Raw genomic sequence first — 72089 nt, forward strand, 5'->3', positions numbered from 1 at the left:
TTTGTTTTTTTTTAAACTTCAGACCCAATAAGTCTGAAGTTGATCCTTAAGTTGATAGGCTTGTAATATTTTTTACAAAGTGGGTATAACTTCAATTATAATCCTAAAACTGGGTATAGATGCAAATGCCCCAATTTCGTGCACCGGTACATGGGCTTATGATCCAACAAAGCCATACGTATACGCTTGATTTCAGAGTTTAACAGCTTAATAGAACAATTATATTTTTCTTTATTCTATATATCTAATTAATTCTATCTCCTTAAATTTATGTGTAAGGTTTTCAATGATGAGGAAATAAAGTTTTAATGCTCATCTTAATTTTTTTTTTCCCCTTTCTTGGATTAGGAGGAAGGAGAAGAAAGAAAAGTTCGGTATGAATAAATTTTTTTACTCGTACCATATAAGGTACCAGCTAATTACTTTATTCTTATTTTTCTTGAAAAAGACTAAGAGGGTGTTTGGATTGGTTTATTTTAAGTACTTATTGACTTTTAAACATCTTTTTAGTTTTTATGGTATTTGACAATTAGTAAAAAAATGTTTAAAACACTTACTTTTAGGCATGAAAAGTACAAAAATAAGCCAAAAGCCAAAAGTTGGGTATTACCAACTTATGACTTTTGGCTTTTAGATGAGAAGCTACTTTTTACAAGCCAATCCAAACACCTTCTAAGTTTTGCTTCTCTCTTTTTTTTCTTTTTTGGGAATTTATTCTTTAAATTCTACTTATCATTTCTACTATTCTTTAATCATGTTTTTTACTATTCATTCAAGCCAAATTAAAGCGTTGTAGATACAAGATTGAGGTGATAACTCCTTAACTCATATGTTAAGCCTATCATTTTCAATTTATAGGTAATGTTGTTTATTTGGGCAACAAATAACGGACGGTCATTAATGAGAACATGTGGAAGGATTGCAAACTGACCTCTAAATGGATAAAATGAAAGTCCAGTACCAACGACTTTCGTACGAACTGTTTCTATGAGGTTGACTCATTCAATAGCATTTGACCATTTCATGTGCCATGGCTTTTGGTCTGCGCCTTCTTATACTTTTTTTTTTTAAAATTCCCTTCTACATGTTCCCTCTTATTTTAATTCTGAACTTTTGAAATTAGTATCAATAATTCCTTTTTCTCCAATTAATCTAATAGTCTCAGTTGAATTCGATGTTTCTAGTCCCATTTATTATGAATAATTACCTGCAATTATAACCTGATTGTATAAAAAAGATTTAAATCTTAATATATAAAAGTTTAACTCATTCGCAACCGTACATATAACTTGAAGCTTTCAGCAAAATAGTTGCACAACAAATGAACTAACACCAGGAAATAGAATTGAACTTACTACTGTTCGCATAAGAAGTTACTAGCTAGTATTATTATTTCATTAGTACCTACAAATGTGTATTAAACATTAGTACATCACAACTGTAAATTCATTTGTCCCCAAATTTGCAGCTTCTACTATAGCAATATATAGGACTACTTATGTAATAGGGTTGAAGCCCTAGCTTATAGCCTCAACCTTAAGTCCAATGCGGAGCCTGAATAAGTAGAAGAATAGGAAGACAAAGAATCATATTGATCTTCACCTGATATTAATGTAACAGGAGGAGAAAAGTTTAGATCCAAATTAGTAGTAATATGATCATGTGCATTAGGGTTTAGAATAAGAGGAGCTTGGGTTAATCCTGAACCTGAACCTGATGCGAAACAACCTTTAACATTTTTGTGACTAGCCTTGTGTCCACCTAAAGCCTGATGTGATCCAAACACCTTCTTACAACTTGAACACTCGAATTGACAACACTTGGCTATACCTACTCCTGAAAAAGAAGCTGAAGGCTCTGCTGATGCATCCACATTAATCAGGTTGTCCTTCACAACATTCTCAGGTTCGTCGTTATCATCAGGTTTTGGTCCGCCATTGGCTAATAGTAACAAGCACGAAGCAATGTCGTGGTCCTCGTCTGTCATTATCATATGGGGAAGTGATTTGGGGGCTTGTGAAGAGACTTCATTTTGTCTAGGGCTAAATTCTGGAGCAGAAGTAGAAGAGTCAGCGTTGTGTCGCCTGAAATTAGGAGGGGGGTTAATGCCGCGCCACTGGCGTTCAGGATGACAACGCATGTGACCAAAAAGGGCTTTCAATGACCAAAATTTCTTGCCACACTCAGTACAAGGCCGAGTAATTTTTGGTGCACTTGGGTCTGGAGGCTTTTTGGTACATTTAGGCTTAACAACTCCAGAACAAGTAGGCTTTGTAATTGGGAATGAGTTACCAATCTTGAGGAATCTACTTCTTTTCTTCTTGGGATTATTGTGGGGTTGGTAACTTACACTTGTGACATGTGTAGTAGAGTCAAACATGGGTAATATTGATGGTTTTTCTTCTTCTATTTGAGGTTGACGAAAAGCAAGAGATTGATAGGAATTGGAACTAGTGCTAGCATGGTGTTCCATATCTCTATTTGATCTGTAAGATGTGCATAAGGAGAAGAAGATTGACCAAAAAAGTTCGAAGAAAATGGCTAGGTTTCCTTATGTAGACAGTTTGTGGAAGGAAATGAGAGCGGTTACCTCTCTACTGTCAGAGAATTACGGTGGGGCGGTTCCAATTTTTACCACACAAAATCCAATTATACCCTTACTTTATCTCCAAGGATCAAAAGCCTTAATATTAATATCACAAATCGGAAATGGATAAGCACGTCTCCCACTGTCTCCTAAACATTTTCAAACACAACAAACGGTAAAGGTTCAACTGCTTTTGCTCACAATCCTGCGGGGTACGAAGTTACCTCCACTGTGCATAATCTTAAATTAATTATGGTTTAAAAACATCATCCATGTGTTGAAAAGGAAAAAAAATAGAAATGAACAAAAGAGGTGAGAAATAGAATTACTTTACCTTTAGAATTGTCAAATTCTTGTGAAGGTATTTTATGAAGAAACAGTGATATAAGTGTCGCAATAACCAATTGACTCCTTTAAAATTCCTTTCAAATTTAATGTGTCTAAAATAAATTTCGTTATCCTAAAAAGGAACCTATTAAATAAATTATAATCTACATAAAAATTTATACAGAGACTCATTTCTCTTATCATTGAACTGTTTCAAATTCTGTACTTCTTTAATAGAAATAAACTCGAGATCCGGCATCCCACATCAAAGAATCTGTAATTCATATTGTTAAATACTTGGTACGTTACAAGCTATTGAGCTGAACAACACTCACTCAATAACCTTTTGACAATCTACACACATTCTACATATCAATATTTACAAGGCCATCTACTTGATAAATTACAAACCAGACCAGTTCACCTTTGAGACTTTCAAGCCCTGCTGTTGAAGTTGAAGAAGCTAGATTGAGACTGCCCAGGGACAGTTTGGTTACTTGCAGTCGAACGGGGAATGTGCTGCTGCTGGTGTTGTGCATGGTGGTTACCACATTGAACAAAGGGCTGTGGTTGGGGAGGTAAATGAAGACGCATACCTCTATTTCCATTCGCAGCTGGAATTTGGCCTGCTTCAATCTTAAGCCGCTGCACTTCTTCCCTCAACGTTTCATTTAGAGCTGAAAGTTATTCACTTATATTTCAGTCCTATAGTTCTATTATCATATCAATATACTAAGCAAGCTCGGACAAGAAGGTGGAGAAACAAATAATGGCACTAACGAATACTAAAGTAGATGAGTCCACCAAAAAGGAAAAAAAGGAAGATCGTAAAGCTATGCAAGCAAATGATGCTATAACATATTCAATCAGAAAGATTTTGCCACGTAGGATTGGATGTCCACCTTGGACAAACTTAATAAAAGGAGGGTATATTTGAACCAATAGTATTACGGCAGGGGTATATTTAGACCCAAAGTATAACGAAGGGTATATTTAAACCTTTTCTAGAGGAGCCTTTGACATTGAGCTTAAAAATTCCTCTGGACAATAATTGACTCAGTCAGAAAGATTTTGTTTCAGTTTATCTAAACTTTCCAGTTCAGTTCTGTTCTCTCTGTGTGTGAGAGAAACAAATCCTGTTTTCTGGTTCTTTTAGAAGACCTGTTTAGGCAAAGAATAATGATTTTTCAGAACTACATTAAAACAAAGAGTTGAATATAGTAATATACTCCAAACTCAACAAAATTCTGAAGATAGAGCTAGACTCGATACAAAGAGCTGAAAATTTAAACCTACATTCAAACCCAGCTGAAGATTGAATATAGGAAGAGAGCCAACTGTAGTTCCACCATATATAATTATAAAATAGGTATTTGAAAAAAGATGTCTCCTCTGACATGGGTATAAAGGGTTGTGTAGGTGCGTGAAAGAGGAGGAAGACGTATGGGCGGAGGTGGATGGTGGAGACTCTGAGCATCAGAGATGACCGGTCTGAGGTGGAAGTGAAACACATAAGACAAAAAGAGAAAGGAGAAGAGATGGATAGCAGAGCACAAAAGTGACAGTAGTATACATTTGTTAAGAATAGCATTGTGTTTTACCAATCTCATTAGCTGGTCCAGTGAAACCCTTGTTTCTCTTTAAATGTGATTGCAGAAAACATAATCAGAATGTTTCTCAAGATGCTCTGTTTTTGGAGGATTTTTACAGAATTTTGTTTATTCTTAGACCCACCAGACACTCCTGCCCTTTTTCTTTGTTATATTAACTTTAATGCTCTTCCGTGCACAATTTTCTTTGAGACCAGACTATAAGCTTGAAAATTTATAGTATCAAATTATAGTAAAGGCATACCATCTCTAAGATGTGCTTGTTGTTCCAAAGCTTGCAACCGAAATTTGAGTTCTTTGTTTTCAGCAGCTATTCCAGAAGTGTCTCTCTGCATCAACAGACAAAAATAGCGTGAAAAGAGGGTTTAAAAGTTTTACATGTTTTACTTTGTGGAAATGACCCTCTGTTGGTTTTAGCAACAATGTGTTGGATCTCTTGAGAATGTTATATCCAGCAATATATTTATAATGCCAGCCAATACACATTTATAAAAACAAATATTGACAATAGCCTTTGTGGGCACACAGCAAATATGCATCATGTGGAAGTATCTTATTATATGTTAGTCCCGAAAAAGAAAATAAGAGCAAAGGGTTGAAAAGCACCATTAAGCCTTATGGCCAATAAATAGGTCAAAAATTGAGAACAGTAGCTCGCATGGTGTGAGCCCCTCATCCTTTACCATTTGGTGAGAGATCGAATCCCACCTATGTAAAATTACCCTCCCCTATCCCCTCCCCTCCCCCTAATAGTAATAAAATTAAAAAAACAGGTCAAAATGGAAGCTTTACTAGTACAAACTAGATACTCATGATGCAGTTAAAGTAAAATACATACAAATCATTCGGACATCAAAAGAAGAAAACAGTAAGAGTAATAGAGTAGCATAATGATGCATTGTTAACAAGTGCAATGGTACAACTGCCGAGTATTAACATAGGTTCCACCAGAGTGTTGGTACTAGCAGCCACAATGAATTCTTCCTCTGATATTGGAAAAATGCTAGACCAAGATTAGACTGTGGAATAATTAACTTATGAAGACTATCCTAGACAAGAAAATTTCGCTTTTTAGCACCATCGAGAGGTGCTTCCACTAGAAACACTTGATTGCAGGACAGACTAGTGGGTGAAAATGAAAAGGTAGAGTTACTGTTTGCACCAGCACTCTACAAACTTTCAAAGTGTAATGACCTAGACATAAGTAGTTTGAACAGCAAAAGATTGGAGTGACACTAAAACTTGAATGGCATGACAAACAAAGCTTGTTCCGCAGCTTCTTTCACAACATCTGAATTTGAGTTGAGGCCAATATATGATAGAAGCAACTGATAAATAATTACTTGGATATCTTATAAAGTGAATGCAAACCTAAGATGATAGAGCAATAGTAAATTCTAGACCCCAATGAAACAGTGCAAATTTCCAAATAAATGAACAGCAGTGATTGCATTCTTTACACATACCAGTTCTTAAAAATTAGAACACAACTTCATTTCAAAAAAATAAAAATTAGAACACAACAGAAGAGCTAACATGCAAACTAAAAATGTTGGCCATATCATTTTCATTGGGTACAAATTGTATAGAAGAGTCGACCAGCAGAAAAGATGCTTGAAACTTGAAAGAATATATGCAGAAGCTCCAGAAATATGGCAACTTTTCTGTCATAATGGGGTTAAAAAAGCCCCAATCTTGGTTTCCAAGTCATACAACAAGCCCATTTCTCACTTGTCAAAAAAAAAAAAAAAACCCCAATTTTCCAGAACCAAAAGTCTCAATCTTTTCCACATTCAAGAATTCAATTGGAAGAGAGTTCAACCTATCAGTTCGAGTTACTTATTCAATAAGTTCTGTACAATGACTTACTCCACAAAAGAAAATTAGGTCATTATCATTGATCATACTTCTTTATCAGTTACTTCTTTATTTGATTGCAGAGACTATATGCACATTTTGGAGTTCTTCACTAAATGGGTTAGTCGATGTTAGGCTATTTAGTCTTAGCCAGCTAACTCCGTCTTTTCGTTTCGAAATGTTCCTCTGGGTAGTAATTTGATCGACCAATTGTTCGACCAGTAGTTTGAGGTGAAAATGACTTTTTCTTAAATATACAAACTCGGTGAAAGCAGAAAAAGAAACCATGTAAGAGTATGCAATTACTAACATATACAATCAAGATCAAAGGCATCAGGTGAATTCAGCAAATCATCACTTAGTTTAGACATCAAATAAAGCTGAGAGCCCTTGGTGATGCTGTGACTTTGACGGATACATACATTGTATTAAAGGTATGTTACTAAATACAAGAGGCTATTCAACATGTAAGATTACTTTAGACAACATAATTTCATAAAGTAAATGAATATCACACGTATATTTCTGAAAAAATTTCAGACCTGAAGAACTGTGATCTGTGCAGATAGAGTGGTGGCTTCAGTCTGCAGAGTCTGCACTTTCCTCTCTAGCTCACCAGTATAACGAGTTTTTCGCTCCTTAGAACGTGCAGCAGATTGTCTATTTGCTAGAATCCTGTAAAATTGCACGAAAAAATAACTCTATTTAAAGCTGAAGCTTGCAATTTGGTTTTAGAGTTCTTATCCAACAAAAGCATACTATTATTTTGAGAAAAGAAAAGAGAAGACCAAAAGTAAATGCTGCCATGAGATCTAATAAAGAAACAATGCAATTATGTCCTTTTGTAAGAAAACTTTCAAATTCCAACAACAATAACAACAACAACAACAACAACCCAGTGAAATCTCACAAGTGGGGTTTGGGGAGGGTAGTGAGTACGTAGACCTTACCCCTACCCCGAGGGAATAGAGACGTTGTTTCCGAAAGACCCTCGGCTCAAGAAGACGAAAAGAGACAAATATATCAGTACCATCAACAGAAAATATAGAAATAATAACAGCGACATAAAAACCAGAAAATAGATGAAAAGCAATAACAATAACAAGTAAATAAGGCCATGTACTATGTACTATGGAAAACGGAAGAATAGTGTAAACACAACATTAACCAATAGCAATCTAAGACGAAACCCTATCATGCTAGCCTCACACCAAGTACGAAGTAGAAATTGCTCAACTACCTCCCCTAACCTACAACCCTATTGCTCGACCTCTATACCTTCCTATCAAGGGCCATGTCCTCGGAAATCTGAAGCCTCGCCATCTTTTGCCTGATCACCTCTCCCCAATACTTCTTAGGCCGCCCTCTACCTCTTCTCGTACCCGCCAAAGCCAACCGCTCACACCTCCTTACCAGGGCATCTGGGCTTCTCCTCCGCACGTGCCCGAACCATCTGAGCCTCGCTTCCCGCGTCTTGTCATCCATAGGAACCACGCCCACCTTGTCCCGAATAACTTCATTCTTAATCTTATCCATCCTAGTGTGCCCGCACATCCACCTCAACATCCTCAATTCAAATTCCAAAAGTTGAAAAAGATGCTTCGTACTTAATCAATGATTCCAAGTTTAATCTTCTTTCACTAAACATTCAGCAGCTTAAAACATTACAGCCTCCTTCTATTTGGCTCGATATGAAGCTGTATCACCATGAAAGGTGCAATAGCATCTCTTTCTCAACACAGTAGCTTGACTTCTCTGTTAGGAGCTACTAGTTAGACTGCAATCAACTAGTTTGTTTGTTTTTTTTATTCCTTTTAATATGCAGATGAGAAAGAAAGCCAAAACCCAAGAACTGCAACTACCATCTACTTCATGAATCATAGCAAGTAAAAGACTTTATCGACAGCTGAAGTTATGCTATCTAGGCACTCCAAAGAAACAACAAATAACTTAAAAACCAAGACCTGCAAGTACCATCTGCTTTTCACCATTTTCTCACCATAAACCATTTCATAACGAATTTAACTGACCCAATTAAAGGTTTTAAAACACATTTTTCCTTAATCACTTCGGGAAAGAAAAAAACAAATTAAGCCCAAAATGATTCCAAATTCAAGCCTAAACCAAAAAATAAATAAATTACAACCTAAAATTCTAACAGTGCATTAAACGTAGAAAAAGTGGATAAAAAGAAAAAAAAAAAGATGTAACCTTTTGGCTCTCTTGGGATCAATCAGGGAGAGCTCAGCAAGCTTATCAGGAGCCATAGCCTTCTTCACAGAAAGCGATTCAGACTCAAAATCAAAAGACCCATCCATGGAATTGCTATGCCTATGACGTGGGCCACCACTCATCATCTTATTCTCCGCCGCCGCAGCACCAAAGTCCAGTCCATCGAAAAAATCAGCATCCACAGAGAGACTACGGTAGTGGGCCAGCGTCTTAGGGTTATTATCGGAAGGCCCAGCTGATAACGCCGGCCCAGTTGACGAAGAATCAGCCGAATTTGCAGGCTGCTGCTGCTGCTGCTGCTGCATGAGTGACGGCGCCTGAACATCGAGGTTGAAGTCAGGAACGACGTCGTCTAAGAGGATGTCATCGTCGAAGTTTGGAAACCGGAAAAAGGTTTCGGATTGGGCCCGGCGATGACGTGACCCACGGGTCGGAGTATCCTGCATCTGGTCAAGGTCAGTTTGACCTGAAAGGAATTGGGCCTGAATGGGCTTTCCGGCGAACTTCGGGTCCATTCTTTAAGCTTCTGAACTATTGATTTGGAGGCGGAGGAGGAGAAGAAGAAGAAAAAGGTGGGGGTGGGACCCAGGGATTGGCAGTAGAAGCAACGAAGAAGAGTAACATGGGTATTTTGCTGGCGGGTTGAAAGATTAGTAGAGAGCTTACAGCAAGTCAGCGACAAGCTTCCACAAAATAAGGGGTAAGACTTGTCCAAAGGACAGGTATACTTTTAATTTTTACTTTTTTAATTCTTTGAGTTCTATCGGTCATAAAAAAACAAAATCTGATTACGAGAGAAATTTGTTTTGTCAAAGTAACAAGCTACCTTTGTTTAATCCCTTTTCTACCACCAAATGATGCTAGTCAATAAAATCCTTTCCCTCTTAATTAAACTTAATTTGAGATATGAGAATGAACTCTTAATGGGGCTATTTTCCCTATTAATGATGTAAATTTGGACTAATCAAGCCAATGGGTAAGTATACCAAAGTGAACCCTTTTCCTAGAAGGGCTAAGCCCACCAATAGCCATTTTCGGATTGTTGTTTGAAATAGAATCATCATTTACAATGTAGGGCAAATGTCCAAATATGCCCTTATAGTATATGAAATTGAGCGCATTTGCATTTCGTTAATATTTTAGCTCAAATATGCCCTTACCGTCACATAATTGGTCTATATATACCCTTAAAGTTACACAGTTGGCCCACATATTTCCTTTTCAAAACGGAATTCACCCAAATTAATTAGTTCTTTTTTTAATTGTATTAAAGTGTATTACAAATATTATTTCCTTTTTATTAGTACTTTTTTTTTTACCTTTCTCTTTTCTTTCATCTTTTTTTTTTACTTCTTTTTTTTCCTTTTTCTTTCTCCCTTATCTGATTTCCTCCATTATTGATGTCTTCTCCATTTTCATCACCAATTTCACTTGACAAAACTCATAAATTCTAATTACTAAGAAAATTCTCACATAAGGTAATCAAGTTCCAGTTTCATTGGCCCTCTAAATAAATAAAATGAAATTATTTTAAAAATTATGGTTTAAACTTTAAAATAATAAAAACATCTCAACCTTTAACAATACTCAAAAGGCCAAAATATTTAAATTATTTCTAGAAAGATAATTTAATGATTAAAAGCCTAGAGTTCAAGTTATAGTGTTATAAATTTGAGTTGTTAATCTTTTTTCAGCTGAATATTTTCTATTTTTTTATTAACTATGTAAATTAAGGGTGTACATGGAATGGGTTAGTTTGAATTTTTATCAAAATCAAAACAAACCAATTATATCTGTTTGGATTGTTCGATTTTGTTGGATTTTTGGATTTTTTGTTACATAAATATTATTTCAATCTTACTTTGTTAAATTTTTTAGAACTAAATATATATTCAGTAAAAATTAAAAAATTAAAAAATATATGATCTATAAAAATATTCTTATGGGAGAATTTTCTTAATAATTAAAATTTATGAGTTTTGTCAAGTGAAATTGATGATGAAAATGGAGAAGACATCAATAATGGAGAAAATCGGATAAGGGAGAAAGAAAAAGGAAAAAAAAGAGAAAAAAATAAAAAAGATAAAAGAAAAGAGAAAGGTGAAGAAAAAAAAAGTACTAATAAAAAGGAAATAGTGTTTGTAATACACTTTAATACAATTAACGAAAAAGCTAATTAGTTTGGGTGGATTCCGTTTCGAAAAGGGCATATATGGGCCTACTGTGTAACTCTAAGGGCATATATGGACCAACTATGTGACGGTAAGGGCATATTTGAGCTAAAGTATTAACGAAGGGCAATGTGCTAAATTTCGTATAGTATAAGGGCATATTTGGACATTTTCCGTTCAATGTATTTAGAATATAGCAACAACTTAAGTGAGTGGCTGAGACCCACCCCTTAGGCCTAATTTTTGTTTTTTAAGATTAAAACGTCTAAATCTAAATATATATATGAATATCAAGATGTGTATTAAGATTAAGATATTTGAATCTAAATACACATCTGAATATTAAGATATGTTTTAAGATCTGAATACTAAATGATTAAGGTTGTTTGTTTTTTAAATATTTAAATATATAAAATTTATCTTTATTTAAAAATTAATAAATATATATTCAAATAAAATCCTAATTAATCTAATATTCAATTAATAATAATAATAATAATAATATAGGGGGTAGTTGGTGGTGGTGATGGTTAACGAAGGTGCTTGTAAGTGCCCCGTTAGAGGTAGTGGTTTGTGGTGATTTTGGTTGATGATGGTGGTTCTGGATAATAGCTAGTGGTAATTGTAGCGATAGTGATTATGGTTGATGATTGAGGTGGTGGCTGGTGATAGTTAATAATGGTGGGTGGTGGTAGTGATTGTGGTTGAGGACGGTGATGGTGGGCAGAGCTGGCTATGATTATTGATGGTGATGGGGTGGTTGGTGGTGGTAGTTGAGGTGGGTGAGTGTGTTGTTATGGTTGAGGATGATGGTGGTAGGGGTGGTGGGGGTTATGGTTGAGGATGGTGGTGGTGGTAGTTGATAATGATCGACAGTGGCGGCAGTTAGTAATGAAGGTAGATGATAGCATTTTAATGAAATTAAGTCTTTATTATAGATCTTAATCATACAGGCCTATTCAGACACATTAAGTGGTTGTGAAGTAAAAAAACCAAACACACTTAATGATTAAGATCTGAATGATTAAGATTTAGACTTTAAAAACAAACGCACTTAATATCTAAGATCTATATGATTAAGATTTAGACCTCCATTAAGTGCAAACAAATGGGGGTTACCCTTAGTCTTTTTCTTTGCTTAAGATGAAATGTGTATTCTCACTTTAATTTTTATTTGTTATTTATCATAATGTAAATATCAGGTACAAATATATTTTTACCTATTTTATATATATATATATATATATATATATATATATATATATATATTATAAAAGTGAGAAGCTCAAACTAAAAAGTCAAAAGATCTAATTACCCTTTTAAAAAACATAAATATCCTACTTAAATATATACAACTATTATTTAATAATAATATATTACTAATAATATGTATTAACTAAAAAAGAAAACGGAGAAAACGGGAAAAGAAGAAAACTATCCCTAAACGTTGTGTCCGTTCTAAATTTGTACTACACTAATTAACTTCTTCTTATAAATTCTGTTTCAATTCTTGGAGTCCCACCTATTAGAAGGCTCTCAGAAATAACCAAAGAAGAAATTAAGTCATTTTCCTTATTGCCATCAATTTTTCTATAAATGTTCCACACGGGGATTCCACCGAATTCTCTTAACAATTTTAGAGAACAAGATTTTTAGCCGAATAAAGTTATTGTGCTTTCTTCACGTACTGGAATACATTTCTTTGCAAGGACGCATTCAATTTCCATCGCTGCATCTATTGACATCCATTTTCTTACCGGAGAACTGCGTATTTCTTTTCACGTCTATCATATTTTTATTTGTACGACTTAAAATTATAGCGCGTGGCCATGCAGAAGAGTTCCTTTATAAGTATATACTGCCCGCCAAATGGCTAAAATATATAATGCAATTGTAAAATAACGTAACGTTGCCAATTGTTCACGCACATATAATAGATTCTACGGAGAGCAATAAAAAAAAATTATGCATCTTGTTGTTTGGTCCCAAGCAGGATTAAGAGACTGCAACATAAGAATATTTTACCATAGGTAATATTTGCATCCCTGGTCCTAAAAACTTTGTGGCAGAAAAGAAGTTAGACCCAAACTTGTAAAAGAAATTGGCTTCAATGATGAAAGATGATTCTGTAAGATTATTTTGTGTAGAACTCCGTCCATGATATAATCTTATTGAATACCTTTGTAATGAAAGATCAGTTGTGCTTCGAATACTGCCATTTTTAATGCCTGAATTTGTGCCATGACAATGCTCTTTCTTCTTTATTTTTCAAGCTATCAATTTATTCAAGATTAATTTTTTCATTAAAATTTTTCTCATGACATCTACACATTGCATATAGTAATACCTCAAAATGATTCATATGCATGTTGTTATATGTTTGAAAGTGATTAAGTTCTTATCTTAGTTTTTCTCTCAAGAAAATGGGCACGCTTTTGTATGTACGAATTTTTTATGTTTTAAATTCTTACTATTTTAATGTTATTATGATAGAATTACTTTTGTACTTTATTCATATTTTAGCTTATGTGACTTAAATTTTATTTCTTAAATTTTGAGTGCAGTCAAACCTATGCCAAATAAATTGTGAGTTGTATTTAAATTCTTTTGTGCGATAGAAACCTATAATATTTGAAGTATTAGAGTTGTAATACAATTTTTATGTAGTTTTAGGTATGTAGATTTTATTTTAAATTTAGAAAAATTATGTACTTAAAACCTTGTATTGCAAACGCTATATTTTTTTTTCTGCATGGAGAAGTTAATGCAAAATCTTCATATGAAATATGACTTGACCAAAATAAAAATTCAAGAGTGAAATAACTTTTTATAAAAATAAAAAAATTGCACGTACAAATTTAGTTGAAACTTGAATTGTCATCCCCTTCTTCTTTTTATCATTGTCACTTGACTATTTTCTCTTTAGCTATCTTTTGAATGTATCCAAGCTTTTTTCTTGTGAAACAAGATTAAAAAAATAACCCCAATACAGTATTGTAACACCCCAGAAAAATTTCTAAGTGTTTTAAGATCCTTAAGAAAATTGGCGGGTGCTAATTATATCAATTCGGGTATGAACAAGACTGATAATTTGAATGATATCAATTGATCATGATGATATATGTATGAGGTGCATTAAGAATGGTTTACGGTCTAAGAAGAGCCCTAAGGCTAAGTCAAGTTGAAAATTTTATGATGGGATAAAGTTTCAAATGAGTTCGCACAAGATCTAACTTCAAACGAGCATAACTCTCAAGATATGAAGAGTTATATGGTCTATAACCTATAAAATTAAATCTCTTTGAGTCTAGTTTCCAACTCATCAAACCGTTCATCATTTGGATATGTATACAGAAAGTTATGTCCATTTTACTGAACTTGTATTATATGCGCGCCCAGATGCGTGACCGTGCATATTTGAGAGTTTCTGCCTCAGGTGCGCGGCCAGATGCACGACCACTTGCCCAGGTGCGCGGCCGTGCACGTAGGAGCTCATTTAATACCCCCAAGGCCGGGTAGAGAGAGGGGTTACGTCATTTTTGAGCTACAACCTGATATTTTTAGAGAGAAGTGAGAGTGTTTTAGAGAGAGGAAGAAGCTCAAGTGTCTTGTTCATCAAATCTTGCTCAAGCCTTGAAATCCAACAAGAAATATCTCAAGTTCTTCATCTAAGAGGTAAGGTTTCATACCCTAGTCTTTCAATTTCGGATTTGGGTAGAAGATGGTTGATTAAGAATATGATTCTTGGGTGTTAGAGTATTATTTATACATACACATACCAATAAGGTTTGTGGAAAGATTGTTGAGTTCAAATGGGTAAAGATTGAGTTTAAAATGGTAGAAATCTTCAAAGACTTTAATTTAAGATTTGAGGGTTGAGTTGATGTCGGAATTTGGTGAAATTTGTATGGTTGGACTCGTGGTTGGATGAGCGTTCATATTTTATAACTTTTGTCGGGTTCCGAGACGTGGGCCCCACGGACGACTTTTGAGTTAATTTTGGATTTTTATTGGAAAATTAATATTTTCTTATGGAATTAATTACAATAATTGGTATTGACTGAATCGAATTAATTGTGGCTAGATACGAGGCTTTCGGAGACCAACTCTCGTGGCAAGGGCATAGCGGAATAAAGAATTACACGGTTTGAGGTAAGTAACAGTTTTAAATCTGGTCCTGAGGGTATGAAACCCCATATTATTGTATTATGTGGGTATTTTGGAGGTGAAGCACATGCTAGGTGACGGGCGTGTGGGCTTGCACCGTGGAAATTGGGACTTGGTCCATTCCGTGAAACTGGAAAGTTGAATAAGCTTGTTGTTAGCTATGTGCCCTTTCTGTGCTATAGAAATTTGACAGTGAAGTATGCTTAGGCTATGTGATGGTTCTGTAAAGATGACAGAGGTCTTGTACATGTTGAATTATCTGCTAAATTGTTATTTTATACTCAGTCACAGTTTACTTGTTTATTTTATCTCAGTCTCTATTGTTCATTATTGATGCATCATATTATTGTTATTTGGGCTGAGTATCATGACTATTGAGGGCCCGAGAGACTGGAGAGATTTATGACTGAGTGAGTCCGAGGGCCTGATTTTGAGATATTATATTATCGCACGTGAGTTGTCCGTGTAACACGTGAGTTGTCCGTGCGGATCCTTATATTATACTATAGTATGTGAGTTTTCCGTGCAACACGTGAGTTATCCGTGCGGATCCTTATATTATACTATAGCACGTGAGTTGTCGGTGTAACACGTGAGTTGTCTGTGCAGATCCAGATATTTACACTATGGCACGTGAGTTGTCCGTGCAACACATGAGTTGTCCGTACAGATTATAGCGCTTGGGCTGTATGAGCCCCTCCGGAGTCTGTACATCCCCAATGAGCATGGGTACCCATTGAGTGTGAGTGGTAAGGGCTGAGAGCCGAGTGGTTGAGCTGTTATGACGAGTTCAGTGACTATTTCCCTGAGAGGTTGTACTTGTTTTTTATTTTTTGTTGCACTTTGTTGCTATCTGTCATTGATGTGAAATTCTCTAAAAGATTTTATATCCGGATTATATGAACTTGAACTGTATAAAATTGATTTGACTTAAACTGCTGGATTCGAAAGCATGTCTATTCTTGCTGGAATTATTAAAAGTGAACTATAACTGTGTAGCTCGTCACTATCTTTAGTTTTTTATTTATTATTGTTACTTATTGAGTTGGTTGTACGCATACTACACCCTGCACTTTGTGTGCAGATCCAGGTATTTCCGGACATAGCGGGTGTTGATTCTTTCGCGCAGTTAAGTTTTTTGGAGATTCTGAGGCAGCTGCCGTGTTTCGCAGACCTTGCCTCTCCTTCCCTATCCCCTTGTTTACTGTATTTGGTCTCAGACTGTTATGGACCGTATTTTCCAAACTTGTATTCATATTAGATGTTCATGTACTCAGTAACACCAGGTTTTGAGAGTGTTTGTATCTGAAATTGTGAGGCCTTTTATTAAACTCAAATTATTATGTTTTTCAAACTTTAAGAAAATGTGATTTTATTGATGTTGTCGGCTTTTCTAGTATCGAGATAGGCACCATCACGACATGTGAGATTTTGGATCGTGACAAGTTGGTACCAGAGCCTTAGGTTACATAGGTCTCACGAGTCTTGTACAGGTTTAGTAGAGTCTTGCGAATCGGTACAGAGACATCTGTACTTATCTTCGCGAGGCTGCCGAACCCTTAGAAAAATTTCACTTTCTTGTATTCTATCATGCGAACTTGTTGATTCTGGAAAACTAAAAGATTATGTTATTCTATTCTCTCACAGATTGTGAGGACACATACTACCGGATCGGACGATAAACCACCAGTGCCACCAGTTAGGGCCGCGAGAGGTCGGGGTCGAGGTAGAGGCCGGGGCCGAGGTAGAGGTCGAGGTATCGCTCGTACAACAGTTAGAGCAACACTTGTAGCACTACCAGTTGCTCCAGCTCAGGAGCAGATTCCAAATGTAGTTGAGCTGGCGGGACCCGCTCAGACACCAGCTGTGCCCATTGAGATTCCAGGCCTACATGAGTCTTTGACTCAGATATTGACAGTTTGCACTGGCCTTGCTCATGTGGTTTCGGCTCAGGCCTCACTAGCTACTTCTCAGGCCGGGGGAGGTACTCACACCCCTATTTCCCGTGCTCTAGAGCAGGTAGTGCAGGGACTTCAGATACCGGGGGCACTATCAGCCCAGCCGGCTGTAGCTGCTCAGTCCCCGGTAGTCCCCGTTATGGAAGATGATGAGCAGAGGAGACTTGAGAGATTTGGGAGGCTTCGACCTCCATCATTTAGCGGTGCTGAGTCAGAGGATGCTCAGTGATTTCTAGATAAGTGCGAGCGGATGCTGCGGACAACGGGTATTCTGGAGACCAGTGGGGTCTCGTTCACTACTTTTCAGTTTTCTGGGGCTGCCTTCAGATGGTGGGAGGCTTATGAGAGGTGCAGGCCAGTTAGTGCAGTACCAATTACATGGCAGGAATTCTCCGTTCTCTTTTTGGAGAAGTTCATGCCGCAGTCTCGTAGAGAGGAGCAACGCAGACAGTTTGAGCAGTTACGTCAGGATGGCATATCTGTGATGCAGTACGAGATAAGATTTTCTAAGTTGGCTCGTCACACAGTTTGGTTGGTTCCCACTGATAGGGAAAGGATTAGGAGATTCATTGACGGCCTCATATATCAGCTGCGGTTACTTATGACTCGGGAGAAGGTATCTGGTGCTACTTTTGATGAGGTAGTTGACATTGCTCGACAGATAGAGGTGGTCAGTAGCCAGGAGCGTAGTGATAGGGAGGCTAAGAGGCCTCGAGGTTCTGGTGGTTTTGGTGGGATACCTTCTAGGGGACAGTCCTACCACAGCAAGGGTCGCCCTTATAGGCCCGCTCAGACGACTCGTCCAGCTCACCATGGTACATCAGCTAGCCACGGTTCTTACAGTGCTCACTCAGGCCAGTCTTCATTCAGTGCACTAACAACGCAGAGTTCTCATCATGCCTCGTCTGCTCAGGCTTCTACAGGTAATTCCTCGGGTTATCAGGAGTAACAGTTCCGTTAGAGGAGAGGTTGTTTCGAGTGCAGAGAATTGGGTCATTTCAAGAGAGATTGTCCTAGGCTGTTGAGTGGGGCTCCACAGTAGAGTTCTCGACCGACGGCACCAACACCAGTACTTCCACCACCCGCCCAACCAGCTCAGGGTGGGGGTCAGGCAGCTAGGGGGAGACCGATCAGTGGCGGTCAGGCCCGATTCTATGCTTTTTCTGCCAGGCCAGATGTCGTTGCCTCAGATGCAATGATTACAGGTATTGTCTCAGTGTGCCACGGAGAAGCTTCTATATTATTTGACCCTAGTTCTACTTATTTGCATGTATCATCGTACTTTACTCATTATATGGATATTCCCCATGAGTCCTTAGTTTCACATGTTCGTGTATCTACGCCGGTAGGCGATACTATTATTATGGACCGTGTGTATCGATCGTGTGTGGTAACTGTTAGGAGACTGGAGACTAGAGTTGATCTCTTATTTCTCAGTATGGTTGATTTTGATGTAATCCTGGGTATGGATTGGTTGTCTCCAAGTCGTACTATTCTGGACTGTCATAAAAAAATCGTGACGTTGGCAATGCCGGAGTTGCCAAAGGTCGAATGGAAAGGGTCTCTAGATTATGTTCCCAGTAGGGTAATTTCTTATTTGAAGGCCCAACGTATGGTGGGGAAGGGGTGTTTGTCATATTTGGCTTTTGTGAGAGATGTTGATACAAATACTCCTACAATTGATTCAGTACCGGTAGTGCAAGATTTCTCGGATGTTTTTACTGTAGACCTGTCGGGTATGCCACCCAACAGGGATATTGATTTCGGTATTGACTTGGTGTCGGGCACACAACCCATTTCTACTCCTCTGTATCGTATGGCACCGGCTGAACTGAAAGAATTGAAAGAGCAACTTTAGGAACTCATTGATAAGGGGTTTATTAGGCCTAGTGTGTCGCCTTAGGGTACACTGGTTTTGTTTGTGAAAAAGAAAGATGGTACTATGAGGATGTGCATCGATTATAGGCAACTGAACAAAGTTATAATCAAGAATAAGTATCCTTTGCCGCGTATTGATAATTTATTTGACCAACTTCAGGGAGCGAGGGTATCACCAGTTGAAAATTCGGGATTGGGATATTCTAAAGATGACATTCATGACTCGTTATGGTCACTATGAATTTCTTGTGATGTCATTTGAGTTAACCAATGCCCCAGCAACATTTATACACCTGATGAATAACATATTCCAGCCGTATCTTGACTCATTTGTCGTGGTATTTATTGATGATATCCTGGTGTACTCACGTAGCCAGGAGAAGCATGCCCAACACTTGGGTATTGTATTGCAGAGGTTGAGAGAGGAGAAACTATATGCCAAATTTTCTAAGTGTGAGTTCTGGCTTAGTTCGGTGGCATTCTTAGGACACATAGTGTCTAGTGAAGGGATTAAGGTGGATCCGAAGAAAATAGAGGTTGTTCAGAGTTGGCCCAGACCATCTTCAATTACTGAGATTCGGAGTTTTCTCGGCTTGGCCGATTATTATCATCACTTCGTGGAGGGTTTCTGATCTATTGCATCGCCTATGACTAAATTGACCCAGAAATGTGCTCCGTTCAGGTGGTCGGATGAATGTGAAGAGAGCTTTCAGAATCTCAAGACAACTTTGACTACAACTCCAGTATTGGTCTTGCCTACGGGTTCAGGGTCTTATACTGTATATTGTGACGCATCGTGTATTGGTCTCGGCGCAGTATTGATGCAAGACGGTAGGGTGATTGCCTATGAGTCCAGACAGTTAAAGGTACATGAGAATAATTATCCAATCCACGACCTTGAGTTAGAATCTATTGTTCATGCCTTGAAAATTTGGCGGCATTACTTGTACAGTGTCCATTGTGAGGTATATACCGATCATCGAAGTCTACAACATTTGTTTAAATAGAAGGATCTTAATTTGCGGCAGCGGAGGTGGTTGGAGTTGTTTAAGGATTATGATATCACCATTCTCTATCATCCCGGAAAGGCCAATGTGGTGACTGATGCCTTGAGTCGTAAGGCGGAGAATTTGGGCAGCTTAACATACTTACCTGTAGCAGAGAGGCCTTTAGCCTTGGATGTTCAGGCCTTGGCCAACCAGTTTGTTAGATTGGATGTTTCCGAGCCGAATCGAGTTTTGGCTTGTGTGATTTCTCGATCTTCTTTATATGATCGCATCAGAGAGTGCCAGTATGATGATCCACATCTGCGTGTCCTTAAGGACACGGTTCAGCATGGTGATGCCAAGGAAGTCACTATTGGTGATGATGGTGTATTAGAGATGCAGGGCAGGCTGTGTGTGCCTCATGTAGACGGTTTTCGTGAGTTGATTCTCCAGGAAGCTCACAGTTCGCGGTACTCCATTCATCCAGGTGCCGCAAAGATGTATCAGGATTTGAGGCAGCATTATTGGTAGAGGCAAATGAAGAAATATATAGTTGGGTATGTAGCTCGGTGTTTAAATTGTCAACAGGTAAAGTACGAGCATCAGAGACCGGGAGGATTACTTCAGAGACTTGAAATTCCAGAGTGGAAATGGGAGCGCATTACCATGTACTTCGTAGTTAGGCTTCTACGGACATTGAGGAAGTTTTATGCAATTTGGGTGATTGTAGAACGGTTGACCAAATCCGCATTTTATTCCAGTTGGTACTACTTATTCTTCGGAACGGTTGGCTGGAATTTATATCCGCGAGATTGTTCGCCTACACGGTATGCCAGTGTCCATCATTTCATATCCGGGCACGCAGTTTACATCACACTTTTGGAGAACAGTGCAGCGAGAATTAGGTACACAGGTTCAGCTAAGTACATCGTTTCTCCCTCAGACAGACGGACAGTCCGAGCGCACTATTCAGATATTGGAGGATATGCTACGTGCCTGTGTCATTGATATTGAGGGTTCTTGGGATCAATTTCTGCCACTTGCGGAGTTTGCTTACAATAACAGCTACCAGTCGAGTATTCAGATGGCTCCGTATGAGGCTTTGTATGAGAGACGGTGCCGGTCTCCGGTGGGTTGGTTTGAGCTGGGTCAGACTAGGCTATTGGGTACTGACTTGGTTCAGGATGCTTTAAAGAAGGTCAAAGTGATTCAGGAACGGCTTCGCACGGTGCAGTCTAGACAGAAGAGTTATGCCGACAGGAAGGTTCGTGATGTTCTTTACATTGTTGGGGAGAAGGTTCTGCTCAAGATTTCACCCATGAAGGGTGTGTTGAGGTTCGGGAAGAAGGGAAAGTTGAGCCCTCGGTATATTGGGCCTTTTGAAATACTTAAGAAGATTGGAGAGGTGGCTTATGAACTTGCCTTGCCAACTAGTCTATCAGGTGTTCATCGAGTGTTCCATGTATCCATGCTCTAAAAGTATGTTGGGGATCCATCTCATATTTTGGATTTCAGTACAGTGCAACTGGACGGTAATTTGACTTATGATGTGGAGCCAGTGGCCATTTTAGACCGGCAGGTTTGAAAGTTGAGAAATAAAGAAATTGCCTCTATGACAGTGTTATGGCGAAACCAACAGGTCGAAGAGGCCACTTGGGAAGCCGAGGAAGAAATGAATAAGAAGTACCCTCAATTGTTTGAATAGTCATGTATTTATAAAGTTGTGTTCTACGAAAATGCTAAGAGTTACCTTCTATGAATTATGGATCAACGGTATAACTGATGTTAAAGGTGTTCCTTTTGGGTAGTATACTGCTCGTGATGCCACGATTGGCATTGTTTTAATATTATGTTGCATAGTTGGTTCATGTATTATGTTGTTAGGACTGGTTTTGGTGATTTTATGGCAGGTGGTTAGGCCCAATTGCAGAGGATACTCTGCTGAAATTTCTGAAAAATTTGGGAGATAGCCAAATTTTGGGGCCTTAAGGAAGTTGAAATGTTGGAAGAATATCTAAGATCTATATGAAGTCAAGAACGATTAAAGATGATGATTAAGGATAATACTGTGCCTAATAATGACTTGTAAAACATTCGAGGACGAATGTTCTTAAGTGGGGGAGAATGTAACACCCCAGAAAAAATTTCTAAGTGTTTTAAGATCCTTAAGAAGATTGGCGGGTGCTAATTATATTAATTCGGGTATAAACAAGACTGATAATTTGAATGATATCAATTTATCAAGATGATATATGTATGAGGTGCATTAAGAATGGTTTATGGTCTAAGAAGAACCCTAAGGCAAGTCAAGTTGAAAATTTTATGATTGGATAAAGTTTCAAGTAAGTTCGCATAAGATCTAACTTCAAATGAGCATAACTCTTAAGATATAAAGAGTTATATGGTCTATAACCTATAAAATTAAAGCCCTTTGAGTCTAGTTTCTAATTAATCAAACCGTTAGTCATTTGGATATGTATACAGAATGTTATGTCCATTTTACTGGACCTATGTCATATGCGTGCCCAGATGCGCGGCCGCTCATATTTGAGTGTTTCTGCCTCAGGTGCACGGCCACGGACGTAGGAGCTCATTTAATACCCCCAAGGCAGGGTAGAGAGAGGGGTTAAGTTATTTTTGAGCTACAACCTGATATTTTTAGAGAGAAGTGAAAGTATTTTAGAGAGAGGAAGAAGCTCAAGTGTCTTGTTCATCAAATCTTGCTCAAGCCTTGAAATCCATCAAGAAATCTCTCAAGTTATTCATCTAAGAGGTAAGATTTCATACCCTAGTCTTTCAATTTCGGATTGGGTAGAAGATGGTTGGTTAAGAGTATGATTCTTGAGTGTCAGAGTATTATTTATACATACACATACCAATAAAGTTTGTGGGAAGATTGTTGAGTTCAAATGGGTAAAGATTGAGTTGAAAATGATAGAAATCTTCAAAGACTTTAATTTAAGGTTTGAGGGTCGAGTTGATGTCGGAATTTGATAAAATTTGTATGGTTGGACACGTGGTTGGATGAGCGTTCATATTTTATAACTTTTGTCGGGTTCCGAGATGTGGGCTCCACGGACGATATTTGAATTAATTTTGGATTTTTATTGGAAAATTAGTATTTTCTTATGGAATTAATTAAAATAATTGGTATTGAGTGAATCGAATTAATTGTGGCTAGATACAAGGCTTCAGAGACCAATTCTCGTGGCAAGGGCATAGCGAAATAAAGAATTACACGGTTTGAGGTAAGTAACACTTTTAAATCTGGTCATGAGGGTATGAAACCCCAGATTATTATATTATGTGAGTATTTTGGAGGTAACACAAATGCTAGGTGACGGACGTGTGGGCGTGCACCGTGGGACTTGGGACTTGGGACATTCCGTGAAATTGAAAAGTTGAATAGGCTTGTTATTAGCTATGTGCCCTTTCTGTGCTATAGAAATTTGACAGTAAATCATGCTTAGGCTATGTGATGGTGCTGTAAAGATCACAGAAGTCTTGTACATGTTGAATTATCTGCTAAATTGTTATTTTATACTCAATCACAATTTACTTATTTATTTTATCTCAGTCTCTATTATTCATTATTGATGCATCATATTATTGTTATTTGGGATAAGTATCATGACTATTGAGAGCCCGAGAGACTGGAGAGATTTATGACTAAGTGAGGCCGAGGGTCTGGTTGTGAGATATTATACTATAGCACGTGAGTTATCCGTGTAGCACGTGAGTTGTCCGTACGGATCCTTATATTATACTATAGCACGTGAGTTGTCCGTGCAGCACATGAGTTGTCCATACGGATCGTTATATTATACTATAACATGTGAGTTATCCGTGCAGCACGTGAGTTGTCCGTGCAGATTGTAGCGCTTGGGGTTGTAGGAGCCCCTCCGGAGTCTGTACACCCCAGTGAGCGTGGGTACCCATTGAGTGTGAGTGTTGAGGGCTGAGAGCCGAGTGGTTGAGCTGTTGTGACGAGTCGAGTGACTGTTGCCCTGAGAGGCTGTACTTGCTTTTTATTTATTGTTGCACTTAGTTGCTATCTGTCATTGATGTGAAATTCTCTGAAAGATTTTATATCCGGATTATATGAACTTGAAATGTATAAAATTTATTTGACTTAAACTGCTGGATTCGAAAATCATGTCTATTCTTGCTGGAATTATTGAAAGTGAACTATAACTGTGTAGCTCGTCAATATCTTCAGTTCTTTATTTATTATTGTTACTTACTGAGTTGGTTGTACTCATACTACACCCTGCATTTCGTGTGCATATCCAGGTGTTCCCAGACGGGTGTTGATTCTTTCGCGCACTTGATTTTTTCGGAGATTCTGAGGTAGCTGTCGTGTTTCGCAGACCTTGCCTCTCCTTCCCTATCCCCTTATTTACTGTATTTGGTCTCAGACTGTTATGGACCATATTTTTCAAACTTGTATTCATATTAGATATTCATGTACTCAGTGACACCAGGTTTTGGGAGTGTTTGTATCTGAAATTGTGAGGCCTTTTATTAAACTCAAATTATTATGTTTTTCAAACTTTAAGAAAATGTAGTTTTATTGAGGTTGTCGGCTTGCCTAGTATCGAGATAGGCACCATCACGACATGTGAGATTTTGGATCATGACAAGTATCTAAAAGCTTTATAATAAAATCTTTCGTCACATAAATAGCTTTAAAATATCAATGTTTGATGAAAGATATTGTTATATAACCCATAACTAACTGTGCTATTATTTGATTCTTGTTCTTGAGAAAGAAGTAAGGCTCTGCATATATTTGTGAAAGATGACTTCACACATACTTGCTTACAACTTTGTGAGTCTATATCTTACTGCCTTTGATTTATTATATTATTGAACTTATATTTTATGCAATATACTTCTTAAATGTTGGAATTATATGTTTTTAGTACATCAGAATATATCATTTTCGGAAAGTATAGGGACAAAACGACACTAAAGTTCATCATTGTAAAGATTTTGTGCATGACATATTAAAAGAGAAAAAGCGAGGTTTGAATACTCTTGAATACTCCACAAAAGAGCAATCAACCTTGAGAGACAATTATATCAAGACGTAATTGATATTGTTAAAACTGGAAAGTATGGTGAAGATAAAGTTGATCAAAGAATGATTCTTCTGATAACGTCTATCAGATCAATCGAATTTCAAAATATAGAGATATACCAAAATTTAATTGATAGCATAATGGCTAGAAGAACAGAGATAGAATTGGTCGGACTATGTCTTTTGATTTTATTCATAAAATTAATTAACGTTGCATGAGAATCCTAGCTTTTGGTATATTTAAACTTGTACTTTGTAATATGTATCCATTACCTATTTTTTTAATAAATGAACTGGATACACGTGCAACGCACGTGGAGAGAGACTTATATATATATATATATATATATATATATATATATATATATATATATTGTGCCATGTTTGATTATATGGAGCATGGAGCTACCGCAATAATAATGTTACTCGCTCATGTTCATATTGTTCGTCTTTTAAGATTTTTTTACACCCTTTAAGAAGTCATATAATACCCTTTCACCTTTAAATTGGAGTATCATTCTTAGTTATTTTCCAAATAATATCTCATCAAAATAAGTAGGGACAGTGGCGGAATCACATACGACGGAGGGAATTCAATTGGATCCCCTTCGTGGAAACTTATATTTCGTAAATATAATGTAAAAGTAAATAATACGTATATAAAATCTTAAATGCCCTTATCACTAGAGAAACATATGCTCAAATCAACATGTATGATATTTTTAGATTTATTTGAATCTCCTGGTCACAATTTTTAGTTTTGCCACTGACCGGATTGAGTGATGAGTAGTGCCGGCTAGAGGTAAAAATTGTACGGGGCACCCTATTTAATCGCTCTCATTTAATCTATATTCACTTTTAAAAAAAGTTTTAACTTGTACTCACTTTTTAAACAACTCCAGGCCTCTTTTTCCTCCTCCTTCGTTTTCTTCTTCTTCTTCTTTTTTTCTTCTTCTTCTTCTTCTTCTTCTTCTTCTTCTTCTTCTTCTTCTTCTTCGAGTGACAATGATTTTATATGATGGTTGTGAACATATTTTAATATAGTTTACGATACTTTACAATGGTGAGATGTTATGACGATTTATTTTTTACTATTGTTTAGGGTTTCTTCTTCTTCTTTTTCTTAATTTCAAAATGGGTTCATTAGATTTATTATTGTTTCGACAAATTGATGATTGAGGCTTGATCCTGATGATATTTGGAGGTTATGTTTTAAATTTGAGCTCATTTGGAGTAGATTTATGTATTAAATCGTATATTGGATTGTTATAATTCGAAGAACAAATTTCTGTTTCTGGGCAATTTGCACTTCATGCCTATTTGACCTTAAGTGCATAAAAACGTTGGTTGCACTTCAGACCTTTTGGCCTTAAGTGCATCTGAAGTGTAATTTTTCACTTCAGACTTATTGGCCTTAAGTGTAGCAAAACGTTTATTGCACTTCAGACCTTTTGGCCTTAAGTACATCTGAAGTGTAATTTTTCACTTCAGACTTATTGGCCTTAAGTGTAGCAAAACGTTTGTTGCACTTCAGACCTTTTGGCCTTAAGTTCATCCAAAGTGTAATTTTTCACTTCAAACTTATTGGCCTTAAGTGTAGCAAAACGTTTGTTACACTTCAGACCTTTTGGCCTTAAGTGCATCTGAAGTGTAATTTTTCACTTCAGAATTATTGGCCTTAAGTGCATGAAACCATTGGTTACACTTCAGACCTATTTGGCCATAAGTGCATTTGAAGTGCAAATTTTCACTTCAGACTTATTGGCCTTAAGTGAATGAAAACGTTTATTGCACTTCAGACTTTTTGGCCTTAAGTGCATCTGAAATACAATTTTTCACTTCAGACTTATTGGATTTAAGTGCATCTGAAGTGCAATTTTTTTACTTCAGACTTATTAGCCTTAAGTGCATGAAATCATTGGTTGCACTTCAGACCTATTTGGCTTTAAGTGCATTTGAAGTGTAATTTTTTCACTTGAGACTAATTTTTTTTAACTTCAGACCCGATAAGTCTGAAGTTGATGGTAAAGTGGGTACGGTTACAAACTTTTTTACAAAGTGGGTATAGGTTCAATTGTGATCCCAAAATCGGTATAAATGCAAAAGCCCCAGCTTGAGGGTAAAGCCAATGAAGCAATGACTTTAGGCCCCAAAATTTCTAGGTCCCCTTTTTTAGATTAATAATAGGTTAACACTAAAGTAATTTTTCCAAAATACATTTGAATATTTATGATAAAAAGGTATAAGATTTTTCTCAAAAAGAATAGAGATTATTATTTAGCCAATGTGACTTATGATGACTAATACTTAATTTGCACTCTCATATTAATATTCTTCTTCTTTTTCTTTCTCAAAATAAAACTTGTGTTTTATATTCTCTTTTCTCCCTCTTGCTAAGGTGTCTATCCTCTAAAAATTAAGATAAGGGATGAAAGTCGGTAAAAGTTTACCTACGTCGGATATTTATACCAAGCCAATGAATGTAAGATATATCTCTTGCACACATATTTTTTTACACTTAACCATAGTTGAGTGATATACATTTTCACTTTGATTTGTAATTCTTTAGGTTAATTATTTAGTTAGGTGCAAACTCCCAATTAAAATTGCTTCATTTTTATTTTTTTAAGCATTGCAGCAACAATAAAATTTATCCTATGTCAAGTTCTTGACTTCTAGAATCAAGTTCTAGTGTTCTATCATACTATTAGTTTTTCATTTAAATTTGAAGTTTATTATTTTTAAGTTCAAGGCCTTCTAAAAGAGTTTGGCTTTAGGCCTCTAATGTTCTTGAGCCGCCTCCGGTGATGAGTTCCAAACGCCGAATGCTTGAAGCGGAGAAAAAGAAGAAACTTTCCCCCACCCAATTGCCAGCTCCTCAATTGCCGGTGAAAAAAGAATTCCTTAATTACAGAAATCTTGAATTCCTCAAGAAATAGATAGAGAAACATCAAAGATAGAGATAGCCCAGTCCATGACCAGGCCAACACCAGACTGTATATATAACATCACACTAAACATTGCTTTTGCCTCGAAAAAGAGCTTATTCAGTCACTGTGCACGTGCAAATTCCAGTGTCCAGGCCACCAGATGTAACTCATGTCTCCTCTCTTTATGTATAAAACCTTAAACTCTACTACTACTAATTACCAAGATTATGAAGATGATCCTAGAGGAATGGAAAAACAAACAACCTTGTTTTATTGCTTAAAGAAAATGTTGGAAACTTTGGAGTATATAATATTGCTAGTTGCTACCCTACCGATATCTTTGCTTCGTCAGTCGTTTGCCAATTGCCATACCAAACCATTTGTAACGCAATTAAGGAGAAGACTTCTGATGTGAGGCCAGCTTTTCATCTATTTTCTGGTTCCTATGATGCTATTATTATTTTTATGGTTTTTGTTGATAGTACTGATATATTATCTCGTTTCGTGTTCTTGAGCCGAGGGTCTTTCGGAAACAACCTCACTACTCCCTCGGGCAGGGGTAAGGTCTGCGTACACACTATTCTCCAGACCTCACTTGTGAGATTTTACTGGGTGTTGTTATTGTTGTTGTTGCTTCTTCTATGAGGCCAGCTTGTATACATAGACCATTCTTACAAGAAAAAAATGATATACTAATTATATTACTGCAGTCAAGTATCATAATTATGGAATAAGAGTATCATTTTCTGTTCAGATGAATCTCATACAAATTATGGGCCGGTTTTACAGAAAATTAAATCATGTACACACTTCTACTTGCTTTATAAAGTTGGAAAGAATGTAAATCCTTTTATTATAAGCAGCTCATGGGACTCAGCAAGAAAACAGGAAATTTACACAGTTCACTTGATCAAATTACCGCACATATATAACCTGATCATCATCAAACACGCAATGCAAAATCAAGTAGAAAAAGGATATAATCCAAAGTAGGAGATATCTAAAGCAAAGAATTACGAACTTAAAATGGTCAACGACCCAAATATAAATCCTTTTCCTAATTCTTTTTCCTAAGAATTCTTGGATAGAAGCTAATTAGACAATTGAAACAAGAGGAAGAATACCATACCAAGGCTTACAATCTTGTGGTGCTTGTGCACTACAAAAAAACTCGAATTAGCTACAAACTCCATCGCTGATCAGTCGCTAAATCGCTCGTAGCTAATAAAATTTTTTTACTGCCCCCTTCCCTTCCCTGATCTCCCAATATAACAGAAAATAGGAGTGAATTAAAAAGATCAAGAGAAAGAATTGATACCCCTTGTATAAATTCCTTCAAAGTTAAAATGGAGGTCGGCCAGTTGCCCAATAGCCCTCAGGAGGTAACTGAATGGAGTTAAGAAGATTTGGTGGCATTCCATGAAGTATCGATCCGTCTGCTAATAATTGTTGTTGTTGTCCGTGTCCTCCGGTGGCTCCCGGAGAATCTCCCGGAGCCACTGGATGTGGATTTTGATCGTCTTCTTCTAACGGAAGCCTTTCGTAAGCAGCATTACTAAACGAAGCAGCCATAATAACAACCGGCCCTGACGCCATTAGCGCTCCAACCACACTACCACCCACCACTTGTCCTTGCCCGCCGGCTAAATATATAGTCAATCCAGAAGCTGCTGAAGGCGCTGGCGGTGGAAGAAATGATCCGGATAACGATAAGATCTCGAATCGCCCGTGTAGAGTTGCAATTTCACCTGGTGAAGCTGGTTGTTTTAGGTTTACATTAGTAACATTTCCTGTTCCACTCATAATGCAAACTCCTCTTTGCCTTCTCCTTGAAAAATTTGAAACGCTTTCCATTATATCACAACCGTCTGCAATTTCCATGAGATGTGTTCGGAGTGCATTGGCGCTGTCTCGGTTGATGATAATGGGTGGTTTTGGCCTATTCTTGGATCCAGTCGGCCTGCCTCTAGGCCTTCTTCCCATCTCTCCTTCTTCATCCATAGTCTTTGACTTCAATTTTACACTTATTTGTCGGATATAGAAATATGGAAATTAAGCCAAGAGTAATAGAGCGAAGAAGCTATGAAATTAACAGTAAGGAAAGCTATAATGATTGGAGCTAGAGAGATGTGTCTACTCTCAGTTATAAGAATAGGTTTCTGAGTTCACCTATTTATCACAGCTTTCTTGTTATAAAAGGAATAGGTAAATTTCTGTTCTTCACTTGAAGAATGATAACAAAGTTTGAGTTAGGGTGAGCTAACTAAGCTTGAGAAATGAGAAGAGACTTTATGAGATCTTCCATATATGGGTTGGGTTGTTTTTTTTTTTTTTTTTTGAATAATTATATTTTGCCTGCTCATGGGAGGTGAATGGAGAGGAGCCTAATCCCTTTCGTGTATATAAGAAAAATTAATCAATCAATATTTCTCCTCAGTCCTTCATTTGTTTTACTCGTATCAAAAGGACTGCCTATCTTAGAAGCTCATTAATTTTAAAAGTCACATTTTCTCACTATTAACACCTCTTTTGAAAAATTCAATGACAAGTTATTACAACTTAAAAGTACTTTGAATATCTTAGTATTTATATATATAAAACAATTATTAATTGAGTTTAAGTTACTGTAACATGAATCTTTTATACCATCCTGTTGTAGTAGATAATTTATTTTATTTTCAGTATTATAAATCTTGCATTTTAAAAAGACTTACCCATAGATATATAGTGTAAAAAAAAAAAAAATCATGCCGTGTATGTAACTAAAACTTATTAGTGTTATATGTCAAAAGTTATTTTTTAAAAAGATTCAATGTACCTTAAGCACGGTCATATAAAATGAAACATATAGTAGTAGTATTTTTTTATTTATGTACATAGTTGCATAAATCACTACACCTCGCAATCCCTATTTCAATTTCGTTGGCAATATGCATTTCTCAATATACTCCATAAACTTTATTTTAATTTCTGCTGACTAAAGGAAATTAAAAGAAAAAAAAAACCTTATTTTCCTCACATTATACTGGCAAGTGATTGGTTAAGGTTTTCCTTATCTTAGCATAGTACTGCAGTATGTTTAACTACTTGCATGGACTATAAAGTTCATATATGTTGCTACTTGACTAGCTTTCATTTGTAGGTTCTAGCTTTCTTTTTCTTCTTCCCAATAGAAAAAAATAGAAAAAAACGAGCAAGGCGTACTCCAAATGTAAATAAGTAATTAATAGATCTTTGCTTTAACTTAGTTGTTTTACATGGCCAGGTTAGATAACCGATACTACGAACAAGTTGTGAAGAAGTCATAGCTGGCAAAATTATATTAAATCGGACTTTATAGGATTTATCAACTTTACCTTCATAAGATAATGTATATACACTATTCTTCCCGAATCACTTGTGGAATTATACTTAGTTTTGTTATTGTTGTATCTGACGGATAGAAAACGTGCAAGTGTGGGTGAATCCTGAGTGTGAAGTGGAGAGGGTGATCCAAATTCATTTTTTTCACCATTATCTTCTGCAAACTCTTTAAGTCTTATGAAATTCTTTAATTTTCCTCAGTTTTAGCAACCGCGCGTGGGTCCAGAATGCTTCTGTAAACTTGAAAAGTGTCAAATCCCCCCTATCTCACGTTTTTTTTTTTTGGCATCTTCATCTTCTCCCGATCATTTCTTTTCTTTTGTGACATGCATCTTAATTAATTTCATTTACTTCAATTAATTATGGGTGGTTCAACTGAATAATTTTAGACTGCTAAGGAATCGGATTGATACAAACAAAACTAACATGAAATATGAGAATAAACATTGACCATGGAAAACACAAAAAAATTTAGGTTGTTTATTATATCTGATCTAGTGAGATGCGATGACTCTTGGTAAAGTACTAAATCCACAATTTGAATATAAGCTTGAGGTGGTTTTTGACTCAAATAATAGCTACTCCTAGTAATATACTATCCAATTCCAGTTTCCAAACACATTAATTAGAAATAGTCATGATTTCATTTGAAAAAAAAGTCCAAACCACATCCACATGGTTTGACCGCAAATTGCGAGAGCACAACTGCACGAGAGGGGGTCAGAGTCAGTGGGGCGTGAAAGAAAGAAGGCGATGTTAGCGCTGACACACACTACAACGTAACCCTGCCAAGATTCTCACTATAATTTGCACTTGCACTTGCACTTTTGTTGGATTGACCTAATCTGAGACAACTCTACTACAGTTAACCTTTTTGCACTTTCCCTATATAGCTTTGCACTCTGGTTTGCTTGGATTCTTTCTTTCTTCGTTTTCTGCCGGAGTACTCTTGCACATGCAAATTTGAGGTAATCAAGATGAAACATATCAAATGGTGTCAAAATTGAACTACTTCTTCCATCCTAATTCATATGAAGATATTTGACAGGAAATAAAGTTTAAGAAATAAATGATGATTTTAAAATTTATGGTCTAAAATAATCTATAGAAATATTTGTATGATTAAAAATCATCTTATTAAAGGTAAAAAGGAAAATTAAAAGTTAAATTATGATTAAATATAAAAAAGCGTCTTTTTTGGGGATTGACTAAAAAAAAATAGAATGTCACGTAAAATGAGATTACGAGACCGTTTGGACATAAGATTTTTTTCACTTTTTTTCGAAATCGGTGTTTGGCCATAAAATTTCCAATTTTCACTTGAAGATGAATTTTGGAATTTTTCGAAAACTTGAAAAACTTCAAAAAGCGATTTTTCAAAATTTTCACTTATATCACTCACAAATCTTCAAAAACAACCCAACATTATATCCACGTCCAAATACAACTCTAATTACTTGAAAAACTTTTTAACTTTTTTCTTTTTGGAATTTTACAATTCTTATGTCCAAACGCCCGCTACATATCTATTGGTTCGAACTTCGAATGCTAATTATGGGGATTATATATGCTAGCTGTACTTAATCAACCACATGTCGTTTACATTAGACTACATCCATGTGTCATCTGAGTACAATAATAAGTTACATTACTCTTAACTCTTAACTCTTAACTCTTTATATATATATATATATATATATATATATATATACCATATTTCTGTTAATTTTCTCCTAATTGTGGTGGGGTGTGTGTGTGGGGGGGGGGGGGGGGGGAACTGGTTAGACCAGTCAGTAAAACAAGAAAGAACAACAAAAGTATATATGCCAAAGTCCCATGTGAATGGCACCTAAATTATATTTCTGCTTTCACACTACACTCTTTTGATATGTGCGTAATCTTGGGTATATTTACTTTTTATTTTTAAAAATAACCGTGGTGTCACATGGTACCGGCTATGTTCACCAAAATTACAAATGAAAAGAAATTACTTTGAGTTTGTGCTTTCGCTAAAATTTAAACAATCACATAGTTCTTAATCTTTTTCATTAAACAGTGGGCCAAATCTTTGTTGCCAGGAAGACTTAGTTGCGAGTATCTGAGCTTAAGAATAAATTTTATGTTAATACAATGAAATTCAAGTCTTCGAAACTAAGCAAGCGACAAAAATGTACATGTAATCAGCACTTAACTAAATTATTGGTAGTATGTTGTTTAAGGCCCCAAGTTCAACCATATATTTGATACTTCCTCCGGTTCACAAGTGACTTCTTCATTATTTTCACACAGATTAAGAAATCCATCTTTTAACATTAATTAATAATGAAATTGACTATATTAATCTTTACTATCTATAATTATAAATATTTCTAACACATATTCTAACACTATTTACTCCAAAGCCAATATAAGTAAAAAAATAATGAATTCATTCTTAAAACAGCAAAGGGCCAAATATACCCCATCTACTTTCGAAAATAGTCTAAGAATACCTCTCGTTATACTATTGGGTTATCTATACCCCTGCAGTCATACTTTGGGTTCAAATATACCCCTCATTTAAACGGAGGGACACGTGTCATCATCCTGTTGGTCAATTTTAAATATCTATTAATTAATTAAAAAGACTCATTACCTATACCCGAAAAATAATTTTTTAAAGCAATTTATTTTTTATAAAAACTGGAAAAAAACTGAAATTATTTTTACTAAAAACTGAAAAAAAACGAAAATATTTTTTTTTCTGAGTTTTTACAAAAAAACTGCTTTAGAAAAAACTGAAAAATATTTTCTAAAATAATATTTTTGTAAAAACTGAAACAAAAAAAAGCTGAAAATGTATTTTCTAAAGTAATTTTTTTTGTAAAATCTGGAAAAAACTGAATTATTTTTTACTAAAAATTGAAAAAAAATGAAAATATTTTTTTTCTAGTTTTTACAAAAAAACTGCTTTAAAAAAAGCTGAAAAATATTTTCTAAAACAATATTTTTGTAAAAACTGAAAAAAAACTAAAAAGCAATTTTCTAAAGCAATGTTTTTTTTTGTAAAAACTGAAAAAACAATATTTGTTTCCCAGTTTTTAGTTAAAAATATTTCAGTTTTTTCCAGTTTTTAATTGCTTTTCAGATTTTTTTCCAGTTTTTACAAAAATATTATTTTATAAAAAATATTCAGTTTTTAAAGCAGTTTTGTGTAAAAACTGGAAAAAAAAATATTTTCGTTTTTTCAGTTTTTATTAAATTGTTTTTTTGTTTTTTTTCAGTTTTTACAAAAAAAAAATTATTTTTCGGGTATGGGTAATGAGTCTTTTTAATTAATTAGGAGATATTTAGAATTGATCAACAAGACGATGATACCTGTCTCTCCGTTTAAATGAGGGGTATATTTGAACCCAAAGTATGACTGCAGGAGTATAGATAACCCAATAGTATAACGAGAGATATTTTTAAACTATTTTCGAAAATAGAAAGTCATATTTGGCCCTTTGCCGTTCTTAAAATCTAAAAAAACCAGTTATTTTGAACCCAAAAAAAAGCCAAAAAAATTAATTATTATAGACCGAGAGAGTACTTAATTAAATTGTAAAACTGCTGTCAACGCTGCCCCTTTCAGACTCCGAAAAGATGCCACTTCCCTAGGCAATCGCTGGCTTTCTCTTTTGATTAATGGTTTGTTAATTTTCAGATAAATTTTGGCCTATTCCAATCAGACTTCTTGGCTGAGAAAGTCATTAATGCATATACAGTTATTTGATATATAAGGGTGGGTGATTTTTAGCATGTTTGGCCAAGATTATTCAAAGTCAAAAGTATTTTTAAATTTTTTTTTTCTCAAAATTGAAGGGTTTGACCAAATTTTTGTAAGAAAAAAAAAATGTTTTTGAGAAGAAAAAAGTAGTTTCTCCCCAAAAGTACTTTTTTGAAATTACTTTTGAGAAAAATACATTTAGAATTACTTTTAAAAAGTTTGGCCAAACATAAATTGCTGCTCATAAATACTTTTCAAAGTAATTAGTCAAACGCAAACTGCTTCTCACCAAAAATACTTTTTAGAAAAATACTTTAAAAAAAGAATACTTTTAAATACTTTTCAAAATAAGCTGGCTTTCGAAGCTTGGCCAAACAACCTATTAGTTAGAGGGAAAAGTTATATATACACGTGTATGATATAGAGACTATAATACTAGAATTGATGATAGCTAAACTATTTTATTAGCATATGTAATCTTTGCCGGACGTATGTTTAATTACATTAAAAATGAAATATGTGGTGTACAATATAAAAATTATGCATCGACCTTGTCCTCAAATCCCTCTTACACACTTGTTAAACACGAAAATAATATTACACACCAAAACTTTTAAAGATGTGTTTATTACATACCACTTCGGTGTTTGACCACATCTACTTAAAGATTGCTATTACACGCGCCAATCAACATCTAACACGTGTCATAAATCAAAAGAAAAAAAAAGAAAATCTAAAGAAAAAAAAACTCTATCCCCCCAACCCACTCTCCTCATCTTCCCAAAGAAAAAAATATAGAAAAGAAAAAACCATGCCCCCTCCTCATCTTCCAAACCCCATCATCTTCTCCACCACCACCATATTACCACCAACCCTTTTCACCATAAGTGTAACTACCTGACCAGTCGTTTTGCTTTCTAGATCCACATTTTCCTAATTAAGAATTTACGTATATGCTTATACTATTTTATGACTTGCGGAGATGGTCGGTTTGGGTTTCAAAGGGTTCAGATTGAAATCGGAACACTTAGTTCCTTAATAGTGGCCTAAGAAGGCCAAGTTTGAATTGAGTTAATATTTTGAGTAAACGACTTCGGAACCGAAATTGGACTAAGAAGTATGTCCAGATATTGATTTGAAAGTCCGTAGGTCATCGTGACTTAAATTGGCGAGAGTTGGAAACTTGAAGGTTAAGAAGTTTGACTGAGAGTTGACCTTATAGATATCGAGCTCAGATTTTTGGTTTTGGAGTTGGAGTAGGTCTGTTGTGTCATTTATGACTTGTGTATAAAATTTGAGGTCAATCAGAGTTGGTTTGATAGGTTTCGACAACAATTTTAGAAATTGGAAATTCATTAGTTTCAATAGTCTTGAATTGGGGTACGATTCACGTTTGGTTGTTGTTTGATGTGATTTGACGCTTCGACTAAGTTTGGAGTGTTATTTCAGACTTATTGGCATGTTTGGCCGAGGTCCCGGGGGCCTCGGGTGGTCGACGGAGCTTGGTTGCATTTTGGCAAAGTGCTGAAGGTTTCAGGTATCTGGTGCATTCGCACCTGCGGTGGGAATGACCGCAGAAGCGACATCGCAGGTGTGGCGCCTTGGTTGCAGGTGCGGAATGGAGGGTACTCAATGAGGTTCGCAAGAGCGAGGGTTTTTTCGCAGAAGTGGAAGTACTTCTGTGATGAGGGGTCCGCAGGTGCGGATCAAGCCACCTTGGCCTTGGTCGCATATGCGTGAGCTGATCCGCAGGTGCAAGCGAGGAGCCGCAGAATCGGGCTCGCAGGTGCGGAATGTGCCCACAGATGCGGCTGGTCGGGAGTCGAGTGATTTCTACAGATGCGGACGAGTGACCGCAACAGCAGTTCCGTAGAAGCAGAGATTTTGACCGCAGGTGCGGAAATCTCTGGACAGTGGAATGTAATTAATTCGGGACTTAGCCTATTTTTCCACATATTTTTACTTGATCTTGTGCGAATTTGAGAGCACTTTTGTGGGGAATTCTCATCAACATTACAAGGTAAGTAAATTTTATCTATTTTTAAGTTAAATACATGTATTACGGGTAGATTAAACATGGGAATTAGTGAAATTGTGGGATTTTTTGGAGAACCTAGGGTTCAAGTAAAATTGGGATTTGATCACGGATTTGGTTATGAAAATGAATTGAATTATATTTTGAGTTCGTGAGGTCATGGGTAACACTTATCTTCGAAAATTTTAAAAATCCGGGCACGTGGATTTGGGGTTGACTTTTATGAACTTTTCGGATGTGGTTGGGGAGTTAGTTTAATAGTTAAATTATGAACTTTTGAGAAAATATTTACTACATTAGTTTATATGACTTTTGATTAGTTTCGGAGTCATCGCCGTCGTTAGAGAAGTTCTAGTGAGATTGAAGAGCCGGATTAAGGACTTGGGATTGAGGTAAGTCTCTTGCCTAACCTTGTAAGAGGGAATTTATCCCCTTAGGTGTATTAATTATTATGTGCTACTTTTTGTGGAGAGTTACGTACGCACGAGGTAACTAGATTCCGTACGTAGTTATATTCATATTATGTCCGGGTAGACTTAGATTCACATCATGCCTTAATTGTGCTATTTGTATCTATCATGCATATTGACTTCCTCGATTATGACTGAGATTGAGGATTAGAATAAAGATACTGATTTAGCCTCTTACCTTGGAAAATAATTAGAAACTATTTGATGAACTATGGATCCGTGTCTTCTCGACTAGCATGTACTTCTGCGAGCGAGGTAAATTTCTCTACTCTTATGGGATTGGATTTTTCGCCTCGGTAGTGTATTAAATTATTCTTATGGGATCGGGTCGTTTGCCTCGACAATGTGTTTAATTACTCTTATGCGATCGGCCGTTCGCGTTGGCAGTATTGAGTACCACCATTCTTATGTGATCGGGTCGTTTGCCTCGGTAGTACTAAGTACCACTATTCCTATGGGATCAGGCCATTCGCCTCAGCCACGTCGTGCTTAATACTTGAGAGACTGGATTTGGTTTGGTAACAGTTGAGTTAGCGTCTTCAAGGCCAGTTGTGACATGTTTAGTGATTTGATATAGATTCATGTGGGGAATTACTGTAATTGCTTTTATTTGTTTCATTACTACTTTTGTACATTCTCCATGTCTACTTTATGTATTTTTATTACTATTTGACCACTAGTAAGTGTCAAATCGACCCCTCATCACTACTTCTTCGAGGTTAGACTAGATACTTATTGGGTATGCATTGCTTTACGTACTCACGCTACACTTCTACACTGAATGTGTAGGTACTGAGACATGTACTACCAATGTTCACACGTGCGTGTAGCTGCACTTTTATGGAGACTTAGTGGTGAGCTGCTTGCCTTGCTTCGATCTGCAGCACCGGAGTCTTCCTCTACCTTGTTTATTATTTCTGTCAATTACCCTTCAGATAGTAGTTGTATTAGTTTTGTATATTTTCTAGATTGCTCATGCACTTGTGGTACCAGGTTTTGGGGGCTTCCAGCATTTATGTACTATCGTATTTATCATTACTATGGGTTATGTACTTCTCACACTGGTATTTCTTTTGAGAAAAGAGTATGTACGGTTGCATGAGATCTTACTATTTTATTTATTTATTTTTTTAAAAAAGAAACTTCTGTTTAAAAGTTAAAAAGGGATTACTAAATTGGAGGTTCACTTCTGGGCTTGCTTAATAGCGGTGTTAGGTGCCATCGCGACCTATTACAGATTTTGAGTCGTGAGAGCTTGGTATCAAAGTTTTAGGTTCACATAGGTCTCACGAGTTTGAGAAGGCCTAGTAGAGTCTTGCGGATCGATGCGAAGATGTCCATACTTATCTTCGAGAGGCTACATGGTGTTAGGAAACCTCTCTTTCTTTATCTCCTATCGTGCAGTTGATATTGTGCTAAGTATCTTTCTATTGATCTCTCATAGATGGTGAGAACACGCGCGACAGATATACCAGGCAGTAAGGGGGCTGCTCCCTCGTGGATAGAGGCTGAGGCAGAGGCCGGGGAAGGGCTCCAGCTCCTGTCAGAGGACGAGGGCGTCTTAGAATTGCTCCATGTTGTACACCAGTGGATCCAGTGGATGATCCCGTTATTGAGGAGCAGGGTGGGGCTCCTGCAGCTGAGCTGGCCCTTGCAGATTTCATAACTACTCCGGGATTTCAGGAGGTTATGGGCCATATGTTGCAGGTTGGTTTATTTCCAATAGACCAAGCCACATCTCAAGTGGGAGGGGAAGCACAAACCCTTACCATTCAGGCTCCAGGGCACGATGCCGCCGTTTATTAGAACTCAGGGGCATTACCTACGGGCGAGCCCCAGCCAGTTGCAGCGGCTATGCTAGAGCCCGTACCAGTCACAACCGTTGATCAGCAGAAGCGGCTGGACAAGTGGACTAGGCTTCGTCCCCTAACTTTAAGGATGAGCGGTCAGAGGACCCACATGATTTCGTTGACCGGTGCAAGGATATGCTACGTAACATGAGGATATTGGAGTTCAACGGGGTGGAATTCACCACCTTTAAACATGAGGGCAAGGTCACAGATGCTGGAAGGCTTACCTCCTTAGCAGGCTAGCAGGTTCACCTCCCTTGACTTGGGATCCGTTTATACATCTGTTCTTGGAGAAGTACATACCACCTTCGTAGAGAGAGGAGCTTTGGGGTCAGTTTAAGTGACTCCGTCTGGGACATATGTCTGTGACCGACTATGAGGCGAGATTCACTGACTTATCTCGTCGTGCAGCGATTATACTCCCAACAGACGCAGAGAGGGTGCAGAGGTTCATTGCAGGTCTGCACCCTGAGATTCAGGTTTCTATGCCCCATGAGGTAGATATGGGGACTCCCTTTCATCAGGTTAGGTATATAGCTCGGAGGATCGAGCGTATCCACAACCACAGCGAAGAGTTTGCACCGAGGGACAAGCAGCCTCGACAGTTTGGTGGTTTCAGTTGAGACCCACCTGGGTGAAGAGGTCAGTTCATGAGGGGCCAGTCTAGCAGGCACATGCAGTCATCACCATCACCTGCTTGGAGTGCTCCAGCACAACCCTACTTCAGTGCTATTCCAAATATTACTTATTGTCCGCCAGCTATTTAGGGTTCCTCCAGTGGGTATTCGGGCCATCAGGGTTAAACTTCAAGTCAGTAGTCCACTGCTTCGAAGGGTTGTTTTGAGTGCGGGGAGTTTGGCCACGTGAAGAGGTTTTGTCCCAGACTTCGGGGCAAGGTCGAGTAGTAGGACCATCGGCCCATGATTACTGCACCAACTACCATACTGCCCGCCCGGCCTGAGGCGGAGGGCAGGTGGGTAGGGGTCGCCCTAGAGGTGGAGGCTAGTCAGGTGGCGCTCCGGCTAGAATCTATGCTTGCCCTGTCAGGCCAGAGGCAGTCACCTCTGATGCAGTTATCTCAGGTTCTATTTCTGTCTTGTCTTCCGTAGGGATACCTCAGTATTATTTGATCTAGGGTCAACTTATTCCTATGTTTCTTCCCTATTTACTCCTTACCTGGATGTATCTCGTGAGTCTTTGGGCATTCCTGTATATGTGTCCACACCAGTGGGTGATTCTATTGTTGTGGATCGGGTCTACTGGTCCTCTGTGGTGACTTTATGTGGTTATGAGACCAGAGCGAATCTTCTATTGCTCGATATGGTTGATTTTGAGGTTATCCTGGACATAGACTGGTTGTCTCCATACCATGCCATTCTTGATTGTCATGCCTAGACTGTTACCTTGGCGATGCATGAGTTGCCTAGATTAGAGTGGAAGGGTTTGTCTGTTGGTACTTCCAGTTGGGTTATTTTTTTTTGGAAGGCTCGACATATGGTTGAGAAGGGCTGTTTGGCCTATTTGGCCTTTGTTCGGGATACTACTGCAAAGACTCCCGTGTTAGATTTAGTGCCGATGGTATGAGAGTTTTCCAATGTGTTTCCTGCTGATCTACCAGGTATGTCGCCGGATCGGGATATCGATTTCGGCATTGATTTGGTGCCAGACACCCAGCCTATTTCTACATCGCCTTATTGCATGGCTCCAAAGGAGCTCATAGAGTTAAAGGAGCAAGTTCAAGAGTTTCTTGAGAAGGGGTTCATCAGACCTAGTGTGTCGCCTTGGGGTGCACCGATGTTATTTGTGAAGAAGAAGGATGGGAGTATGCGGATATGCATTGATTACCGCCAGTTGAACAAAGTCACCATCAAGAACAAGTGCCCATTGTCGAGCATTGATGACTTGTTTGACCAGTTACAGGCTTCCAGGGTGTTCTCTAAGATCGACTTGAGATCTGGGTATCATCAGCTAAAGATTCGTGCTTCAGATGTTCCGAAGACCGCTTTCCGAACCAGGTATGGGTACTATGAGTTTTTAATAATGTCCTTCGGCTTGACTAACGCCATGGAGGTATTTATGGATTTGATGAATCGGGTGTTCAGACCGTATCTTGACTCATTTGTCATTGTCTTCATTGATGACGTATTGGTCTACTTGCATAGTATGGGGGAGCACGAGCAACATTTAGGTTAGTACTTCAGACCTTACGTGTAACACCCCAAATTTTTACTAATATTTATATTTTCTATTGAGCATCTTTATAATGAGGAGATATTTTACTTCGCACTTCCTAAACGTGAAATTGATAATACATGAAAATTCCTTACTTTAGGTTGTGTTATTATTGACAAAGAAGTTCCATGGTGTTGCTATGTGTAACACTAAATATTATTTTGATGAATTATAATTAAATACATTATATAATTAAGGTTTTGGGCTACCACCCTTTTATATTTATCTAAAGATATTTAGTAGGTTGGGCAGCTACATCTTTCATATTTCTCCAAAGTTTAGATATTACTTTGGTTGACTTGCTTTTCCATAACCTCCTCTCATATTTCATTCTTTCAAGACAAAGAAAATCCCTACCCTCTCTCCTTCTTATCACCTGAAAAACTTCATAAAAACTATCATAAATTTCCACTAAACTAACCAGCAAAACACGTTCTTGGTGAAGCTCAAGTTGCTCCTCTCTTTTGTGGTAAGTTACTAAACCCGTTTTTATACTAGACAGTTATTAGTATTTTCTTCATATCTTTTTGTATAGAGCTCCATTTTAAGTGATATAAGACTTTCTAGAAATATATTTCATAGATCTATAACTGTTATTCAGGAACCAAAATTTAGTTTTGCCTGTATTTATCCGAAAATAGATCATAAAGTAAAGGGCAGGTGCTGCCCAGATTTTCAGTCTTAAAAATACTCCCTGTACTACTGTTAGTAATTTTAGCATAACTTTTTGTACGGAACTGATATTGGGGTGATTTAAGATGTTATGAAATGCTAAGATATATTTCTACAACTGTACTGAAGACCATACTGTCTAGTTTGTCCTTTTTCATCTTCTAAACTGAGTCACAACACAATACAGTGATACTGTCCAGAATTTCTGTTTAAAATATTTTGGGTAATTTTCATCAATATCATGTTTAGTTTGACATGTTAAATCACTGAACTTATATAGATATTTGATTATGTATTTAAGGTATATATACCCTCGTAAAATCTAAGGAAAGTGTTTGAGGAAGTGGAGGAATTTGATTTGTCTATGGCGTAGACGATTCGATTGTCCTCAAGTTGTGGTTGAACTGTTTTGTGGTAAAACACCAAGGTTTATGTATAAACTTTGTAATATTTTTACTTGCTGGAATGGTTTGAAATAAATTTAGATTTTATTTATTTTTTCTTTAATTTATATCGTTGTATTTGTGTTATATCAAGTATTATAAGATATTTGCTAAATCGCCCACTCGTACGGATTTGCTTGATCATTTTGCATTCTTGTTGGGACTTTGTCCTTCTTGTGGAAGTGACTTTGTCACTCATCTTGGCATGCCTCTTGATTTGGATCTTTTGCCATCTTGACTTTGGATTTGTAGCTCGCCTTAAATTATGGAACTTGTCTGTGTTAAGTACGAACTAGGAAGCCACTTTTAATATGGTTCTTGATTCTCTTGACTATTGGATTTTGACCCTACTTGATTTGGGGCTTCGGTCCATCTTGATATCTGATTATGCTTAGTGTGATGGCATGACGCACATATTGGGCAAAAAATTGATATTTGTCAAATTCTCTTGAATTGATAACATACGCTTTCTCGACTCTTGAACATTGTTATTGATATTTGAAAACACTTCAAGGTTTGATATTTGATACTTTTGATATATTTGTTCACTTATTTTAAATTATGTTAAATTTGAGCTACCTATGACTGAAAAGGGGAATTGGAGAATTTAATGACTCCAAGCTCAAAGTTTATATGCCACTAAGCTTTATGCTTTGCGATAGTTGTTTTCTATCGTAGGTAATGTACGAGATGAAATTTGAAGACGACCTTATGGAGTAGTCTTTTTGGGAGCACTTATGGAGATCACATTTGCATATGTACCTTGGTTTTGTATAGTTTTGAGACATGTACATGATATATATATGTCACACTTATGTATGTTATTTGGAGGCTTGTTGGATCTTAAGACCAAAATCTTGTAACTTGAATTTAGTAACTTGTTTTGCTGTTTTAGGGTGTGTTAATAACTCAAGTCTTGTAATATGCTGAATTTACACTTTGTCTTGTAAATATGTACAAAGGAGAAAACTAGTTTTCTTTTTTATACCCGATAGTTTGAAATTTATGTACAATACAAACTGGCAGTGATGTTGAATGAAAGTATAATTTTGTTAGTAAGTTTCTTAACATGTTGATTATTCAAGAAGAGTTATATCACCTTATGTTGATATTTTGACACTGTATTTCATTTTAAAAAGAAAATTATGAAGTGTGTTTTAAAAAAAATAAAAATATTGCACTTTGAACCTTATCGCGTGGGCCTATTTTCACTACTAAATTATTCTGAATTTTTTTTACTAATATCTTCTTAACGTTTTAAGTAGTAAATTAGATTTGTTTCGTAAGTAGCACCCTCCCAAAGGGGTTGCCACATTACGGGAACAAAAACTATATGCTAAGTTCACCAAGTGCGAGTTCTGATTATATTTTGTGACTTTCTTGGATCATGTTGTATCAGGTGAGGGTATTAAGGTGGATCCTAGGAAAATCGAGGCAGTCCAGAGTTGGCCTCGTCTTACGATAGCGACCGAGATCTGAAACTTTTTGGTGTTAGCAGGTTCTTATCATCGGTTCGTGGATGGCTTCTCGTCTATTGCAGCATCTTTGACTAGATTGACCCAGAAGGGTGCTCCGTTCAGATGGTCTGATGATTGCAAGGCGGGCTTTCGGAAGTTCAAGACCGCTTTGACTACAACATTAGTGTTAGTGTTGCCCTTCGGTTCAGGGATGTATACTGTGTATTATGACGCTTCACACTCTAGCTTGGGTTATGTATTAACTCAGGAGGGGCGAGTTATTGCATATGCTTCACATCAGCTGAAGCCCCATGAGAAGAATTACCCCGTACATGATTTGAAGTTGGCCGCTATAGTTTATGCTCTCAAGATTTGGAGGCATTATCTTTATGGGGTGTCCTGTGAGGTTTACATTGATCATCGCAGTTTACAATATTTGTTTAAGCGAAAGGATCTTAATTTTAGGCAGCAGGTAATTTGAGTTACCGAAGGACTATGATATTACTATTCGGGCAAGGCGAATGTGGTTGCGGATGCCTTGAGCAGAAAGGTCGAGAGTATGGGTAGTTCGGAATTCATTTTGGCAGAGGAGAGGCCATTGGCTTTGGACATTCAGTCCTTAGCTAACAAACTTGTGAGGTTGGATATTTCAGAGCCCAGTCAAGTTCTTTCACGTGTTGGGGCTCAATCGTCATTACTTGAGAGGATCAAGGATCGTTAGTACGATGATTTGTACTTGTTAGTTCTTATAGAGACAATACTATAAGGTGGTGCCAAGAAGGTTACTATCAGTGAGGATGGTGTTCTACAACTCCAGGGTCGCCCATATATTCCTAATGTTGATGGCTTGAGGGAGGAGATTCTAGAGAAGATGTATCACGGCCTGAGGCAGCATTATTGGCGGCAATATATGAATAAGGCCATAGTTGAGTATGTAGCAAGATATCTAAATTGCTAGCAAGTTAATTATGAGCACCAAAGGCCAGGTGGCCTACTCCAGCAGATGGTTATATCGAAGTGGAAGTGGGAGCGCATCACTATGGACTTCGTAGTTGGGTTGCTGCGGACCTTGAGGAAGTTTGATGTTGTTTGGGTCATTGTCAATAGGCTGATCAAATCGGCACACTTTATTCTGGTTGTGACTACTTACTCTTCAGAGAGGTTGGCCCAGATTTCCATTCAGGAGATTGTCCGGTTGCATGGTGTGCCTCTTTCCATCATTTCAAATAGAGGCCTCCAGTTCACTTCGCATTTTAGGAGAGCAGTACAGAGCAATTTGGGTACCCGAGTAGAGCTCAACACGACCTTTTATCTGTAGACCGATGGGCAGTTGGAGCGGACAGTTCAGATTCTAGAGGATATGATCAGAGCATGTGTTATTGACTTCAAAGGGTAGTGGGACAGATTCTTGCCCTTGGCCAAGTTTGCTTATAATAACGGTTATCATTATAACATCGAGATGGCTCCATTTAAGGCTTTATATGATCGGCAATTTCGTTCGCCCATGGGATGGTTTGAGCCCGACGAAGCTAGGTTATATGGCACAAATTTAGTGAAGGATGTCTTGGAGAAGGTAAAGTTGATTCAGTAGCAACTTCGCATAGCACAGTCCAGACAGAAGAGTTACACGGATTAGAAAGCGCTTATCATTTATAGTGGGCGAGAACGTTCTCTTGAAAGTCTCGCCGATGAAGGGTATCATGAGGTTCGGGAAGAAGGAAAAACTGAGTCCGAGGTTTATTGGCCCATTTGAGGTGTTGAGGTGAGTTGGAGATGTTTCTTATGAGCTTGCTGTGCCTCCTAGTCTATCGGGAGTTCATCCGGTCTTCCATATGTCTATACTCCGGAAGTACCATGCCGACAGGTCGCATGCGTTAGATTACAACATGGTTCAGCTAAATGAGAGTTTGGGTTATGAGGAGGAGCTCGTTACCATTGTTGACATGTATGTTCGCCAGTTGAAGTCCAAGAAGATTTATCCGATAAAGGTCTAGTGGAGGGGTCAACCAGTCGAGGAGGCGACTTGGGAGAACCGAGGAGGACATATGGAGTAGATATCCACACTTATTCAACACTTCAGGTACGATTCTAGACCCGTTCGAGGATGAACGTTTATTTAAGAGGTGGAGAATGTAATGACCCGAACGGTAATTTTGCTTTCTAGATCTTCATTCCCCTAATTAAGACTTTCTGTATGTTCTTATACTATTTTATGACTTGCGGGGATGGTCGGTTTGGGTTTGGAAGGGTTCAGGTTGAAATCGAAATACTTAGTTTCTTAATAATGACCTAAGAATTCCAAGTTTGACTTGAGTCAATATTTTGAGTAAACAACCTCGGAATCGTAATCTGATGGTTACAATAGGTTTGTATGATAATTTTGGACTAAGGAGTGTGTCCGGATATTGATTAGGAAGTCTGTAGGTCATCGTGGCTTGAATTGGCGAAAGTTGGAAACTTGAAGATTTGGAAGGTTAAGAAGTTTGACCGAGAGTTGTCCTTATTGATACCGGGCTCAGATTTTTGGTTCCGTAGTGGGAGTAGGTCTGTTGTTTCACTTATTACTTGTGTGCAAATTTTGAGGTCAATTGAGTGTTGGTTTGATAGGATTCAACATCGATTTTAGAAGTTGAAAATTTATTAGTTTCAATAGTCACGAATTGGGGTGTGATTCGCAATTTGTTATTGTTTAATATGATTTTAGGCTTCGACTAAGTTCAGAGTGTGATATAGGACTTGTTGACATATTTGGTTGAGGTCCCGGGGCCTCGGGTGGGATTCGGGTGGTCGACAGAGCGTGGTTGCACTTTGGCAAAGTGCTGAAGATTTCAGGTATCTGGTGCATTCGCACTTGCTGTGGGAATGGCTGTAGATGCGACACTATAGGTGCGATGCCTTGGTCGCCAATGCGGAATGGAGGGGACTCAGTGAGGTCCGCAAGAGCCAGGGTTTTCCGTAGAAGCGAAAGCACTTTTGCGATAAAGGGTCTGCAGGTGGGTATTGAGGTAGCTTGGCCTTGGTCACAGATGCACGAGCAAATTCGTAGGTGCAGGTGAAGAGCCGCAAAAGTGGGCTCACAGGTGAGGAATGTGGCTGCAGACGCGGCTGGTCGGGAGTCAAGTGATTTCTGCAGATGCGGACGAGTGACCGCAGAAGTAGAGATTTTGACCGCAGGTGCAGAAATAGCTCGGAGTGGAGTGCATTTAATTTGGGACTTAGCCTATTTTTCCACACATGTTTACTTGGTCTTGGGCGAATTTGAGAGCACTTTTATGTGGGATTCTAATCAACATCACAAGGTATGTAAATTCAACCTATTTTAAAGTTAAATATATGGATTATGGGTAGATTAAACATGAGAATTAGTGAAATTGTGGGATTTTGGGGAGAACTTAGGGTTTAAGTAAAATTGGGATTTGATCACGGATTTGGTTATGAAAATTCAAATGAATTATATATTTGAGTTTGTGAAGTCATGGGTAACACTTATCTTCGAAAATATTCTGAATCCAGGCACGTGGGCCCGAAGGTGACTTTTATGGACTTTCCGAATTTGGTTGGAGAGTTACTTTAATAGTTATACTATGAACTTTTGAGAAAATATTTATTAGTTTATACGACTTTTGATTAGTTTCAGAGTCCTCGACGTCGTTTGAGGAGTTCTTGTGAGATTGAAGAGCCGGATTGAGGACTTGAGATCGAGTTAAGTCTCTTGCCTAACCTTGTAAGAGGGAATTTATCCCCTTAGGTGTATTAATTATTGTGTGCTACTTGTTGTGGGGAGCTACATACGCACGAGGTGACGAGAGTCCGTATGTAGCTATATTCATATTATGTCCGGGTAGACTTAGATTCACATCATGCTTTAATTGTGCTATTTGTATCTATCATGCGTATTGACTTCCTCGATTATGACTGAGATTGAGAATTAAAATAAAGATACTGAATTAGCCTCTTACCTTGGAAAACATTTTTGGAAATATTTGATGAACTATGGATCCGTGTCTTCTCAACTCGCATGTACTTCCGTGAGCGAGGTAACTTCTCTACTCTTATGGGATCGGGTCGTTCGCCTCGGTAGTATATTAAATTACTCTTATGGGATCAGGCATTCGCCTCGGTAGCATATTTAATTACTCTTATGGGATCAGGTCGTTTGCCTCGGCAGTATGGTAACACTATTCATATGGGATCGGGTCGTTCGCCTCGGGAGTACTGAGTACCACTATTCCCCTGGGATCGGGCCGTTCGCCTCGACCAGGTCGTGCTTAATACTTGAGACTGGATTTGGTTTGGTAACAGTTGAGTTAGCGCCTTCAAGGCCGGTTATGACATGTTTAATGATTTGATATAGACTCATGTGGGGAATTACTGTAATTGCTTTTATTTGTTTCATTGCTACTTGTTGTACATTCTCTTTGTCTACTTTATGTATTTCTATTACTATTTAACCACTAGTAAGTGCCAAGTCGACCCCTCGTGACTACTTCTTCTAGGTTAGACTAGATACTTATTGGGTACGCGTTGTTTTACCATGCTACACTTCTGCACTGAATGTGCATGTACTAAGACAGGCACTACCAGTGGTCACATGGGCACGTAACTGCACTTCTACGGAGACTTAGTGGTAAGCTGCTTGCCTTGCTTCGATCTGCAGTACCGGAGTCTCCCTGTACCCTGTTTATTATTTCTGTCTATTACCCTTCAGACATTAGTTGTATTAGTTTTGTATATTCTCTAGATTGCTCATACTTTTGTGGCACTGAATTTATGTACTGTCGTATTTATCATTTTTATTACTATGGGTTATGTACTTCTCACGCTGGTATTTCTTTTGAGAAAAGAGTATGTACAGTTGCATGAGATCTTACTATTTCGTTCTTTTAGGGGAAAAAAGGAAACTTCTATTTTAATAGTTAAAAATGGATATCTAAATTGGAGGTTCATTTGTGGGCTTGCCTAACGGTGGTGTTAGGCGCTATCACGACCTATTACCGGTTGTGGGTCGTGATAATAAGCACCTTCTTCCCCAACTATAGATTCAATACTTTGTCAATTTTTAACAAGTTTCAACAACATCCATCACAAATCTCTATATCAAATTTTCGATTCAAGCTCAAACCCAAAGCTTCAAACTTGTTAGTGTTATTATAATTTTATCAAAATTAATCACCAAATTTTCAGTATATTTTAAGCAAATTTTAACTCGACAATAATCACGAATTCAGACTAATTTTTTAGGTCATGGAATACCAAAATTAATAAGACCCGATTAAATTTTTATGCATTTTCAAAAGGTCAATAATGATGATTTTTACAAGACTAAATAGCTCCTCTGTTCTTCTTCTTCTTCTTCTTCTTCTTTTTCCTCTTAGTCATGGGGTTGGGGAGATGAAAAAGGAGGGGTAAACAAAACTAGGGTGGGGGTTGGGGTTAGGGAAGAAGACGGGGAGGGGGGGGGGCATTGGGCTTTGGGGTTGGGAAAGAAGATATAGGTTATGTATTTTTCTTTAATTTGAAAAGGAAATAGTTGAAGGGGGAGGGGGGAGGGGGGATAATATTTTAGCTTTCACGCACATCTTTAATGTGTAATACACGCGTGTGACACATGGCAATAAAGGTGTATGATAGACACACTTTTAAAATTTTTGATGCGTAATATTATTTTCGTATTTAACATGCGTGCAAGAGGGATTTGGGGACAAGTCCGATGGATAAAGAATGTATTTTGCCTAAATAAAAATAGAAAGAAAAAACTCACGTTTGAAGTGTATTTGGGTTGGGGATGCTCCGTCTTCCCTCTAGAACCCAAAACTTTGCCAAAAATGCTATCTCTTTCTCTGTCCTCGAATATTTTTATAGAAAATAGGCTGCATAGGGTGGCTACGTAGCCTATGCAGATTGGCTGCGAATGCTTGTGTAGCCTACACAGCTTAAGCCTTCCCCTTCATTTCCATTCTGTTTTTGCCTACGCAGCCTGCATAGACTTTACAAGAAGGTTGCGTAAATTTGCTGGGATTCCTTTCTCTCTCTTACTCAACTATTTCAAGTTATGCCTTTGTTCATGCAATTTGGTGACTTTTAACCCTCATGACATTCATGTCCAAGTATTGCAATGATCTCGACACCCTCATGTTAGCCCACACGTACTTCAAGGTTTCGTTAATTATTCTCTTATGCTCGAATTAGGTTAAATCTTGTTAGAATTTTTTTTAGGGATTTTTAATAACACAGTTGATTTATAATTTCACTAGAATTTTCGCTTTATAACAAATCTAATTCTTATAATAACTAATAAGATCGAAGTGACTTAGGTGATTCGTTACACCCGATTTAAAATACATTACTAAAAATACTTAGCCTGCGCTATTGCAATGTGAAATTTTTTATTGGAGAAATGATATAAACCTTAAGAATTCCTAAGTTTTGTCATTAAGGAGAAACCCAAGCCTAAGCTAGCTACTAACACGGTTTCTCCCCTTAAACATCTGCCAATGGATATTATAATACAAAATCTGCTTACCTTCTTTATCTCAAGAAGGGCTAGGACATCGACAAAAATAACCACAACTCTTGGATATTGAAATTTCACCCTAAACAAAATTCTATATTTCCTCTAATTCGTTTGTTATAATAAACTATCCATAGTGTTCTTGAATTTGATTTCTCAGAAGGTCATTCAATTAATAAAAACGGTGCAAGAAAATTTATTTTTCTTTGTTTTCTAACGGAAAAATTATTTTTTTTTGGTCATTTTACATGCAAAGTCATTCCACACATTCAAACATATTCACCCTCAACAAAACAAAAAAAGTGACTTTCTTACCCGATTTCCTGGAAAATCTACTCAACCAGATAAATTATATGATTTAATGAATAAACTTGATGACATAGAATTCGTTAAAACATAATCATTCTAAAAGGCCAACAAGGGGAAGAGAAGATAAAGGAAGAAGTATATATAGAGAAGAATACTTAAGAAATCTTTTTTTCCCCCCCGAAATTCCAACAGGTCGACTTTAAAACAAGAGCTGATGAACTGCTAAATAAAGAATACTAATTCCTTTGGTAATTAATGGAAACTCACAGGTAATTATTGAATAAATTACGACAAAGTAGCTTACTATACTCTAATATTATAGATGATTGCAAGTTACCAATAAATATATTTGATATCCAAAGATCTGCCGTGTTGTATGCAGGGAAGCTAACCTGCAGCTGACAGATGCTTTGAAAAAGATTAGATGTACTTAGAGACTACTTGTAGAAGGCAGTGAAGACTTATGTTGGAGACATCATATACTATCACACTGCTTCAGTCACCCAACAACAATAATAAGTAAGTTTTGAGAAGAGTAGAGTATACGCAACCTTACCCTTACCTTACGAAGGTAGAGAGTGTTGAAAAAATAGTTAAGTAAATAAAAACGTATTCCCTCTAACACATTTTAACATGATATCAGAGCAGGAGGTAATCACCAATAGACCCTCGGCTCAACCAAAGCATAGTTACAGTAGTGATTAAAGTACCCCAGTCACCCCATAAAAAGAGGCCCGTAGAATCCAATTTTATTCAACATAAAACTGGTCCAGTTAGAGTTTTCATTTCTCTTGCTATCTGAGGTTACAAAAATGCTGGATTGGTTTATGCCCATTCAGAAGCCAACCGCACGTGTTGTTGCCAGAGAAAATTGAGTGAAAAGAATTTTTCCTTTTGGTAAAATGCAATATGTCTTTTCTTTATAGCTTAATGTAAGTATGCCTATTCTACCATATTCTTAAATTGCAAGGTAGCTTTTATTTAATTACTTCGTGTCTAATTTTTAATCGAGTATATTCGCCTAAAAGAAAAGGTCTCCGAGTTATGTCACTCGTCACACTTCAAATCCTATTTGATCCATACTATTTTTATTATATTATTATCTTGATTGAAATTCCTAGGAATCTTTGCCATTAACTTCTTTATTTGGTTTGAGATAAAGAATTTTCACTCCCAAGTGCTAGATGTTATTTCATTTAACTAGTTTCTCGACACGTGCATGCGTTGCACGTCTATCTTTAATTTTAATTTAAAAAATTAAAAAAATAACATAAGTTTATAATTATATTATATTTTTAGAGTTTCGTTCATTTTGTGATTTTCACTTATTTTTTATAAGCAACCTGCAAATTCGGGAGGAAAGTTTCTAAAAATCAATATAACTATACAAGGAAGAATACAATCTAACGAACTTCCTAATTGCATGTATCTTGTGTATCGTGTCATCCATAAGAAATACCATAACTCATAGGTAACCTTTAAAAAAGGGGACACCTTTAAAAAAGGGGACACTCGATGCATCTTTTAAATTTTTAATTAAATAAATCAACAAACAAATTTCTAAAAGAATTTATAGGAAACTTTTTTAAAAGCAAAAAGAAAGGAGCAAACATATAATCCATCCTCAGTAGTGAGATTAAACTGTTTCCTACTCAAACAAGTTGTTGCTCAATAATTACTACTCCTCAATAGTACACAGGTAGACAACTCCATCAGTCCATCAAAACTATTTCTTCTATGACATTAGTGATGCTTCAATTATTAAAAATGAAAGTACTTCAAGGTGTCGAGCAACCACCTTTTAAGACTGATCGATGTTCAGTTAATTTGGTATAATTCTGGGAAGAGAAACTGATGCAAACCTTGTATTTGAGTTCAACAGATCCCACTGCTAGAAAACTGCCAAATTTCGTCCATCAAAACCGATCGCAATCGATCAGAATTATAGGAAAAGCGATCGATTTTCGACCGCTTTTAATTTATCAGAAGAATAATGGTCACTAAGATCTTGCGATCGAAGGCGGTCGTAATTTTTCGACCGAAGTCGGTCGGTTAATTCAACCGTTGGTTGAATGCTTTGACTGATTAGATTTGTTGAAAAAATAAATATACTGACCGAAATCGATCGGTATTATTTAAATTATTATTTATTTATTTTTTAAAATAGCGACCGACTTCGGTCGGAATTATAAATATATAATAATTTTGAATTTATTTGTAAATTTTAACGGACCGACCGAAATCGATCGGAATAATAAAAAAATAAAAAAAGTTATTTCCCACTGACTTCGGTCGGAAATTTCAAATATCTGCAGATTTCAAATTGAAATTACCGACCGACGTTGGTCGGAAATTATGAATTTCTGGATTTTAATATGCAAATTCCGATCGAAATCGGTCGATTTTCTAGATAAAAACTTGACAGAATATGCCTGCTTTTAAGCTACACCACCTGCCAATTACAACCAATATCCATCCTATAATGGAAGCATTACATTGCTGCCATTCAACCATAATTAACCAACAACAACAACAATTAACCAACAATAACCACAACAACAATGCTAATAACAACCACAACCATCGAATCTTCCCCATATGAAGGATGAAACATAACACCGGGAGGCCTTCTATTTTCATAGTGCCATCTCATATGAGGAGCGAAACTCATCGATGCGTACAACTTCTTTGATCTAGGAATAAGAGGTAAATAATGCATTGACTTCACAACAATATTCTTCCCGCTGGAAATTCGCTTAAAATGAGATTTTTCACAAAATTTATAACTTTCTAAATCTGCATCACCCTTATAATACAACATGCGACCATCTTCATAGCAATCGATTCTCATAGACGAGAGTCCTAACTTAGAAACCAATCTTTTAACCTTATAAAAATCTTCAGGTATGTTGAAAGTTGGGTCAACTAGTTCACTCATAAGGCCAATGAAAGAATCCATTCCCGCTTGAGAAATATTGATATCTGATTTGATACTTAATAATCTAACCGCAACAGACAACTGAGAGTGCATACTCCCTTCACTTAGTGGATGACTAGGGACCTCTAACTGTTCATAAAAATATTTTGCCTCTTCGTTAGGAGTTTGTTCAACACTTTCATGGGTTTCAAGATTGAAGTGCATCCCAAAAACATCCATAACCATTGCATGGTATCTAGGATGTTGAACGCTATTCTCCACCGACCTACTACTTTTACCAATAACTATGTTATAAAATACACCATCAATACCATCAACCTCTCCGTGACTAGTCCACATAAAATAATTATCCATAAACCTCTTTCTATAACGATGAGTCGTAACATCCTACGAACCCAAAATATTCAAACACTTACACTTCGTACAAGGACACCTAATCATCCCTCTAATACGAAACGGTTCAAGTGATATTGCATGCCTAATAAATTCCTTAACCTCTTCTATAAATTCCTCCCTAAAAAATCGATGATTAGGATAATTCCTATTATACATCCAACTACGATATTCTATCTACATAAAGAATAAATAAATTACATTTATATTAATCATAATTCAAATTAATTTATAGAATTTATTAAGTTACATAATAAACTTTAGTTACAAAGTACAACATAGTCAAACACTAGAATATTGAATTAGTTAAGCCATTCAATGTAACGACCCAACCGGTCATTTTACTTTCTAGAACCTCGTTTCCCTAAATAAGACTCCACGTATGTGCTCTTACTGTTTTATGACTTGCGGGGATGATTAGTTTGGGATTTGAAAGGGTTCGGTTGAAATCGGAACACTTGGTTCCTTAGTTTGGCTTTAAAAGGCTAAGTTTGACTTCGATCAACGTTTTGAGTAAACGACCTCGGAATCGCGATTTAAAGTTTTCAATAGGTTTGTATGATGATTTTGGACTTGGGCATATATTCAAATTGGGTTTTGGACGACAGAGGAGCATTTCTGCGTTTAATAGTGAAAGTTGACTATTTGAAGGTTTTAAAATTCTTAAAATTTGGTTTGGAGTAAGTTTTGGTGTTATCGAATTCCATTTGGAATTTCAATCCCGAAAATAGTTCCGTATGATGATTTAACACTTGCACGCAAAATTTGGTGTCATTCCGCATAGTTTAAGTATGTTTCGGCGAGCTCGGAGTAAGTTGAAGAACTTGAAGTTCCTAAGTTGTTTCAATTTGATTTTAGGTGTGATCCTTAGTTTTGATGCTGTTTTATGCATTACGAGGGTTCGAGCGAGTTCATTTTATGATTTCAAACTTGTTAGTATGTTCGGACGGGGCCTCGGGGACCCCGAATGCCATTTGAACGATGCACAGATTGAGTTAAGACTCAAAAGGGCTGCTGGTGCACCAGTTCTGGTGTGCCCGCACTTGCGAGTTTAGGCCGCAGGTGCGAGCCTGCAGGTGTGTGGGTTGGGTTGCAGAAGCGGCTTTGGAACATTTGGCCATGGACCGCAGATGCGGTTTTTCGTGCGCACCTGCGAGTTCACAGGTGCGATTGGGGAGGATGCAGAAGCGGCTCAAGCCGCAGGAGCGGCACGCTCGCCGCAGAAGCAGAAATCCCGTCTGCAGAAGCGGCCCTTGCTGGGCTTGAGGAACTCCGCAAAAGTGAACCTAGCATCGCAGGTGCGTTACCGCAAATGCGGCAGAGGCACCGCAGGTGCAAAAAACGCTGAAGGCATAACTTCATTTAAGTCGGGGTTGAGCATTTGGGGTTCATTTATTGCACTTCTTGGGGCGATTTTGGAGCGGGATAGAGAGGGATTTTCACTAGCTAATTGAGGTAAGCAATTTCTATCTAGTGTGAGTTAAATACATAGTTTATAGGTAGATTTTAACATACAAATTAGTAAATATTGTGGATTTGGATGAAAAACTTAGGTTTTGATAAAAATGGAATTTAACCACGAAATTTGTTATGTATTTGGGTAAAAATCATATATTTGAGTACGTAAGGTTATAGGTAACGACTTTCTTCGAAAATTTTCGGAATCTGGGCACGTGGGTTCGGGATTAAATTTTAAGAATCTTTCAATTTGGGTTGGGTAATTACTTGAATTGTTAATTCATGAACTTCTGAACATGTATTGATAAATTTATATAACATTTGACTAGTTTCAGATTGTTCGGCACCAAATTGGGCTTTAGAGCGAATTTGTAGCCAGAAAGCGAGCAATGAGACGAGGTAAGTCTCTTTTCTAACCTTGTAAGAGGGAACTCATCCCCTTAGGTGTGTTTTTTTGTAAATTACTTGTGTGGGGGAGCTACTGTCACGATCCAAAATCTCACCACAGGCGTCGTGATGTCACTTAGTCTCTAAGACTAGGTAATCCGATTACAATTACAATTCAAGCTATTTTTTATTTTATTTTTTATATATATAATCGAAACCAATAACAGAAATAATTATAACACCTTCCCAAGACTGGTAATACTGAGTCACGAACTCTAAATGAATACATGCAATGATCTCAATGATCGAATATACAATACTGTTCGAATAAGAGTTGACAGTACAATAAAATGGAAAGACTCCAAGTGACTGCGGCGACCAAGCAGCTCTGCCTTAAGTCCTTGCGAACACACTCTAACTCTGTCCGAGTCCGATATTTCCAATACCTGGCTCTGCACAAAAATGTGCAAAAGTGTAGTATGAGTGCACCACAGTTGGTACCCAGTAAGTATCAAGACTAACCTTGGTGGAGTAGTGACGAGATACAGTCAAGACACTCACTAATCAATTAACCTGTGCAATGTAGCAGTATATAATAATAATAGAAACAAATAGCAATGATGGCAACAAGAATCAATCAATGATATAAACAACAAGGCAACAAGAACACCATAAATATTGCTCAAACGAATAAGGATCACAAATACAACTAATCAATCAAGTCCCTCAAATATACATCTTTCAAATGTAAGTACTTCAAGTATAAATCTTTCAAATATAAGTTTTTCTATAAAAATCCTTAGAATATAATCCCTTCAAATAAATATATATTTCGAATATACTCCCTTCAAATAAATATCTTTCGAATATAATTCTTTCAAATAAATATCTTTGGATATAATTCTTTCAAATAAAAGTCACCGTGTGCTACCTCATTTCAAAATCATAAAAATAAGGGTCTCAGTCCACTTTTATATTTTCACGGCACCTCGTGCCCATATTTCTATCACAATTGCACGGACAACTCACGTGCCAAAAATATAAATATATAAAAATATGCACGATCAATTTACTTTAGAAATAGTTTGAGTGAATAAAATGACATTGCACTTAAATTAAAACATCAGATAAACTACTGATTTGGATGTAAAACTTATTAATTTAAAACATAATAGTAATTTCTTGTATTTAAAACAACTCAATCATCGAAAATCAGTAAAAACTAGAAATATAAATCTTCAGAGTCTCGTACTAAAAAGCCAAATCCAACACAATACAACAATGAGCACAAAACACATAATAATAAAGTCAACTAGTACATCACAGAAGAAGACAAGAATTTACATATCACGGAAAAATAAAATAACTAAGGCAAGTGCAACCATAAATAACTTTCAACAAAGGGCACTCCCGAGGTGCCGCCTCGTAGTCCCAAAAATAAATTCATAATTTTTTCTTATATCACTGCGGGAGCCTTCACATTTAGTTTTAAAAATTATTTTTTCCGAAATAGCATCCCGCGTTTTAGCCTACCTTATCACACTGCATGACTTTTAGTAGCTCCCCTACTAGCCACGCATATCAAGCCCACCTTATCTCATCGCATGCGTTTCAACACCCTGACCTTATACCACCGCATGCGTATCAATATCACAATATTTTACAGTGAGCACTCCCGAGGTACCGCCTTGTAGTCCCAAAAATAAATATGCATCAACGAATCGTCCTCCAAATCTATACTTTTTGTTTTTGAAAAGTTTTACAATTTTTCCCAAATTTCCAACTCAATTCACTTATTAAATGATGAAAATAACAATGGATTCGTGCAATATAGCAAAAACCAATTTAGAGTCAATTACCCCGAAGAATTCGTTGAAAATCCCATGAAAAATCGCCACAAACCGAGCTCCCAAAGTTCAAATGTGAAATAATACCCTAACCCTAGTTTATGTAGTACACAATATGACCTCTCATTATGCTGACCGAACATTTTCTTGTGCGGTCGCACATCCCAGGTTCTATGGCCGCGATCCAAATTGTGCGGCCGCACTTTAGCAGTGACTGCACTACTTGACTTTGGTAAATTGGCCATAACTTTTCCTACAAATGTCCAAATAACTAGTGGTATACCTTTCTGAAAACTAGATTCAAAGGGCTACAACTTTTGTTTTTGAATCATCTCCAAATTCTTTATACATTAAAAAATATAAGCTTCCGAAGTCAGACCAGCGAACCTACAGAATCCCCTTTCTGCGGCCGCGAGAAGAATTCTATGTGCAATCCGCACAATTACTACTTCCCCCGCACTTTGGGAGTTTGCGGCTGCACTTCCGCACTCTAAAATGTGCCCTTCGCACTTCAACTGTTCCACAACATCGTCAGAGTAGCGAAATGTCCAGACTCATTCAAAACTCACCTCGAAACTCACCCGAGCAACTCGGGATCCCGTTCAAATATACCAACAAGTCCCATAACATAATACGGACTTAATCGGGGTCTCAAATAATACATAACAACATCAAAACTACCCAGATCCTATGAATCGTAACCCAAATTAAAGCCTATAAACTATGAACTTCCAAATTGCGAAATCGATGCCGATTTATATCAAAACAACTCCGATTGACTTCAAATTTTGCACGAGAGTCTTAAATGACATAATGGACCTGTTCAATTTTCCAGAATCGGATTTTGACCCCGATATCAAAAAGTCAACTCTCGGTCAAACTTCCGAATTCCATTTCTCCAACTTTCGTCAAAATGCTTCAATTTATTCTATGGACCTCCAAATCTAATTCCAGGCGTACGCCTAAGTCCGAAATCACCATAGGAAGCTATTGGAATCATCAAAACTCCATTCCGGGGTCATTTTCTCAAAAAGTCAAACTCCGATCAACTTTTTTCATTTAAGCTTCAAAAATGAGAATTGTTCTTTCAATTTAATTCCGAATCTTCCGAAAATCAAACTCGACCGCACACGCAAGTCATAATACGTATGTCACAACCCAAAGTCCCTCAGTATAACGTCGTGACGACACCTAGTCTCTACGACTAGGTAAGCCTAACAAATTACGGAAAATAACAAAACGAAAGTAAATCTTGACAACTAACATCATTGGATAACTGAATAACTGGTAAGAATGCCGCTCGACATTTACAATAATCAACACTCTAGTAATACACAATATTCCCAAAACCCGTAACATCATAAGTCACAAGCTACAGAAGAAAACTAGTATCTCTTTACACTAAAGTCTAACAAAAGAAGTATGGAAGGTAAATGACATAGGAGAGAATAGATGGGGGACTCCGAGGTCTGCGGACGCGGCAGATGTACCTTGAAGTATCCATACAACAGCAAGCACTCTCAGCTAGTAGCGGGGCTGATAAGAAGCACCTGGATCTGCACACAAAACATGTGCAGAAGAGTAGCATGAGTACACCACAACGGTACTCAGTAAGTGCCAAGCCTAACCTCGGTCGAGTAGTGACGAGGTCAGGTCAGACCCACTGGTAAATAATAAATAAGGTAGGAGAATATATAGTATAATAAGAGACTAGAATTTAACAAAAGGAAACACAGCAAGGCAACAGTACAACACACAGGGGTAAACAATAGGGGATCTCCCGAGATACCGTCTCGTAGTCCCAAAAAATATATACAGGGAGAACTCCCGAGGTACCGCCTCGTAGTATCAAAAGTAAATATACAGGGAGAAATTCCGAGGTACCGCCTCGTAGTCTCAAAAGTAAATGTGTAGGGAGAACTCCCGAAGAACCACCTCGTAGTCTCAAAAGTAAATATACAGGGAGAACTCCCGAGGTACCGTCTTGTAGTCTCAAAAGTAAATATACAGGGAGAACTCCCGAGGTACCGCCTCGTAGTCTCAAAAGTAAACACAACTCAAACCGATAAATACAATAGTTAACAGCAAGATTTCTACAGTTATACTGATAAAGAATAAGGAAAAATAGTAAATCGACTAGGCATGCTTCACAGAGTTCAAATAAGCAGTTAAAGCAGGTAGACATGCGATATTAGACTAAACAGGATAACTACACATATTGGAATATCTCAATTAAGAATGAAAATAAACTAATACTCATTTAAACGGTATAACTCAAATTAAAGGAAAAACAGGTTGCTACTCAGTAAAATAAATCGGGGTTTTACAACAAATAGCCCGTGTACGTACTCGTCACCTCACGTACACGTCGCTCACATATCACAACAGTACCAAATCCTAAGGGTATTTTCCCTACACAAGGTTAGGCAAGCCACTTACCTCGAACCAAGCTCAATCAATCGGTAACAATGCCCTTTCCACGAATATCCGACTCTGAATGGCCCAAATCTAGCCAAAATCAATTACATACCATAAATACAACTATAAGAAACTAATCTAATTAATGCAATCAAAGCTAAATCAAGAAATTAGAAAATCGCCCCAAAAAGTCGACCCGGGCCCACGTCTCAGAATCGGGTAAAAGTCAGAAAATATGAACACCCATTCACTCACAAGCTCATTCGTATCAAAATTATCTAAATCCGATATCCAAATCCCAATCAAAACTCAAAAACATAGTTGAAGAACTTCTCCCATTTTTCCCAAATTTCTCAACCAAATTCCTTAATTAAATGATGAAATCACTATAGACTTGTGGAATTTAACTATAAACGAGTTAAGAATCATTACCCAAAGTTCTCTCTGAAAAATCCTTGAATTATCGCCTCAATCCGAGCTCTCAAAGACCCAAAATGAAAATGAGATCAAACCCTCGAAATTTCCCCTTTTCTGCCCAGCGATCTCGCACCTACGGACCTCTAGTCGCACCTGCGACGCCACACCTACGACGCCACACCTGCAGAAATTCCATCGCAGGTGCAAAAAAGACTTAAGAGGGCTGGGTCCGCTTCTGCGATGAGGTGGTCGCACCTGCGCGCCCGCTTGTGCGTTCCTTTCATCGCTCCTGCGAGTCCGCTTCTGCGAGACTCTGACCGCTTCTGCGGTCCCGGCTGGGCAGGCCTATGATGACCCAAAATATTATCTTTAAATTTATTAATTATTTTTGTGATCTAAGACCTCAAAAAGTACTATTTATCATTCCTCGACTTGCGCACACAATCCGTATAAATTTTCAAAAAGTTTTATATGAAAAAATGATTAAAATGTGAAATAGAGCCTTAAAACCTAGTTGAGTTGACTTTGGTCAACATTCTGAGCAAACAGACTCGGATTAGTATTTTGACAGTTCCGGTAGGTCCGTATCGTAATTTGAGACTTGGGCGTATGCCCGAAATTTAATTTGGAGGTCTCTAGCTTGAATTATAGCCAGTTGGCGAAAACTAGAAGCCTAAAGGCTTAAAGATTTCAAAGTTTGACTATAAATTGACTTTTATTGATATCGGGGTCGGATTCGAGTTCTGAAAATTTTCATAGGTCCTTTATATCATTTATGACTTGTCTGTCAAATTTGGTGAGAAACGGAGTTGATTTGACGTGATTCAGACGTTCGGTTGTGAAAATAGAAGTTTTAAAGTTTTCTTAAAAATTTTATTTGATTTGGTGTCCGATTCGTAATTCTAGGTGTTAAATTGGTGTTTTCATCATGCGAGCTAGTTCGTATGAGGTGTTTGGACTTGTGTGCATGTTTGGTTTAGCTTCTGCTGTCATCTGGAGCAATGTGCTTCGCGATCGCGAAGAGGAAAGTTGGACTGGTACATTTTGTGCTTCGCGTTCGCGATCGAGGGCACGCGTTTGCGAAGGGTCGAAGTGCAAAGCTTCGCGTTCGGGTTCGAAGCCTCGCGTTCGCGTAGAGGAAATGAGGCTGAAGCTGGGGCACTCAAATTTGTTCTTCGCGTTCACATGAAATGGTCCGCGATCGCGTAGGTCTACGGGGTTATGGTTCGCGTTCGCGTATGGGATGTCGCGTTCGCGTAGTGCAAATTGGCAGCTTGTGCAAATTGTGCTTCGTGATCACGAAGCCAGTCCCGCGATCGCGAAGAGTAAAATGGACCTGGGCAAAAGTTGTTCTACGCGATCGCGAACGAATTTCCGTGATCGTGATGAGTAAAAATCTTGGCAAATAGAACTTAAGTTCTGGAAATGGGATTTCGACCCATTTTCCACCATTTTTGATTTTGAGCTCGGGTAAGACGATTTTTGGGCAATGTTTACGGGAAAACATTGGGGTAAGTGTTCCTTATCCTATATTGATTATATTTCATAATTCCATACTAATTTACATCATGAATTCGTGAATTTATGGAAGAAAAATCAGATTTTTATAAAATCTTCCAAAAATATAAAATGAAGATTTGGAAGCCAATCCGATGTCGGAATTTGATAATATTTGTATGGTTGAACTCGTATCGGAACGGGTGTTCAGATTTTGCGAGTTTTCCGGGATTCGAGACGTGGGTCCCACTATTGATTTTTAAAATGAATTTCGGATTTTTATCTGAAAAATTTATAAATTCATATGGAATTAATTCCTACGATTTGTATTGAGTATATTGAATTGTTTATGACTAGATTTGAGGATTTCATACACTAATTCGCGAGGCAAGGGTGTATTGGAAACTTGAATTTGGTTGCGAAGCGAAGTAAGTGTCGTGGTTAACCTTGACTTGAGGGAATAGAACCCTTGAATTATTTGCTATGTGAATTTCATGTGCAACGATGTATAGGCAAGGTGACAAGTGCCTATACTTTGTCAAATTAATTATTTGCATAATTGCTTGAAAAATCATAAATTATTTTAAATCATGAATTAATTATTATATTAATTATTTCACTCATATTCCTAGTCAAATATTAATTCTTGAAATCCTGCAATAATTGTCACATGCTTATTTGACTTATGCGTCTTAATTGTTATTTGACATGTAGCATACTAAATATTAAACTGCCTATTTTCTCTGTGATTTCCACAAATTAATTGCTAATTGTCATTGTTTGTTCATAAATAAATTATAATTATTGTGTGCCTTAATGCTTAATAGTTTCTCATTGAACGTGGTATTTATTGGAGTAATTTCTATTACATTTATGAGTTGTTAAAATATATTGGGGATCGGGTTGCACGCCGCAACGGAAATTAAAGTAAATATATTGGGGGATCGGGTTGCACGCCGCAACAGACTTATTTAAAAGTCTATATTGGGGGATCGGGTTGCACGCCGCAACAGACTTATTTAAAGTTTATCTTAGGGGAACGGGTTGCACGCCTCAATGGAAACAAGTTGAGGGATTGTGACTGCTGAATTGATTTCAATTATTAAAATTATTTACTGGTCTTACTACTATTCCCGTTATTATCATTATTATTATTGCGTACAGGTTAATGTAAGCGACATGCCTTAGCCTCGTCACTAATTTGTCAAGGTTAGGCTCGGCACTTACCAGTACATGAGGTCGGTTGTACTGATACTACATTCTGCACTTCTTGTGCAGATTTCGGAGTTGGTCCCAGCGACATACCATAGACTTGCTCGGATTTCAGCTACCCTGAGGAGACTTGAGGTATAACTGCACAGCGTCCATAGTTCTAAAGTTCCCTTCTATTTTACTTTAGCTGTGTGCTTGCTTTCAGACAACTTTATTTTATTCAGACCCTTATTTGAATCATTCTAGAAGCTCGTGCACTTGTGACTCCAGTTTTGGGATAGTATTTAGACATCGCTATTATTATAGATTATTCACTACATTTCAGACTTTACTTCCGCATTTGTTTCTTTGTTATTAATTAATTTAAAATTATTTTAAAATGGCTAATATTTTTTTAATGTTGGCTTGCCTAGCAAGTGAAATGTTAGGCGCCATCACGGTCCCGAAGGTGGGAATTTTGGGTCATGACAGTTGGTATCAGAGAACTAGGTTACATATGTCTCGCGAGTCACGAGCAAGTTTAGTATAGTCTGAAGGATCAGTACGGAGACGTTTGTACTTATCTTTCAGAGGCTATGAAGTTTAGGAACAATATCACTTCTTTCTTATCCTGTCGTGCAATTTTATTCTATCATCGATGATTGAACCATTCTATTCTTATTCTATCGCAGATGGCGAGAACACGCAATACATCTACCGACGGACAAGGACCAGAGCCCCCGGTGGCAACTATGGCCAGGGGTAGAGGTCGAGGTCGTGCTAGAGGCTGAGGTGGAGGTAGAGCTCAGTCTAGAGCTCGAGCAGCAGCACCTTTTGTAGAACCTCTGGTGGATCTTCAGGAGGAGGTTCCAGTTCAAACTGCACCAGTAGGACCAGTTCAGGTTCCGGAAGGATTCACAGCTACTCCAGTGCTTCAGGACGCTCTAGTCCGTTTGGTAAGTCTTTTGGAGGGCGTGGCCCAGAATGGTACATTTTCAGTGGCACCAACCATCTCACAGGCTGGGGGAGGAGCACAAACTCTCACTACTCCCTTTCCGGAGCAGATGGCTCCCCAGAATCAGGCTCCAGCAGTCCCACCAGTTGGGGTAGTTCAGCCAGTTGTTGCGGCACAGGCCGGTGATAGGCCCGCCATGTCTTATGAGGCCTTATTGATACTGGATAAGTTTACTAAGCTCTTTCCAGTTCACTTCAGTGGTACACCTTCTGAGGACCCACAAGATTATCTTGACCGCTGTCATGAGGTGCTGCGCAACATGGGTATAGTTGAGACCAATGGGGTCAATTTTGCTGTATTTTAGATAATAGGTTCTGCCAAGAGGTGGTGGAGAGATTATATATTGACCAGACCAGTTGGATCACCTGCATTGACCTGGGAGCAGTTCTCACGGCTATTTATAGAGAAATTCCTCCCTCTCACATTGAGAGAGGATTATCGCAGGCAATTTGAGCATCTGCAGCAGGGCAATATGACTGTTACTCAGTATGAGTCCCGTTTTGTGGATCTAGCATGTCATGCTCTCCTTTTACTTCCTACCGATGGAGAGAGAGTGAGGAGGTTTATTGAGGTACTTACTCACCCTATTAGGCTTCAGATGGCCAAGGAGACCAGAAGTGAGATTTCCTTTCAGGCGGCTGCTAATGTCGCGAGGAAGATCGAGATGGTTCTTGCACAAGAGTGAGGGCAGAAGTCTGATAAGAGGCCTCGTCAGTTCGGCGGTTTCAGTGGTGCCTCGTCTAGAGGCATGTGTAATTTTGGTAGGGTTCATCCTCCCAGACCATTTCATTCAGCACTTTAGGCATCTCCCGGTGCTTCAGGGAGTCACAATCCTATTATGCCTTACTCTGGGCAGCCAGCATTTAGTGCACATGCAGCTCCTATCGGTGCACCCCCACTCCAAAGTCACTACAGCGGTTATCCGGCCCGTTCGGGTCAACTTCAACTTCAGCTTCAGCAGCCACGATATCAGGATGGGTGTTATGAGTGTGGGAACATTGGTCACATCAGAAGGTATTGCCCTAGGTTATCGAGTAATAGATCTCGACAGGATTTTCGTGCCATCATACTGGCACCAGTTGCTTCTCTGCCTGCTCAGCCAGCTAGAGGTAGGGGTCAGGCAGCTAGAGGTGGAGGTCAGAACATTAGAGGTGAAGGTCAGGCCGTTAGAGGTGGAGGCCAGCCAGTTAGAGGCCGTCCTAGAGATGCAGTTCAGAGTAGTGGGGCACAACCCCGATTTTATGCTTTTCCAGATAGGCCTGAGGCCGAGTCATATGATGCTGTGATCACAGGTATTATTCCAGTTTTCCATAGAGATGCTTCAGTTTTATTTGATCCAGTATCTACTTATTCCTACATGTCCTCCTATTTTGCTTCATATCTGGTTGTGCCTCGTGATCCTCCGAGTGCTTTTGTGTGTGTATTTACACCAGTGGGAGAATCTATTGTAGTAGACCATGTCTATCATTCGTGTGTGGTTACTATTGGTAGTGTTGAGACTAGTGTGGACCTTCTACTTCTTGATATGGTAGATTTTGATGTCATCTTGGGTATGGATTTGCTATCACCTTATCATGCTATATTGGATTGTCATGCCAAGACGGTGACCCTAGCCATGCCAGGGTTACCTCGATTAGAGTGGAAAGGAACTCCTGGTCATTCTACCAGTAGGGTTATTTCTTTTATGAAGGTTCAACGTATGGTCGAGAAAGGGTGTCTAGCCTATTTGGCTTATATTCGCGATCCCAGTGCGGATTTCCTTCTATGGACTCAGTACTAGTTGTACGTGAATTTTCAAAAGTATTCCCCACAGATTTATTGGGGATGCCACCCGACAGAGATATTGACTTCTGTATAGATTTAGCTCCGTCGTCTCAGCCCATTTCTATCCCACCATACCGTATAGCCCCGCCAGAGTTGAAAGAATTGAAGGAGCAGTTATAAGACTTGCTTGATCAGGGATTCATTAGACGCAGTGTCTCACCCTAGGGTACACTAGTATTATTTGTAAAGAAGAAAGATGGTTCAATGCGAATGTATATAGATTATCGGCAGTTGAACAAGGCTATTAACAAGAACAAGTATCCACTGCCAAGAATTGATGATTTATTCGATCTGCTTCAGGGTTCCAAGGTGTTTTCAAAGATCGACTTGAGGTCTGGTTACTATCAGTTGAAGATTAGGGCATCTGATGTAACTAAGATAGCTTTTCGGACTCGGTATGTGCATTACGAATTCCTATTGATGTCATTTGGGTTGACAAATGCCTTAGCAACATTTATGGATTTGATGAATCGAGTGTTCAAGCCTTATTTGGATTCCTTTGTGGTTGTGTTCATTGATGATATCTTGATTTACTCCAGCAGCCGAGAGAAGCATGGGTAGCATCTTCGGAGTGTGCTCCAGACTTTGAAAAATAATCAGTTATATGCTAAATTTTCAATATGCGAGTTTTGGTTAAACTCAGTTGCCTTTTTGGGGCATGTTGTATCGGCAGAAGGCATAAAGGTGGATCCTAAGAAGATTGAGGCTATTCAGAATTGGCCTAGATCTACTTCAGTTACAGAGATCCGGAGTTTCCTGGGTTTGGCAGGTTATTATCGTCGATTTGTGGAAGGTTTTTCATCTATAGCAAGCCCATTGACCAGACAAACCCAGAAAGGTGTCCCATTCAGATGGTCAGACGAGTGTGAGTTGAGCTTTCAGAAGCTCAAGACTGCTTTGACTACGACGCCAGTGTTGGTATTACCCACAGGTTCAGGATCTTATAAGGTGTATTGTGATGCATCTCACATTGGGCTTGGTGCAGTATTAATGCAAGATAGCAGGGTGATTGTGTTACGAACCAAAATCCATAAAGGTCGTGATGGCGCCGGACTCCACTGTCAGGCAAGCCAACAATAAATACTTAATTAGGTTCTCATTTTGTTACTTTTGAAATCATATTTTCCTTCAATTAAATAGCAAAAGATGGAGTTTACAAGGTAAATAATAATATTTTCAACAATTTCAATACAAGACAACCCATAATTACCCCCAAAACCTGGTGTCACAAGTGCATGAGCATCAACTAGGAAGATAAAATAAAATACAACACCTATCCAGCATACAAATTAAACAGGAAAATACATAAGTAACCTTGAAGGGGACTCTACTGGCTGCGGATCATAGATGGTAATGCAGCTCACCTAAGTCTCCGCATTTAACCACACCTCTACGCTTGCTAGACTGCTAGTCATATATGCACCTGCACAAAAATATGCAGCAAGTATAGTATGAGTACGTAAATCAACGTGTACCCAATAAGTATCCCGCCTAACCCCGAAGAAGTAGTGACGAGGGGTCGACTTCGACACTTACTAGTGGTCCAATAATATCAGGTACAGTAAGAAAGTGAATTAATATGAGACAGAGTAAATATATGAAACAAACAAGTATAAAATACGCAGAACAATTTTCCTCTTTACAATTTACTCAAGCTCTACACTAGCAAGTTCCCTCTGTAACCGGAGCATATATATAGATATAGTGGATTTCATCAAAGAGGTTATCATAATCCAAATCAGGGAAAAACCCTCAGATACACTGGTTTCTTGCCAAACATTACATATGATTCCATGAGGATAATATATATATAGGAAATGCCGAGGCGTACGACCCGATCCAACATAAAAGTAAACTGTGCATTGCCGAGGGTCGAACGATGTGAACCATAGATGCATCTATTAACCTGCCGAGGTGAACGGCCCGCTCCCATGAGAGTGTGGTACATAAATTCTGCCGAGGCGAATGGCCCGATCCCATAAGAGTGGTAGAAGGAAATACCCCGCTCGTGAATCATACGTGCGATGCGGTCAAATATAAATTTAAGGAATCTCCCCGCTCGCAAATCATATTTGCGACGCGGTCAAATATAAATTTAACATTAAAATCATATCTTTTTCTTGATTCTTTTCAAAATAAGGGAAATTCAGCTTGTAGCTTTTTTTAAAGGAAATTACCGTGCTCGCGAAACATACATGCGACGCGGTTACACATAGATTTCTTAAGCTATTATAGCATTACTCAATCCTTTTCGAAATTTCGAAGTTCACGAAACCTTTAAAATCTTACGTTCTTCAATTTCAACTCCTTTCAAAATATTTAATAAGCAAACTCAATCTCGCTCCCTCTCAAGGAAAACAATAAACATAAATCAATAACAATGTCAACAAGGCATGATGTAAGACTAAAACTACCCAGACATAGGCATAGCTAGTAGCTACGTATGGACTCTCGTCACCTCGCGCATATGTAGCCCTCACAAATAGAAGCACACAATAATTTACTTCACCTATAGGGTTAATTCCCTCTTACAAGGTTAGAAAGGAGACTTACCTCGCTCTGAAATTCCATAACCGGCTCCAAAGCCTTTCTAAAACCTCAAATCGACGCCAGTCACTCCAAAACTAGTCAAATAAGTTGCAACCCAATCAAAATATGCTCTAATACTCATAATTAATCAATTTATAACAATTTCTAACTCCGCTCGAAAAATCAATAAAGCAACCCACGTGCTCGGGTTCCGAAAATATTCGAAGATAAACTTTACCCATAACCTCACGAACTCAAATATATAGTTCATTTATAATTCCATGCCCAAATTCGTGGTCAAAATCCACAAATACTAAATTCTAGGTTTTTCTCTTAAAATCCCAAATTTCTACAAATTTTCATGTCTAAATCCATACAAAATCCAAGCATTTAACTTGCTATAGGTGGGAATCACTTACCTTGCAACCCAATCAAAATATGCTCTAATAACCCTTCTTCGCGTTCGCGACCTCCGTCTCGCATTCACGAAGGCCAAAAACCCAGCTGCCTCAAATTCCTTGTCACATTCGCGGTACCACACTCGCATTCGCTAAGGCTAAGCACTTCCAGGCCCAGCTCCCTTCCTTCTTCGCGTTCGCGACCACTGCGTCACGTTCGCGAAAGCTTGACCATTTGTTGCCTTGTGCTCGCGTTACACACTTCGCGTTCGCGAAGGCCAATGACCTCGGACCCATCTTCTCCTTTATTCTTGGAATTCGCGTCGCCTTGGCTGCGTTCACGTAGGCTTTCCCAGCTCTTGCCTCGCATTTGCGTTCACTGCTTTGCGTTCGCGAAGGCCAAATCCAGCACCCCCAATTTTTCTTCTTCGTGTTCGCGATGAAGGAAACCAGATACCAGCAACAGCAGTCCAAAACAACCCGAAATGGTTCGAAACCACCCCGAAACACACCCGAGGCCCCCGGGACCCCGTCCAATCATACCAACCAGTCCCATAACATAACACAAACTTGCTCGAGACCTCAAATCGCATCAAACAACATCAAAATCATGAATCGCACCCCCATTCAAACTAAATAAACTTTGAAACTTCAACTTTTACAATCGATGTCGAAATCTATCAAATCACGTCCGATTGTCCTCATATTTTACACCCAAGTCACATTTGACATTACGTACCTACTCCGACTTCCGGAATCGGATTCCGACCCCGATATCAAAAAGTCCACTTCCGGTCAAACTTCTCAAAAACCTTCAAATTTCTAGCTTTAGCCAAATGACTCCAAAATGACCTACGGACCTCCAAATCCACTTCCGGATGGGCTCCCAATACCAGAATCACCATACGGAGCTATTCCCAGACTCGGAATCCCAAAAGGACATTGATAACATTGAAATGAACTTCAACCCAAATTTATGAAATTTTTCCAAAATGCCAACTTCCACAATAGGCGCCGAAACGTTCCCGGGTCATCCAAAACCTGATCCGGACATACGCCCAAGTCCGAATTCATCATACGAACTTGTTGGAACCTTCAAATCCTGACTCCGGGATCGTTTACTCAAAAATCCAACCTTAGTCAATTCTTCCAACTTAAAGCTTCCGAAATGCGAATTTTCTTTTCAAATCAACTCTGAACTTCTGAAATTTCCATTCCGACCACGCGTACCAGTCATAATACCTGAAGTGAAGTTGCTCATGGCCTCAAACTTCTGAACAACGTGCTAGAGCTCAAAACGACCGGTCGGATCGTTACTTTCTCTCCCACTTAAACATACGTTCGTCCTCGAGCGTGCTAAGAACTGCTCCGGGGTTGTCTGAAATCACTATTTAATACCTCGTGCACTTACCCGTGCTGCCACAACTCAGTTGAGCACACTAGCTCGAGCCAGTCTGAGGATTCTCCCTTTTCACTTAGCCAAATAAGCCTTAGAGTCCAATTCCAACATCTGAAATTCTCTGCCAGGCCTGTTCCCATCATACGAACACCGTATCAATCACTACACGATGCACCGATACATGATCGCATACCTTTGTTGAATTCACACTATGCACTGCATAACTCACATGACCATAATAACATCCTCTGATAACAATAGCCAAAATTCCACGAATCTGATGCTCACAATGCACCTCATGACATATATAAGTCTTGTTCCAACTCTTGCAATACCGCCACGATGGAAGAGAAGTGTAGAAATTCATAACCAACTGCAGAGTCAACAAATCATTGAATCTCTCCCTTTGACTAGAATCATCACCCCATTATGAACCAAATAATGGTATTTGCTCTTTAATATACTTCATATAATCCGATCACACTGATCCCAGATCCAAAAATCTTATCTTACCCAGTATAAGCTGCTCAGGCAACAAGCCACCCAGACATGACCAAAAGTCTCATATGATACCGCAATGTGCCAATAAGCTACAAACTCGAACGTGATACATAAGGAAAACGAATCTATGGAAGGGATTACTCAACCCACACATCTAATTAGACAACCGAAAAGGTGTTATGAACCTTCCCTAGAAAATGGAAAACAAAACACACGAAAATAGATATAGGGGACTGCAATCAACATCCCACTGTTGCGTCGTGCAACCAGATCCAAACAACATACCCGTGGCGGCGTGCCACCCGATCCACACATAAAATCTACATAAAGAGATACTTACCGAGCTAGAATGCTCATTACTGCCCGAATATCGGCCACAAGCACGCTAAGTGCATAATACCATCCCTGGGGAGACAGATAGCGCCATACGCTACAAAACTCAAGCATAACTAAGGTGCGATATATGATCTGAGTCTCGAGAGCCATCCTGCTCACATAACACCATCGCTACGTAGAACCTCAACACATAAGAAATTTACCAAGCCGTTTCACAACTCACACAACACAATATAGTATTACATAAAATAGCCAATGACGAAACGACATCCAACATCCGAATACTCCTCCATAAGGAGCGCTATGCTGAAATGAACACATCCGACTTGATATAGAGCCCATATTCATATTTAAATCCATCCACAGACCTCAAGCCAATTCTGATCGCACCGTACTAGGCTAATAACCTTTCAAGGATCCATAATAACCCTTTTCCCCATAAAACATAAGAACAACCATCATAACCGGAACAAACTTCCACAGTCCACAACCAAGATGAACTTCAACCCAAATTTATGAAATTCTTCCAAAATGCCAACTTCCACAATAGGCGCCGAAACGCTCCCGGGTCATCCAAAACTCGATCCGGACATAAGCCCAAGTCCGAATTCATCATACGAACCTGTTGGAATCTTCAAATCCTGATTCCGGGATCGTTTACTCAA

The 72089-nt window shown here is 38.0% G+C and overlaps 4 protein-coding genes and 1 long non-coding RNA gene across 5 annotated transcripts; 2 read left to right on the forward strand and 3 right to left on the reverse strand.

Moving 5' to 3' along the window:
* Positions 1-1395: 1395 nt before the first annotated feature.
* Positions 1396-2565, reverse strand: LOC104090959 (zinc finger protein ZAT3-like). The gene has a single exon (XM_009596180.4). The coding sequence runs from the start codon at positions 2471-2473 to the stop codon at positions 1523-1525; it is 951 nt and encodes a 316-aa protein (XP_009594475.1). The 5' UTR covers positions 2474-2565; the 3' UTR covers positions 1396-1522.
* A 540-nt stretch (positions 2566-3105) lies between these two features.
* On the reverse strand, positions 3106-9307 carry LOC104090960 (transcription factor VIP1-like). Its single transcript, XM_009596181.4, has 4 exons — positions 8593-9307; positions 6924-7056; positions 4769-4853; positions 3106-3591 (listed from the first exon to the last, which is right to left on the reverse strand). The coding sequence occupies exons 1-4, from the start codon at positions 9126-9128 to the stop codon at positions 3350-3352; spliced, it is 996 nt and encodes a 331-aa protein (XP_009594476.1). The 5' UTR covers positions 9129-9307; the 3' UTR covers positions 3106-3349.
* Positions 9308-17048: 7741 nt separating this feature from the next.
* LOC138894583 (uncharacterized) lies at positions 17049-17858 on the forward strand. The gene is made up of 3 exons (XM_070179287.1): positions 17049-17134; positions 17237-17303; positions 17400-17858. Exons 1-3 carry the CDS (start codon positions 17049-17051, stop codon positions 17856-17858), a joined length of 612 nt encoding a protein of 203 aa, XP_070035388.1.
* A 10980-nt stretch (positions 17859-28838) lies between these two features.
* On the reverse strand, positions 28839-30156 carry LOC104090961 (AT-hook motif nuclear-localized protein 22-like). Its single transcript, XM_009596182.4, has one exon. The coding sequence runs from the start codon at positions 29785-29787 to the stop codon at positions 29128-29130; it is 660 nt and encodes a 219-aa protein (XP_009594477.1). The 5' UTR covers positions 29788-30156; the 3' UTR covers positions 28839-29127.
* Positions 30157-41788: 11632 nt separating this feature from the next.
* Positions 41789-43658, forward strand: LOC138894994 (uncharacterized). The gene is made up of 2 exons (XR_011409180.1): positions 41789-41953; positions 43278-43658. It is a non-coding gene; the product is annotated as an uncharacterized lncRNA (long non-coding RNA).
* Positions 43659-72089: the final 28431 nt, after the last annotated feature.

This window comes from Nicotiana tomentosiformis, chromosome 6, assembly GCF_000390325.3.
Source record: "Nicotiana tomentosiformis chromosome 6, ASM39032v3, whole genome shotgun sequence".
Classification (NCBI taxonomy): Eukaryota; Viridiplantae; Streptophyta; class Magnoliopsida; order Solanales; family Solanaceae; genus Nicotiana; species Nicotiana tomentosiformis.

Coding starts and splice junctions, on each gene's coding strand:
- LOC104090959 (XM_009596180.4), bottom strand. CDS start 2,473: ATGGAACACCATGCTAGCACTAGTTCCAATTCCTATCAATCTCTTGCT.
- LOC104090961 (XM_009596182.4), bottom strand. CDS start 29,787: ATGGATGAAGAAGGAGAGATGGGAAGAAGGCCTAGAGGCAGGCCGACT.
- LOC104090960 (XM_009596181.4), bottom strand. CDS start 9,128: ATGGACCCGAAGTTCGCCGGAAAGCCCATTCAGGCCCAATTCCTTTCA. Junction 7,057..8,592: donor GATCCCAAGAGAGCCAAAAG/GTTACATCTTTT, acceptor GCAATTTTACAG/GATTCTAGCAAATAGACAAT. Junction 4,854..6,923: donor CACAGATCACAGTTCTTCAG/GTCTGAAATTTT, acceptor CTGTTGATGCAG/AGAGACACTTCTGGAATAGC.
- LOC138894583 (XM_070179287.1), top strand. CDS start 17,049: ATGGAAGATGATGAGCAGAGGAGACTTGAGAGATTTGGGAGGCTTCGA. Junction 17,135..17,236: donor GCTGAGTCAGAGGATGCTCA/GTGATTTCTAGA, acceptor GGCTGCCTTCAG/ATGGTGGGAGGCTTATGAGA. Junction 17,304..17,399: donor TTACATGGCAGGAATTCTCC/GTTCTCTTTTTG, acceptor TCTGTGATGCAG/TACGAGATAAGATTTTCTAA.